At 36.0% G+C, this 60,948-nt stretch overlaps 1 long non-coding RNA gene across 9 annotated transcripts; it reads left to right on the forward strand.

Moving 5' to 3' along the window:
- Positions 1–34,693: 34,693 nt before the first annotated feature.
- Positions 34,694–56,260, forward strand: LOC149781942 (uncharacterized). Of its 9 annotated transcripts, none has more exons than XR_016414825.1 (10): positions 34,694–35,077; positions 35,588–35,715; positions 39,992–40,198; positions 42,794–42,908; positions 53,130–53,254; positions 53,600–53,689; positions 54,541–54,737; positions 55,238–55,395; positions 55,591–55,697; positions 56,150–56,260. It is a non-coding gene; the product is annotated as an uncharacterized LOC149781942 (long non-coding RNA). The 9 variants fall into 9 exon arrangements; XR_016414823.1 differs by having other exon boundaries at positions 35,588–35,710; positions 53,573–53,689; XR_016414822.1 differs by having other exon boundaries at positions 35,588–35,710.
- The last annotated feature ends 4,688 nt before the right edge of the window (positions 56,261–60,948 follow it).

A 60,948-nucleotide genomic window follows, 5' to 3' on the forward strand; every position in this document is an offset into this window, starting at 1 on the left:
AAATGTCCGCTTGAGACTGAACCGTAGCAGTACCGCTTTCCATTTGTTGACTGATAGTGCTGACGTCAATCCCAAAAGCAAAATCGAGGAGGTCAAACTCTACGTACGACGCGTGGAAGTGTTACCTAAAGTAGGAAACGACATCAGTCAGACGTTGAGCAGAACGACCGCCAAGTATCCTATACGACGCGTGGAAGTGAAAACGTTCACTATTCCCCGTAAAAATCAATCCATAACCGAAGATCATCTGTTTCAAGGACAGTTACCCAAGCGTTTAATCCTTGGTATGGTCAACAATGAAGCCTTCAACGGAGCCTTCACTAGAAATCCTTTCAACTTTCAACACTTCGGCGTGAAGAAAATCGAAGTCAGTCGCGATGGCAAGACCTTGTGTACCAGACCTTTCGAACCTGACTTTGAGAATAAGAATTACTTGAGATCGTACTTGTCCCTGTACGAAGCCACTGGACAGTTAGGGACCAACACCAGTCACGGTATTACGTACGAAGATTACACAGGAGGTTATGCTTTGTGGGCTTTTGATTTCACTCCAGACCAAGGCAGCGACGAGGGACATTTCCACCCTATAAAATCTGGCCAGATTCGTGTGGAACTTCAGTTTAAAGAACCACTGGTGGAGACAGTGAACGTCATCCTGTATGCAGAATTCGATAATACCATATAAATCAACAGTTTGAGAGAAGTCATTCTAGACTATTAGAAGCTATGGAAGACTGTTATCCCTCTTTACCTAGTGGAGAAACTTTAGACATGGAATGTGAGGAGACTGTGGAAGAAGAAGAAGAAGAAGAATCCCAAGACAAAGAAGTTATCATGATGAAGTCGAGATGGCCAGAGCAAGAAGCCCATTTAGTCTCCTGTTTTGCGACATTCCTGACATATGTAATGAAAGAATTGATCATGGAAGAGTGCTATGGATGTCACAACAATCATCCCAGTCAAATTCAACACGACAAATGTCTGATGTTGAGCCAAGAAGAAAAATTGGACGAATATCTGGACAAAGCTTGGGGTGTCATCGAGACAGAATTCGTGTTGAACGAGTGGTATAAAGGCTTGGATAAACATTCTTCTCCTCCATTAACGTCTCTGGAGCGCCGTCGCATCGAATCTCTCTTTGACCAGAATAAGAAGTCGGAGCCAAACGCCTTTTACTTGTCAGACATTTTCAAGCAAAAAACCAGGATCGAATTGATGACTTATCATTACTGTGAAGATAAAAAACACACAAAACATGGATACCTGGGAAGTTTATTACCTTTTGAACCACAGTTCGTATACGGCTTCTTGGAATCCTGTCGTCTGTGCTAAAGATGAACTCCCTCATCGCAAACCTCAAGACCATCTAGCTTATGTGATCAACACGGACGACAGTCATCTCCCAGGAACACACTGGGTAGCCGTTTACTTTCCTCAAGAAGGATGTGTGGAATATTTCGATTCGTACGGATTGCCCCCTTTGGAAGACGATATCATCGACTTTATGAGAAGAAATTCTCAGACCACTCGATTCAATAATGTGAAATTACAAGGCACAGATTCCTTGGTGTGCGGACAGTACTGTGTGTATTTTCTGCATCATCGCAGCCTGGGCTATTCCTTAGAACATTTAGTAACTCATTTTGATCCTCGTTCTTCTTCAAGAAACGATGTGAAAGTAGATCGATGGTTTTGTGACCATTATGCTTATCTTTGTCTTAAGCTAGGAAACGTAGTGTCCATCAATGGCCTAATGACTTCCAACAGTGGAAATCACAATTTCATTCACAACGTTGTCAGCCCTGTTTAAAGTAAAGTGTGAATTGAAAAAAAATGTTTGAGATTTGAAAAAATGTTTGATGTTATATTGTTGAATTATTGTTAAAAAATGTTAGAGTTGTTGGTTAGTGTTAAGTGATTTTGAATAAAAAATGTTGTGTTTTCAAAAAATGACTTTGTCTTTTGTTTAGCTATAAGAACATTGATTCATGCTCTTTGACTTCTTACTATCCCTCTCATGACACTCATTGAACGTTTCGGCTCGAAAACAGTAGAGGGATGTTTTCCTTCACGTCCGCGCTTTGACTTTAAGAACCGGGGCTGTTTCCAGTCTAACCATCCATTGTCGACTCATCCTCCTACGAAGATGTGCTCCAAACTAGCTAAGCTAAACGAAGCCTACGTGACTTTGCATAGGGTCAGACACAGTCTGATACCGAAGCCAGAAGAGATAGAGAATGTGAGAATGCTAAAAGTCACTGAAGACCTGATAGAAGAGCTCTTCAGAGAAGAAGTGAACAGGGAGAAAGAAGAATGGACAGAGAAGTACAGACTTCAGAGACAGCAGCAACAACAACAGCAGCAGCAGCAGCAGCAGCAGGAACCTGAACCTGACAGAGGCTTTGTCGATTGTCGTATCGACACCAAAGAGTTCTTCTTCTCTTTCCGAAGAAACAGACCTATCGTCAGAAAGTCTATCCTCAGAGGACGTCGCATTCTTAGAAACTAAAAGATTCCATAGCAAACAAAAAAACAGCCCTTTTCAGGGCTACCCAATACTCTAGAAAAGAAATAGCAATCGATTTGCCAATGTGTGTAGGTAGAGTAGTGTGAATATAAACACTAACTCTTTTTTATAGTGAGAGGGTATGTGTTTGTGTATAGGATTGTGTGTTTGTCAGTGCTCACGTACGTTGGTGTGGATAGTAGATTAAGATCATGTCTTTTTTGCTGTTAGAGGTGTGGGGAGAGTATATTTTGGGTTTGATTGAATTGCTTTGCGTATGTGGATAGTATATTGAAGTGATTAATGAAAATTTTTTAGAATAGCGATGGGTAGTATAAAAAGTGAGTGAGTGTTTCTTTTAGGTCCGCGCGTTTGTTAGGCCATGATCTAGGTAAGATCAATTTTATGTTTTTAGGGGGATGTTTTCCATCACGTCCGCGCTTTCACTATAAATTAAAAATCACTCGGCAGTCTAGCTACCCTTGTTGATTGATCAACACCAGAATGAACACCAGAATTGTGAAACTGCTAGAACTCCAGATGCACCTGGAATATGCCAGGCGCATAGTAAAAGAACTGGCCGCGGAGGCCATAGTAGAAGAGGCAAGGATAAAGAAAGAAGAGGAGGAGAGAAGACAAAAGGAAGAGGAGGAAAAGAAAATAGGAGAGAGGATGGCTTACAAGATACCAGAGACAGAGGATTGGGGTGATGAATCTAATCATCCTCCCTCTGCGCTCCCAGTCAAACGAGTCAACTGGAAAGATTGGAGTAGAAGATGTGTGTGTGGTGCCAGGCCAGGAAGGTGCCAGCATTAGATAGGTGCATCTGGAGTTCAAAAACAAACAGCCCTTTTCAGGGCTACCCAAACCGTTAGAAAAGAAATAACAATCGATTTGCCAATGTGTAAGTAGAGTAGTGTGAATATAAACACTGACTCTTTATTTTATAGTGTTTGTGTTTGAGTTTGTAAGAGCTGATGTAGGTTGGTGTGGATAGTAAATTTGGGTTTCATTTTAATGCTTTGCGTGTGTAAATAGTAGTCTAGGGGTTTGTTTATTGATGCTTCATGTATGTGGATAGTAGATCATATGAAATGAGAAAAGTAGGGGATGTTTTCCATCACGTACGCGCGTTTTAAGTGATAATCTAGGTAATATCAATTTTGTTCTAAGGGATGTTTTCCATCACGTCCGCGCTTTTCGTATAAGAACCCACAGTATTTGTCGTTCAAACCATTCTACAGAGAAGATGGCTTCAAACCACCTCGATAAAATGCAAACATTGCAAGACGTACTGGACAATTTGGGCATGATGGAACAAATGCTAGTGAGGCTAAATGAAGATCACTATTCTTATAGCCCCCATCGAGTGAAGATGGAGATTAACAACTTAAGAAAAGTAAAGGAAATGATAAGTGGTGTGATGAAAGAAATAAAGGAGGAGAAGGAGGATGAAGAGGAAAGGATAAGGATAAGAGCATGGAATGAAAAAATTGAAAAAGAAGAAGAAAATGAGAAGAGGAAGAAAGAAGAGGTGGAGAAGAAGAAAGAAGAGGAAAACAAGGAAGAAAAGAAAGAAAAGAAAGAAAAGAAGAGAAAGAGTGTAGGAGAGAAAATAAGAAGTTGGTGGAGAAATAGAAGAAATTAGAAGCAGAAAAAACCCAAACGCCCTTTCCAGCTCCACTCATAGGTCTCGAAAACAGAATGACTTTCCATTGCCTACCCTTTTCTATTTTTTTAATAAAAAAAATCCCATGTTAAATTCCCCTTGTCCCTAGACAAGCCCAAACTCTATTCCCATGTTCAATTCCCCTTGTCCCTAGACAAGCCCAAACTCTATTCCCCATGTTAATTCCCCTTGTCCCTAGAGTGGCCCAGCAATTTTTCTCATGTTAAATTTCCATTGTCCCTAGAGTGGCCCAGGGGGGTCTGTAATGCTAATTCCCATTGTCCCTAGGGTGGCCACTTTCACTACTTGCGTCTCTAAGGTAAGTTAAGAACCATCAACAATGAATTATATAACTAACATAATAAATAATAAGGCAAACAGAAGATAGTGGGGGCGACAAGAACGAAGTTAAATTTCAGAAATCAACTCTATAAAAGTCTTAAACATAATGCATTTGAAAAATGTATACAAATCTGGTTTTCGCTAATTACATTTAGTACATTAAGGGATGCACTTAAGATGGCATCCTGTTACTTTCAGCCGCAACTTTTTAACTAGCATTGTTCACCTGTAGCTAACCATATGCAATAAGTTATCATCGGCGTTAGCCCATCCATTGTAGCCTATGCCATTAATTGTAGTATGCTTCTATTTAAAGCTTTCGTGCTCATCAACGTTCCACTCTGACTCATTTCAAAACAAGCTTTTTAATATTTACAAGTGAATGTAGAAAACAATGTTCAGCTCCATAGATTAAATTAGCGGACAGTTCAATAAATGTAAAATAATGCAAATGTAGATATGAATTTCCGATATATTGTAAACTTCCAGACTGAGTATACTTAGCATAATAGGCTATGTAATGTTTCATGATAGGATCATATTCCTAAATATATCGGTCATTTCTTTAAAATGCTACTCTAACTAACACTGTGACTAAAATCAACATAGTATGAACATCGTGATTTGGATCCGATTCACATACACCACCCATATATATATATATATATATATATATATATATATATATATATATATATATATATATATATATATATATATATATATATATATATATATATATATATATATATATATATATATATATATTATTTATATATATATACTGAACAACATAAATGATTATTTCCTTAATTGATAGCATTTAAATAAATTAAAACCTTTTTACATTTGCAACGTAAGGTACGGAAAATAAGAATAACGATATTACAATGCACGATATAATTAATGAATTATAAAAGAAAATCGATAAAACAACAACGAATTTGATGGAAATAACAAAACACATGCAATATTATGCATCTGGAGTTATTTCCGCTAATTAAGACACTGGAGCTTGGTTGGAAACTAAACTTTATACATTGCTTAACGTATGGGTAGTTTATTTCAGTAAGCTGTCTCATGTTTTGGTGATTGCAAATTATACACAAAGCATGCTTTACAGCAACATATCATTCGCATAATAATTCGGAGTGGATAAATGTTGTCTACATACACACATTCATACATACATACATATTAACATACATACATACATGCATAGATACATACATACATACATACATACATACATACATACATACATACATACATACATGCATGCATGCATCCATGCATACATACATACATACATACATATTAACATACATACATATATATTAACATAGATACATACATATTAACATGCATACAAACATACATACATACAACATACATACATACATACATACATACATACATACATACATATATACATATGAACATACATACATGTTATCATACATATTAACATCCTTACATACATACATATATAGATATTAACATACATACATATTAACATACATACATGCATACATACACATACATGTCTTGGCATCCGTCCGTCTACAGGAGACTATGGCGTAGCTCCAAAGTAAGCTTTTGTTTATCCTTCTTTCTAGCTCTATTTTCAGCTTGTTTTATTTTTCTCTCTTCCTCTGCCTTTTGAACTGCCTGCCTGACAGCTAGACGCCAGCTGGAACGGTTGTTTGCACAGCTCTCCCAGTCGTTGACAGTGATGTTTGCCATCTTCATATCCTTCTTGCAAACATCTTTGTAGCGCATATGTGGTCGTCCAGTTGGTCGTGCACCTTCTGCTAACACCCCATATAACAGGTCCTTGGGTATGCGCCCTCGGTCCATTCTCTTGACATGGCCAAGCAAGCGAAGGCGCCTCTCGCTGTGAATGGAGAACATTCTGTTCATGTTGGCGCGTTCTAGAACCTCTGTGTTGGGTACTTTGTCCTGCCACTGCATGTGCAGAATGCGCCGCATACATCTCAGGTGGAAGCTGTTGAGTTTCCTCTCGTGTCTTGCATAGGTGGTCCATGTTTCGCTGTTGTAGAGAAGTGAGCTGAGCATGCATGTTAGGTAGACATGCAGTTTGGTCGTCCCGGTGAGGTTGGGGTTGTTCAAGACTCTCTGGTTAAGTCTGGCCATCACTGCTGCTGCCTTGGCAATCCTGCCGTTCACCTCAGAATCAATGGAAAGTAAGCTGGAGATGTTAGACCCGAGGTATGTGAAGTTCTCGACAACTTCCAAGTTGTACCCATTGATGGTGACAGAGTTAGGGCAGTCTGCGTCCTGCGCCATGACGTTCGTTTTCTCCAAACTGATGGTCAGTCCAAAATCCTTACAAGCATGGGAGGGGCGGCATACCAGCTGCTCAAGTCCAACTTCCGTGTGTGATGTCAAGGCTGCATCGTCGGCGAAGAGCAATTCAGTGACTTTAGTCTTAGCACGGAGACGGGAGATGTTGAACAGCTTGCCGTCAGCCCTGGTATGGATGTATACACTCCCTCGCTGCAGTCCTTGAATGCGTACTGGAGAAGCATATAGAAGAAGATGGCAAAGAGTGACGTCGCAAGGACAGAGCCTTGTTTGACTCCGCTGATGACTGGAAATGCTTCAGATGTTGCGCCATTGAAGCACACTGTGCTGTGTATGTTCTCATGGAACGAAATTATGTAAGCAAGCAGACGTGGGTGGGGGGGAAGCCAATCTTCTGTAGGAGTCTGAAGAGTCCACTCCGACTAACCAGGTCAGATACATTCGTCAGGTCTACGAAGGCAATGTAGAGGGGCATCTGCTGCTCGCGACACTTCTCCTGCAGCTGACGTAGCGAGAAGATCATGTCTACAGTTGACCTGCCGGCTCGAAATCCACACTGGGATTCTGGGTTGACGCAGTAGGCTAGGATCTGCAAGCGCGCCAAGGCAACACTGGCGAAAGCCTTTCCGACGATGCTGAGGAGGGAGATGCCCCGGTAGTTGTTGCAGTCGCGACGGTCTCCTTTGTTTTTGTACAAAGTGACGATGTTGGCATGTCCTGTGGGATGTATCCCTGTTCCCAGCAAAGGCAGAGGAGTATGTGTAGGGGATGGATCACTGCTGGTTTTCCGCTCTTGAGGACATCAGGCGGAATGCCGTCGCTTCCAGGAGACTTCCCACAGGCAAGGCAATCGATGTCTTTTTCGAGCTCTTCCAGGGTGGGCTGTGGGTCTAGCTCCTCCATGACAGGCAGGTCTGGAATGGAATGACTTCGCCCGCCTTGGACCAATTATAGACGACTCATTCTCTGTGTTTTTTTATTCTTCTCTTTACTCATGATAAATGCAACAGCTCAAATTAAGATATGATATATACTCTTGCATGTTTGGAGCTCTGTATAAGCAGGGCATCTCCAATGGAACCTCCTTTTGAGGTACTTGCAACTTCTCTTGGACCTGTGTTTGAATCTCATGGTCTGTTTTTCAAAATGGAAGATCCCATCGCTACCACCAGACTTTGTAACGGCCGAGCTAGGTCCTGATAATACTACGTTGGAGTACGCCACCAGTGAAGAGTATGCTTCTTATCAGCTGACTAAGGAGGGGGATAATGGAGTAAGGTCCAACTCTTGATTTATTTTCGATTATAACACACGATGATCCATTAAAAAAGAAAGTAATTATGTTTCTAGTTTTAAAACTATTCTCTGTATGTCTTTAGCCTCATGAAAGTAATTACAAAAAGAAATCAAACAAACAAATAAAGACAGTACTCACTTGACCGTATAACTGAGTTTCAAGTTACAAATGATATAACAATATCTAGTTTGCTAATAAAAATAAATTAGAAATGACTAGAATGCATATATTTTGGACAAGAGACAAAGGAATTAAAAATAATTAACAAAATAAATTCCTCAAATAAATATTGCTTTGTGCTTAAATAAGCTTTAACAAACAAATACAGTCCAACATATTGCATAAAGGTACGTAACTATATAATAAACTAAACAAAAAAAAAATAAAAAAATAAAATAAAGACAAACAAATAAACTCGCGACAACTGATTGACCTCGTTTTATTGCTGCTAGCTGACTGAACCGCACAAGCAGACCACAAAGCCTTGTATACTTCGGAAAAACACACAAAAGCCACAACCACCAGAGACCACAATACCCATAAATCCAAGAAAACTAAAAAAAAACCACAGCTCCCACAGCGCCTACAAAACCCACAGTTCTAACTAAACCCACAAATAACAAAGTCCACAAAACCCACAATTATTGTTTGAATATTCAAACAAGCATGAGCTAGAATTGCATGTGTATATGCTTGTGATCTTATTCTTGGCACCGATGCCAGTGATGTGGGTATAGGTGCTGTTCTAAGTCAATACCAGTTTGGGAAAGGAACGGGTGATAGCCTTCGTCAGTCGATCGTGAAACGAAGAAGAAAAACGCTACTGTGCAACTGACAAGGAACTATTAGCAGTGCGATATTTTGTTGAGTATTTATGACGTTACATTTTGGTAAGAATGTTCAGAATCAGAACAGACCATTAGGCTTTAGTTTTGCTGTTAAAACTGAACGAACCGATGGGGCTGATAGCTAGATGGATTGAAAAACCATCAGCGTATGACTTTAAAGTGGAATATCACCATGGCACGAAGCATGGCAATGCAGATGCTCTCACCAGGCGTCCTAATATACGTGATTGCAAATGTGATGATGTTGATATGATGGAGCCTTTGCACTGTAGACCACGCAGGAAATGTAAGAAAAGTGAAGACGACATGATGGGATATTTCTCGACACTTAACAGATTGGGCCTTATGCAGGCAGAGTGTCTTCAGATTGTTCAGTTAGAAGACACTACAGATGACCATCAGGTAGCTGAGAGCCTGACCTTTAATGGTGAAGAACGTGTGATGGGTTCCAATGCGGCGTAGGGTTCAACGGTCAGGGCTGAACAGGAGAGTGAGAATTTAACAACTGTGAAATCCAGGGGTCAATACTGAAAGGATATAAAGACAAACTTAGTCCCTGAAGAGGAGAAAAGAGTTCAATGCCGAAAAGAGAATACGTCAGATAGTGGGTACCTTGAGCTGGAAACTACAACCTGATGAACTCCAACTACAAGAAGGGGATGAAGATATTGGACCTATAATGAATGTACAACAAGATAATAAACAACAATCGGGTGCAATACTTACTACTTTTAGTTCAGCAACTCGACATTATTGGTTATTATGGTATATCTTAGAACTGCAGGATGGGGGTCTGATTAAGAAGTTCACCAAGAAAGATGGCACTGGAGAACATTTACAATTCAATGTTCCTTGGGTAATGAGAAGGGATACATTGTCGAGCGGACAATTAGTTTAAAATACCTGGATCCATATGGAAGAGATGAACGTGTTCACCACAACAAACTTAATAAATATACAGGTTAACTACCCTAGATGGACAATGAAGGCTTCCAACGTGGTAGTTCTGAGACCTGAAAGATAACATCAATTTTTAAAGATACTGTTCATGAATATTGATAGAGATGATTGTACAGTTACATGTATGACATCCAGTTAGAAGAGTAATTGCAAGAACTATAAATGCAAACTAATCAGGGTTGGACAATCAGAGAAAGGATAATGCTAATCATTATAATGTTTCTGCTTAAAATGGACTAAACTGTATCAATGTTAAGGTCTAAATATTATCCATGTCAAAAGATTGGCACAAGCATCATTTAAATGTACCATTTGAAATATTATTTTTCATATTGTTTCATTTATACTAGGTGTCTGTAACTCATTTGGCATCTATATATTTTTGTTCTTTGCTCGCCTCACTGATGATGCATTGTCCGTTGACAGGTGTCAAAATTCATGCAACATACATTTTTGGGGGGCCTGTACAGACATGGAACAAATGTGTTTCAGGTACACAATATAGTTCAATGTATTTGCATTTATTTGTTTCTTAAGAATTTCTTTTCCTGCATAATTCAATTATTATTATGAAGGATCATGTAAATTTGCGAACTATACTAATATTTGATTTTAAATGTCATGCATCATAACTGATTTGGCCCACTACTCGGAACTTTGCCAGTTACCTGCTCAACAGACCCTTAAATATCAGATATTGTCAACTGTTATTTTAACTGCGATTCATCAGAGAGTAAATATATTACAGAAAATACATATTTAATTCTTCTGGGTTTGCTTACCAATATACATCAGTATAGTAAACATGAATTTTATCTTTACACAAATACTTTTTAAGGGACACTTGAGCACTTCCGAATAAGTTACCTCATACAAATGCAAAATATATTCTTTTCTTATGCAATATGTATTCGAAAATGGGTTCATATGATCACCATAGGTAGACCAGTTTGTTTCTTTTAACAGTTATATGCAGTTCAGTATTGAATAGTTTCATTTTAGTATTGTCACATATACCTTACATTTTGCATTTTTCTTACAGTGCAATGTATACTTCATAATGGTTAGAATAGAGAAACAAAACTTGTACCTAGAATTGGTCTCAAGCCTAATTAGTGCACCTGTGTTCTTAAACATTTCATCGTTAACAAAGTACTTGTACTTGAAATCTGTTTCATCTGTTGCATGGGGTTTAAAATATTTTTAAATATTAGTGATATTACTGTTGAATTACAATATCTTTCATTCATGGTTAACTTGATTAATTTCATTCGTGTTCTTGTTCTTGAAGATAGTAAGTTTCATGTGTAAGTTGTAATAATTACATTTAAACTGCACCTACGGCAACAAGTCATAGACATGTAATGTTTCACAAAGACAATGGTTTGTCTGTTTTATTTGTTTGTCTTGTTTATGTTTTTTATTTGCCTTTGAAAAAGACTCACTAAGAGTCGAAAGCGCTTAGGTTAGCTAGATACTAGTTTTGCACTGTCCATAGTCAGTTTATTACACACACACACACACACACACACACACACACACACACACATATATATATATATATATATATATATATATATATATATATATATATATATATATATATATACATACTATTATTTAAGGTGGGTCGTGGGCAGTTTTGTCGTCCTCAGACGGTTTCGTGGGCAGATAAAAGTTCGTGGGCAGATTTCCATCTGCCCACGAAGCACGTCGTCCTTTTCTGCACTCTTGCCACAAATATCAATAAAATAAATGCATATTTACGCTGCTGAATGTTAAATATTCGATAAATATTCATCTGCAAAATAAATAATTGCCTTTTTACCTATTTATTTCCATTTTTTCATTAATGAATTGAATTGAATAGCACAACTTGAGTTACCTCCCATTATGTACTAGTATATATTGCACCTTAAAAATAGATTGACCCGGAAGTAGTATGTTTCAAATTTACTGCCCATGATGACAGGGGTTCGTTACAAAGAAAATCAAGGGATGGGGTTCTAACCTGTAACAATATAATATGTTAATAGTGTTACAGGTTAGAACCCAAATCTGTTGATTTTCTTTGTAACGAGCCACTGTGCCCGTGATTATTATTGTGAGAGATCAAAGCTGCCCGGGAACCAGGATGTGGAGTGAATAATCTGCCAATGTCGCCAACAAGCACCATACATATATACTATTTATTTTGATATCTAAGAAGTTTTCAATAATGCTAATTAGTAACATTATAATGAGTGAGCTGTTATATGTCTTTCGAAATACCTCTATTCACTATTGCTGGTCTTGAGCCCAAACTAAGAGGATTGTGGCTGTCATTAGAAATACAAGTGATACCATTTATTTAAATCCAGGCTTAGTAAGTTCATAACTTCACTTAAGTTCATATTATATGCTGCTGCATTTTCTTCCTTCTCAGTCTACCATTAACAACGACAACAAAAGAAAAATGGTGTTTACTCAGAATTTGTTCCTATATTTATCAAAAAATTTGTTTTGGAACAGATATTTTGTTGGAAAAGCTGAAAGAATAAAATTGGGGGAAAATCATGATGGTATAATAATACAATTGTTTACTTATAATAAAAGAATACTAGATTTAGTGTACAACATCCTTGCAATAATTAAATGGCATTGTGAATATGCAGAACCCCAATTCTTTAATGTACATGTACTGTTTAAGGTACAAAACTGTTTTGCATACTTCATAACTTATTTCTCTAATAGTGCAAATAATAGGAGACAGAAGACATTTAGAAAGAATTAATTTGTCAAAATAAGTTAAATATCAAGATTAGTTTAATGGACGTTTGAAAATTTACTATTAAAGTAAAATTGCCTATTTTTGAGAGAAAAATCCTAATAGTAATACACGTAATTTTATTTAAATTAGCAGTAATGTAGAGGATGCTGATTTATTTATGAAATATACCATAAACGTGTGTTTCATGTTCATTACTCCAAAGTAAAATACCCAAGAACCACCTCAGAAAATCAGTAATGACATATTCACGTAAAACACAAAACACAATTCTAAAAAAGTGATGGAGATGCAGTTATCAGCTGTGAGTCACATAGCTAACACATGTTGAGTAGCAGACTGGATGATTGGTATGGAACGAATTGTATTTGCCTTGTCAGAATAGTTGGTAAAGATTTTAAGAGGACTTCCTGGTTGGAAAGAAGTGAATTGGAGAAATGTATTATTTTTTTCATCGTATGTGTCCTTGTTTCACTTCATTAATAATAATGATATGACTTTTGACAAATCTTTTTGTCCGAGTGACTCAATGCTGATAATTGTAAAAAAATGTCGAGGCTGCGACAGATGTGTCCTCTGTAGAAATGGGTGTTTATTAAACTAGGTCAAAATTAGGTAGTGTAAAAATAGGAAGTGGAACAATACACAATATGGAAAACGCTCGCTGTGGAAGACATTGGGCGGACATACAGACACATCAAGATGTATTTAATAAGATTCATACACATATTATATACTGTTGTATAGCTCTCCTTGTATGCTTCAGATTTATACTATAAACATTGAAGTTTGTGATACCGAGACAAACGACAATGGAAGATGCACGTATCAAGGTTATGAAGATTGTTAAATTCACAAGCGATACAGAGTCAAATATACCAAAACTTTCATATTGCATTTTCTTACATTTCTACTATCACAGATCGATTTAGACTGATGCGAAACCTATCAATTTATATCAAATTTGTCAAAATCGGGGTTTATTTACTATTGTTATGAGTTATTCACCTGTATGGAAAACGATCGTATAGGAAGACATTAGGCGAAATGACAGACAAAGGAAGATATACTTAATAAGATACATACACATACTATTTACAGTTGTACGGCTTTAATTATATGCTTTAGATATATAGCAATAGCATCGAAATATGTAGTACGATCGCAAAACGGCAATGGTAGATTCACGTAGCAAGGATATGCAGATCGGTAAAGTCGCACCCGATATTCAGTAAAAAGAACAAAACCTTCTATTTTGCATTTTCACACATGTCTATTGGCACAGATCGATTTAGTATGATTAGAAACATATCAATTAAAATCAAATTTGTCATCTGATATCAAATGTGTCAAAACCGTTGTTTTTGCGATTGTTATGACTTATTCGCCCATATGAAAAACTTTCGTATAGGTCGGATCTAGGCACACGGACAGACAAATAAAGACGTGCTTATTAAGATATATGCACACATTTTATAATATTGTATAGTTTTAATTCTATACTTCAGATCTCTAATATTAGCATCGAAGTATGTGCTACAATCACAAAACGGGAAGGGTGTATTAAAGTAGCAAGCATATGAAGATCGGTAAAGTCGCACCCGATATTCCGTAAAAAGTGGAACTTTTTTATTTTGTATTTTCACACACGTCTATTGGCACAAATCGATTTAGGCAGATGAGAACCTATATATTAATATGAAATTTGTCAAAAGCTGTGTTTGTTTACTATTGGTATAAATTATTCACCTATATGGAAACCGTTCGGATAGGAAGGCATCGGGTGCACAAACAGACATATGAAACCGTACTTAATAAGATACATACACATATTATTTAATGTTGTACATCTTAAATTATATGCTTCAAATCTATAGTATTAGCATCCAAGTATGTGCCACTATCGCAAAACGGGAAGGGTAGATGCACATATCAAGGATATGAAGATCGGTAAAGTCGCAAGCAATAATGAGTCATAAATACCAACTTTTTTATTATTAATTTTCTCGACTTTTTTTGGCACAGATCGATTTAAACTGATGAGAAACCTATACATTGATATTATATATGTCGAAATATATGGTTGTTTAAGACTGGTACAACTAATTTACCTATATGGAAAATCTTTGTGTTGGAAGGTATTTGGCGCACGGAAAGACAAATGAAGACGTACTTAATAATATATGTAAACATGTTATATGCTGTTGTTTAGCTTTAATTTTATGCTTGAAATCAGTAGTATTAGCATCGAAGTATGTTGTAACCCCCCTCCCCTTAGTACGCTACTGCAAGCAGACTTTGTCAAATGCTAAGAGACACTAATTGCTCGAAAATTATAGTTTAAAAAATATGTATGTATTTATGGACTCGTATATTATAACCTTATAATGCGCCTTCATTTTCCATCAGGTAGGTCTCCAGGTCGAGTTGTCATGAAAAACAGGAACCAGTATCGTACATTCTTTACTAAGCGACTTCTCCGATGGTGCAATGTGTCTATAGAGCGTCCGCCTCGGATGCGAGGGGTCGCGTATTCAAACCCCGGCCGAATCATACTAAAGACATAAAAATGGTACTAGCAGCTGCCTCTTTTGGTGCCGATGATTAAGAGGTTAGTGTTCGGATTAGTCGGCCTGGTGTCAGGATAGTGTGACTGGGTGGGACAAGTTTGTCTTATGTCCGCTAAAATGCAAAAGCCTACTGAACCAAGTCGAACAGGTTACGTATTATACAACTTATTTTCGAGGTTTCAGCGCCCCCCCCCCCTTAAATGCGTACATATATTATTAGTATACCTCCATGCTCAAGCCTATGCATTTGGGTTACCCCCCCCCCACCCCTCTATGCGTACATACTAAATGGACGGCCCCTAACCATTCATGAGATGGTATTGATTCAAATTTACGAGTGCGATTGTGATGTACGCATTTCCCTACACAAACACGGGATGGTATTATTCAACCGTACATGTCCACAAAACTATATATATTTATAGATATATGTATACAACCATGGTACATCAATTAGGTATCTAATTACATAATGACAGTGTAGTGGTTAGCAAATTTGAGAAATATACTTTTTTATTCAGACACCATGCCAAAAGGAAAGAACTAACTTACAGTTTACGCTGAACTAAATTAAATTTACTATTTTTGTTTCCAGCATGGTCGGAATATGTTTACATGTTTCATATTAGGAAACAATTTGCATTATGGCTAAGTATATCTAAGAAGGAAATAAGATGTTCTTACAAACTCTTATTTTGTTGGTGTATTGGTTACCTCTCAACATATGAACCATTCTTTGCCATCTCACGATTATAATCCGTATGTACTTAAGCGTTGTCTCATTTGTATTGTTAATTTTTAAATGTATACTTTGCTTGTAAAATGATCCCACTTTATATAAATGTACAAACACCGCAATCGTGATGTGCTTACAGGAATACATTCTTCTGAGTTCTACTGAAGTCAGTTATTCAGTATAATTTGTAAAACGATATGGACTGATTGATAAAAGTGACTGTTTTCTTTACTTTGGTTTGTCGCAATATTTTTCTAACACAGTACTAATATACACTGGTCACACATGACGCCCCAAAGAAGCAGTTGTAGTTAATTCTTTTTTACCTGTAGTAATGGGATTTTTACAATATATGGCTGTGGCAGATGTACGTCGATTATCAGACAATGATCGGATTTTGCACTATTCGCTTATTTCCCTACTTCGAGTGCGGACTGATTGACCGTTAAGCAAAATCTCAATTAATCTCTGCGATTTATGTGCAACGTACGATATTGTCCCCAGTGTTTATTTAATTCCATCATCGTTTAACAAAACTTCTTTTCTTATCCTCTCTAAATCAACTTTTGTTGACCAAAGACAATACATTTTATAAGCAAGGCAGAACGCAAAATCACATTACCCATCCACGAGTACAATGAAAATATGTAAACAAAAATAGTTAATAAAATTCCAAGGTATGTATAATATTGTAATATATTTTGGAGTATGCGCATTTGTTTACCGCTCTCCATTTTAAGGATTCCTTATATACTTGCTTGAATATGGGAAGTCGGTGCTGGGATTATAGTCTTTAGACCAAAATAATTAGCCAATTACTAGGGGCAAACGTTACGGAGTGAAGTGTAAGTGAGTTTCAAGATGACATGGTTTACTTTTGGTGAATTCAGGTAAGAGCCGCATGAGTATCCCTGTCACTCAGTAGTCCCTATTCAAATCTAATTGCGTGAATTGATCGTGTGACTCCAGGTGCAGTATTTATGACTGGAGATTGGTAAATTATACAATGGAATCAACAGAAAAGGACTGTTCCGCCGTCGGCGGGCGCCATTTATTGTTGCTGTGGTGGTAAATATGTTACAAAGTTACAGGCGAAATGAAGCTAAAAATCATGATTTAAAAGGCCTAAGGTGGCGTAGTAAAAACGGTTCCCTGTATTAGGTTGTTGAGTTGTATAGTTTCACGGCGTGAAATACTGGCGGTAAGTTACGGAAAGTTAACGAAGAGAAGCTTTGCAGTTGTGACATTGACATACAATTGGGAAGTTGGGATTTGTGGTCATGTATTAATTAGAGTAACATTACTGATAGATTGGACGCGTTGGACTTTCCAGTTTGCAGAAGTAGTTGTACAGGATTCCTTTGAATCCGGGAAACCTATGACTCGTAGCGGGATTCGCGCAAGGGCTTGACATCGCTCGGTCAAGAAACCCATTTGGTTGATACAATATTTCTTGCGTGAGCATAATGCAAATATGTATACTGGCTTGCACTGTTTTCAGCTATGATGTACGATGTTAAGATCTCAGTCGGTCAGGATATTCTTTAACAACGGTATCTTTTATCCTAACACGTCTTTCAATACGGTACCATTTACCCCTTGCAATAAAGTATATCAGTTGGAGGTTGAGGATGAACTAATCGATATTGAATTTCTCTAAGTACTGTTTGGTCAATGTTCGGATCTCATTATCTTGTTATTGCAAAAAATATATATTGGTTATAATCAATTACACCTTTAGTTTTATGATTATTTAGACATTCTATATAAATCCAGCATGGTATCAGTTAATATTTCGACGATATTGTTATATGTGACCAGTACATTTGAACATGTATGATTATAAACAGTAAAATTAGGCATTTAAACTGTAGGAAGAAAAATTCTACTGAAAAATGTTTCATCAGCATAAAAAACTAAGGATTGTCAAATCCGAGACTAGCAATATTTTATAGTACCTATATTTGCTCTTTTCAGGCCAAGTTCTCACGTAATGGCTTGTTTTAGTAGATTGCTTGTTTTTGTCTGGGTTTTTTTTTTTTGTGCTCCCACACAAAATGCGCATGCGCGGAATTTATTTTCCGTTGCCATGACGTATAAAAGTTACCGGCCATGCACCAACATTTTTCTTTATACATCAGATTTGCATAACATGATTAAAAGTAGTTATACTTGAACAAAAAGAACCAAAAAAAACATATAAAGTGTACAGAAAAAATAATTTAATTTCTCGAAATAAAAGTATACATCACTGTTACTTAGATACGATTTTCCACCTATAGAGGACGCCAGCAGGAAATGACGTACATTTATCCCCACAAGACGAAGTACTGGGGGGGGGGGGGGGCCGGCACCAGACAGACCCCCCACCCTACTTTTCCAAAAAATTATAGTGTTTTATGTGTATTTATCCCCCCCCCCCCATGTGTTGTATGTTTTATATTATGCAAAAGAATTTAGGTCAAAAAAATTTAATTCTCCTTTTTAACGGGGTATTTCTTTTAAAACCTAGTTTTATCTATAGGGTTGTTTTTCCGAATAGGTTTCCATCTTTCCATCACCTGACTTGAAATCCCTTCCCTATACTCTTGGTTGACCTTGGCTAGAGGTCGCCTATATCCCTTGTGTGCTATATATATATATGCTATAGTTTGTGTATGCTATATTTTGCTTCCATGTTGGGATAGCCTTTATTTTTTCCCAAATCTCCCCAGTAATCTTAGGACCTTATAATCGGATCAAGAAAAGGTTTATTTTTATTTATTTAATATATTTTTGAATTTTGGCTAAGTAACGGTGTATTATAATTTAATTAAGAAAAAAAAAACTTAATGTGTTCTGTGTGCAAATATATTGTGTCATTATTCACATATTGGATTTGTAAATTGAAATCCGCTGTACTCGAGTTGGAGTCCATACACTTTTTTATTTGCTTGTATTTCTCCCACCTAGAGTTAGGCCGTCTCAAATTATTTATTGGATTTCTGCCAAAATCTCTAAAAATGGTTGTTCTTCCCACACACACACACACACACACACACACATACACACACACAGTGGGGATTTACCGTGCAGTGCGAGAGCTGCACATTTTGAGCAAATAGAATTAGAAGAGAGACTTATTAGATCCTTTGTTTTCGTGTATGTATGTAAAGTTTCCTATATGAGGTGTTTTTCCCGACTCTTTCATAGCCCCATGACGTCATTATCTCGTACTTTTCCCATATAGTTTCTCTGTCCCGATAATTAGGATTTGTGATAGTTTACGTAATATAATTAAAGTCTATTTAATTATTTAATTTTAATTTTAATGGATAATAAAAAGAAACTGAAGCTGTTTAGGAAAATTTATAAGAAATTAAAAGGGTGGCGGCTACAGCAGATTCCAATCCGGGGTGGGGGTATGAGGGCAAGGGTTCACTTTGTGATGGTCCCCTTTAAGGGGAGATTATCCATTGCCCTATCTCCCTCCCCTTCTTTTCACTCTTTGCAGCCCCGTCCCTCCCATTCACAAATCTTCCTAGAAGTTCTTTTTTCTAATTAATTTGAAAGGATTACAAAAAAATTTGCCTATTCATTTTTTTTATGTTTATGACTTGGTCACACGCCATCATGGTTTTAGTTATGTTATCTGTTATTTTTCCTATTAAAGTTTTGTTAAAGTTGCCGTCTTGATATAAAACTTGGTTTCTTCTGTATTTTTATTTCTTGGATATCTCCATAATTAATTGTATCCTGTCTTGTTTCCTAAACTCGCACTGTGCCATCGCATGATATTTTGTGAAGTTCGCACATTTGCACATGAGATATTTTACATGTATGCATATGTCGTGTAGATATTTGAATATCAAGCTTTGTATTTTTGGAGAGCCGATGTTGGTCCAGTACCTCCAAGGTCTGTCCCAATTAACCGAGATATTTCCTCCTCTACTTTATTTTTAATTTTAGAGGTTAAATTTTCCCTTATCCAATTATATGTTTCCTTAGTTTCAATTCCCCAAAGTTCCTCATTTTCCCTATATTTACATAAAAGTTCCTTTATACTTCTAAAGGTCCTTGTTGTTTCTAGTCTTTTTACCAGTTTATTATTTTTGTAGATGTCACTTATGTTTTTCATGCTAAAACCAAACCAGTAAATGTATAAAGCTTCCTAAGGGGTTTTGGGTTGGATATTTACTTCTTTTACATTATAAATTAAATACTAGAGAGGAGGCCTAACTCGAATCGGGAGAAACACAAATAAATAAAGAAAGAAAGTGCGGACCCTGACTCGAATACAGCCTACCTCATTTTGAAAATAGACTTTAATGTGAGAAACGCCACACCATAGTCAATCACATAAAACAAAAGGTTTTATTTTAATTTCAAATGGTAGTATACCGTTCATCTCGCCGGAATTCTAAATTGCAAATTAATTCAAAAGCAACTAAATTTATACCAGGACAAACAAATAAATTTGAAAAGTCCATAGAAAAATATATATTAAGACAACAGAGACAAATTTGACATAGTATTGCTGTCCCTACACACAGACTATATAGCATACACACATCATAGCATTGATACACATAGCATACACGGAACATAGAAAATTCTTGACAAAGATCACTAAAAATCAAGGATATGAAATCTGAAAATGGGAATAAGACCCATGTTTCAGACTACTACCCTTTAGAAAACACTAGGACTAATTATAAACTAAAAGTTTGATCAAAATTCCTTTTTTAAACTTTAAACAAGCACACACATCTTGGGGTATACAAGAGTACATGAAAACACTTTATTTTTTGTGGGGGGGGGTCATCTGTCTGGTGCCCCCCCCCCTGATACTTTCGTAACTCATACTAGCGAAAGATTATCATTTGCACTCACATTGTATGTTCTTTAAAATAATGATTTCTTTTTTTATTTGCGAGATATCGTCGTATAGTTAACCTGGATACAATATAATCTTGGTCCGTTTGCACCTTGAAACTTATCATGCGTGAATGGCAGGCGCCTTCAAGCAATCTGGTGATATTTTCGTCTCTTTTGCGATATTTTTTTTATCTGACATTAGCGATACTCACACAGTAAGGATGCATACGCATGCCGGCATCCGCTACATTTACGGAGTTCGTTGATATATTTTGTTCTGTAAATTTCGCATGATGAAAAAAGAAGGAATACATTATAACAATGCAAGGTTAGCTTCTTTTATTTTATTTTCAATCAAGTGTTTGTTTATTGTACCGTGCCGGGGCGGGGTGGGATGGGGGGGGGGGGGGGCACAAATTCAACACAAAATTAGTTCCTTTCTTATCTGCATGGAATAATGGAGCAAATATGATTGACGATATTGACTAGTAATAACAAGCTTTCAATTTACGCGCGCACACGCGAAGACAACTTGAAAAATAGAAACAAACAATAAAATTAACTGGTAACTTCGCACTTGCTCAAGGCTTTGTAGTTACAATGGGGGGGGGGTCTGTGCTATTATCTGGTTAGGCATGACTATTTCGCAGAAATACAAACAAATCTTTTGAGATGAGCATAAAATACAATTATTTCTTTTCCTCCATACATTTACGATGCTCTCAAAGGACCCACATATTTAGGTAAAAGTATAACCGTTACCAGGCGTTACCGAGTTGAAAATATGCCGAGTAAACTTACGAATTACGCCACGTACAATGTATAAACAACACTTGGCAACTTTTAATGATAAAAGATGGTGTTTTTATTTATTTACTTATTTATTTAGTTATCAGAACTCTTTCAGAATAACAATGTAACTGCCGATTATACAGCTCGCCTCTAAGAAGATTTTCGTAGTTTCCAAGTGCCATGCATAAAATAAGTTTATGCCAAAGTGATCGTGACCTACAAAATGTTGGCCATTGTCACAGGGCATAAAATTCATAAAACAATAAAGAACATTCCTTTTTGTTCTACCAAAGCAGCGGAACCATAATGAGTTGATAAAACACAAGGATATTTGTTGTTATTTTGCAAACCATTGCTAATAAAATCAGCTTCAGAAACTATTATTATTGTCCGCCCTAGAGGAAAGATTTTACAAGGTGGAAATCACTGACTGTCAGTATCCCTGGAATGACAACCAGTATGACAACTATAACTAGTTTGTGCATCAGTAAATAATCTTGAGTAGCCACTGCACCTGAAATGCGTGCAGTCCATTCATCGAATACCTCCTATTCATTCATTGTATAATACACATTTTACTTACTAAGAATACCCTATCACAGTATAAATGTTTAGTCATAAATCGGTAAAGTTTACAACTGTATATGCATATTTATTTCTATTTTAACCGTACTGTCATAAAAGTACTTCTGTGGAGGCTAGTGTGTATATGTCATGATGAAAGCTTACGTCATTAATAGTTTTCTTTCTTTGCTCTTTACAAAAAATCAAAATAATAAGACTTTCGTTCATCTTTTGTTAGATTTCATATTTTCTTGAGAATTTTTTTAAAAATGTATCTGGAAAGTAAACATAAAAAATACGATAATTTTTAAAAAAATGAAATTTGGGTCTCCATCTAAAGAATTTATATATTCTTAGTTACTACTCAGTAATTTTTAATTATTCATAAATGATTGTAAGATAAATTAGTTTTACAATGTAAAAGTGCGAGTTTGCTCCATTTACAGAAGGGTTTACTTGCTATTCTCTTTGTATAATTCTCTCAGCTTTAAACTACAGATACAGAACATTACATAAGACAGCGAATTTCAGTCTTAACCTAAAGCTCGAGGCTGGAGAAGAGGTCACTAAATTACCGTTTCCATAGTTACACACTGGTCAGATAGAGCAGTCTCCCGCAGGTATCATTCCCTATAGATGAATTAGAGGCCAAGTAAACTGCCTTCATTTCATGAGCTATACTAGTGTAGTATAGATGAAATAAGTTTTAAATTGCAAAAGTTGTCTCTTTTGTAACCAAAGTGCAAATCAATAAAGAAATATAATGACATGTAAAATTACATGAACAGCAATGAAGGATCTTTTCACGAGAGTCGCAAAAGATTGAAACTATTTAACGAATTTCATAAATTTCATTTTAAATAATCTTAAATGTAAGATTATGTTATGTGTATCACATGACAGAAATGATATTCAATAGAAAGCATAAAAATAGGTTACATAATTGACTTTAAATTACATTCGTCATTACACCTTCAATTCATATGTCGTCATGCCGGCATTTGCTGAGTTATTGGGTGTTATTAAACGTATCATATAGTTACGTATGATACTGGAAAATATCATATGGGTATATTAATCTTAAGAGGAGCAACATTGGCTCAGTGGTTAGCGTCTCAGACCTGCGACCGAAAGGATGCAGGTTCAACCCCTGCCATCGGATCAAATCCTCGACCTTATTGGAAAATAATGAGATAACAAGTACATTCTACAAAGACATGGGACCTATTACCTCCACTGAAACGTACGAAATGATCATCTAAATTTGCAACAAGTGATCAGGAGAAGTGCGACCTGTTGAACTCGGAAGTTTGATATGTTACACGTTTAAAAAATTATGATAAACAGTTACCGCATTTTGAAGTTAGAAATGAAACTTTTATTTCTGCCATCATTATATATAAACAAGAAATTATAGATATAATAACTAGTCTTGACCTAAACAAAGCCGCTGGAACCAATCCAATAAGTAATAAACTTGTACAAGTATAGTTGAAGAAATGTATGTTCCATTGCAAATACTTTTAAATAAATCACTCCCAGCCAGCGTGTTCCTAACACAGTGCAAGCTAGCGTATGACATACCGATGTATAAGAAAGGAGATAAAACACTACCGTCTAAATGCAGACTAATTGTTGACTTCAGCTAAATTATATACACCATTCATAAGTCCAACCTTAAAATATACTTCTGGAGTCTGGGATAATTGTTCTATTGAAGATTCGGAAAGATCAGAATAAAGGGGGGAAAATCAGATGGAAGATGCACGGATCGTTCCAGATCTATACCCATTAATTCTTCTAGATAGTCTCTTTATGCGGAAACTGCTTGGTTTGCACAACGACGGAAAAGGAAGAGATTATGCATTATGTATTCGATTATAAATACTCAAGTACCTAACTATTTAAACGAACTTCTTCCACAAAGGAGATATGAGGCATCTAATTATCGTCTACGTTACTCTCAAAGTATCACACCAATCTCAACCAAACTTTATATTTTCACACGACCTTTTACCATATACGATTCGTCTTTAGAACTCTCTGCCTGATGATATCCGAAATCCGCCAAATCTTTCTATTTTTAAGAAACGTTTCTCTAATTTAACTAACGTGTCATCACACAAGCAGAAAGACATCTTATTGTAGGTGAGTAGTCATGTCACTTTTCAATGATAAATCTAGACTTAACCAAGAAGTGTATTGAAAGGTAGAGCGAAAGAGCTGGGATCTTTGGCATTAGGTAAGGGGCAATAGACAAAGTGTTCAACTTCTTCATTATCATAAGCACATGCACACGTGAAAGAGTTAACTAAATTCACCATGTAAAGGTCGGATTTCAGGAGACTACCTGCTTGTCTAAGTTTAGTATGTAGGATATTAAGGTGACATTTGTCAGTAGCGTAATTTTAGCGTGATGACCCGTTAGTTGAATTAGAAAAACGTTTCTTAAAAACAGAAAGATTTGGAGGATGAGAAACCTATAAACTGATATCAAATGTGTTAACATCGGTGGTTCTTTACAATTGGCATGACTTATTTGGTTATATACAAACCATCAAAAAACGGCAAGGGTAGAAGCGGGTAGCAAAGATATGAAGATCGGTAAGTCGCAAGGAATACCGAGACAAAAAAGGCAACTTTCAAGGTAGCATTTTCACACATTTATATTGACACGGGTCGTTTTAGACTAATGAGAAACCAATAACTGGATATCAAATAGGTCCAAATCTTTGTAGCTTTTTTTACGATTGACATGACATATTTAGCCTTATAGAAAACGATCATGTTGCAAGGATATAGGCGCACGGACAGAGAAATGAAGATGTACTTAATAAGATACATACACATAATTTTTACTGTTTTATTGCTTAAGTATATGCTTCATATAACTAGTATCAGCATCGAGGTATGTGATACCATCGCAAAACAGCAATACTAGAGGCACGTAACAAGGATATGGAGATTGGTAATGGTAAAGTCGCAAAGGATACTGGGTAAAATATATAAACTTTTCTAGGTTGCATTTTCACACATTTCTGTAGGCATAGATCAATTTAGACTGATGAGAAACCTACCAAATAATACCAGATTTGTCAAAATCTGTGTGTGCTTACGATTGGTATGACTTATTCGACTCTAAGATAAACGTTCGTGTTGTAAAGATCTAGGAGCACTAACATTCAAATGATTATCATCGAATTATATGGTACCATCTCAAAGCGGCAAGGGTAGAGGCACATAGGTAGAATATAGAATATGATGATCCGTTGATGATCCGTAATATCGCAAGCGACACCAAGTAAAAAATATCAACTTTTTTACTTGCATTTTCACACATTTATATATTTCACAGATCAATTTAGACTGATGAGAAACCTATCAATTGATATCAAATTCGTCTAAATCGCGTTTTTAAAAAATTACTAATGTTATAACTTATTTGCCTATATGGAAAACGCTCATTGAGGAAGACATTGAGCGGACATACAGACACACAAAGATGTACTTTATAAGATGCATACACATATTATATATTGTTGTATAGCTTTCCTTATATGTTTGAGATCTATAATATTAAAATTGAAATATGTGGTACCGTGGCAAACTGCAATGGTAGAGGCACGTATCAAGGATATGAAGATCGTTAAAGTCGCAACCGATATCGAGTCAAAAATACAAACTATTTTATTTTCATTTTCACACATTTCTGTTGGCACAGATCGATTTAGACTGACGAGAAACCTAACAATTGATATCAAATTTTGCTAAATCGGTGTTTATTACTATTGTAATGACTTATTCACCTGTTTGTTAAACGATCGTATAGAAGACATTAGGAGAAAAGACAGACAAATGAAGACGTACTTAATAAGATACACACACATATTATTTACTGTTGTACAGTTTTAATTATATTCTTCAAATTTATAGTATTAGCATCGAAATATGTGGTACAATCGCAAAACGGCAATGGTAGTTTCACGTACCAAGGATATGAAGATCGGTAATGTCGCACCCGATATTCAGTAAAAAGAACAATCTTTTTTATTTTGCATTTTCACACATGTCTATTGGCAGAGATCGACTGAGAATCATGAGAAACGTATCAATTGATATCAAACTTGTCAACATCGTTGGTTGTTTGCGATTGGTATGACTTATTCGCCTATATGGAAAATATTCGGTTAGGAAGGCATTAAACGCAAGGACGTACAAATGAAGACGTACTTCATAAGACGCATACACATTATTTACCGTTGAACAGCTTTTATTATATGTGTCAGGTTTATAGAATTAGCATCGAAAAAATGTGATACGATCGCAAAACGGGAATGGCAGATGGACGTGGCAAGGATACGATGATCGGTAACGTTGCAAGCGATACTGAGTGAAAAATACCAACTTTTCTATTTTGCATTTTCACCCATTTATATTGGCACAGATCTATTTAGACTGATAAAAATTTATCAACTGATATCAAACGTGTCAAAATCGTTCTTTGCGATTGGTATGACTTATTCGCCCATATGGAAAACTTTCGTATAGGTCAGATGTAGGTACACGGAAAGACAGATAAAGACGTGCTTAATAAGATACATACACATATTTTATAATTATGTACAGCTTTAATTCTATGCTTCAGATCTATAGTATTAGCATGGAAGTATGTGCTACCATCGCAGAACGGGAACGGTATATGAACGTAGCAAGGATATGAAGATCAGTAAAGTCGAACCCAATATTCAGTAAAAAGTACACTTTTTTGTATTCTGCATGTTCACACATGTCTGTTGGCGCAGATCGAGTTAGACAGATGAGAAACCTATATATTAATATGAAATTTGTCAAAATCGGTGTTTATTTACTATTGGTATGACTTATTCGTGTATATCGAAACCGTTCGTAGAGGAAGGCATTGGGCGCACGAACATACATTATGAAGACGTACTTAATAAGAAGATACATAAACATATTATTTACTGTTGTACAGCTTTAATTATATGCTTCAAATCTATAGTATTAGCATCCAAGTAGGTGCTACCATCCCTAAACGGGAAGGACGGAAGCATCAAGGATACGAAGATCGGTAAAGTCGCAAGCGACAATGAGTCACCAATAGCAACTTTTTTATTATTCATTTTCACACATTTTTTTTAATTATTATTATTTTTTTTTTTTTTTTGTACAGATCGATTTAAAATGATGAGAAACCTATAAATTGATATCATATATGTCGAAATCGGTGGTTGTTTACGATTGGTACAACTTATTTACCTATATGGAACATGTTCGTGTAGGAAGGCATTTTGGCGCACGGAAAGACAAATGAAGACGTATTTAATAAGACATATAAACATGTTATGCTGTTGTTTAGTTTTAATTTTATGCTTCAAATCAGTAGTCAGCATCGAAGTATGTTGTAAACTTCCCCTCCCCTTAGTATGCAACTGCAAGCACACTTTGTCAAATGCTAAAAGGCACTAACTTTCTTGAAAATTATAATAATCAAAAAAATTCCGGATTCGTATATTATAACGTTATAATGCGCTTTCATTTTCCGTCAGGTAGGTCTCCAGGTCGAGTTGTTATGAACAACAGGAAACAGTATCGTACATTCTTTGCTAAGCGATCGCTCAGGTGGTGCAGTGTCTGTACAGAGCGTCCGCCTTGGATGCGAGAGGTCGCGGATTCAAACCCCTGCCGAATCATACTAAAGACATAAAAATGGTACTAGCAGCTGCCTCTTTTGGTGCCCATCATTAAGATATTGGTGTGAGGATAATGTGATTGGGTGGGACAAAATGCTGTATGTTTGTGGCATGATGCCACATTGCTAGACATCATTATAAACTGTCACAATGCAGACATGGTAGCGATATGATTGCATTTTTTTTTTAAAGCTACGTTAAAAATGACACACACACACACACACACACACACACACACACACACTTTGCTTGGTTATTTGCTATTTGAAGAGATGGAATATTGTTCATATTTCAACCGCTTTTTATTAATGATCATCGATGTGACCAACATATACGATAATAATACTCCCGATGATGATGATGATGGTTGTTGTTCTGATTTCTGTATTACTACTGCTCCATGGGTATATTATATATCGAACTTGAAAACAGAAGCACTACCAGCAATAAAGCAGCTTTGAAAACAAATCGCACTTAATTGATATCAATATATATTGACATCAAAATGAACGTCAAATGCTCTGTGCAACTGTATCGAAATGAACTATTACATGCTGGTTTTTTTTTCTTTCTTTTTTTTGGACAGTTTTAGACCGAAAAAAGTAGTACTTCAAGGCTCTGTCTATGGTATAAATATGTTCATGTACACTTTTCCATTGTAACTTTAAGTGTATAGACTGCAAATACGATGAAGCACAAATCGAGGACGTCGAGTGTTAGCATTGGAACAATGTTACTACTTCGGTCGAGAAGGATAACGACCTATATATGTATTCCTGCCCACTACCATGTAGGATGTATCAAACTGTATATTACTCAAGCGCTCTTTGTCGAGCGTGCTGGTGTGTGTGTACAAAAAAAAATGGAATATAATAACTTTAACTGAAATATATACAATTAAATTCAATATAAAAGTGATGCGGCACCTGGGAGTAAAGCAAAAATGGAAGAAACAAATTTCCGGATCGCTACTATCAACAGCAATGGGATAGACAAAGCGAAAGCAGACAAAGTAGCCAAAGAAACAAACTTTGATGTAATAATGATACAAGAAACACACTATAGAATTAAGCCAGAGTTCAAAATTTTGGTAGAAGACAAACTTAACGCAATAAAGATATGCAACAATTTTGCAAATAATGATATTAGAGTTGATTGCAACAATAATATTTTTAAAAAGCTGGGAAAGGTTTGAGGAGGGGGGAATTTTTTTAATGACGGTTGCTACGTGTTAAAATGTTTAATTGGCATATTATAAATGTGTACATGCCAGCTAATAGAAATAAGAAACTAATTTTAAAGAAAACTTATATACCTACCTACAACAATATTCGATGGAAAAATCTAATCATAGGGGGAGATTTCAACTGGGTAACTATAAATTAAACCAGTCTAGCAGGATTGATAAATTTTACGGAAATTTTTATGATCCATTAATATATATTAATACTGCAATAACCAACCAAAAGCTATCAGACCATTTCATGCTCACTATTGACCTAAAAATGAAAAAAATAGAAAAATGTGGGCCAGGACTATGGAAACTAAATAATAAGATTTTAAATGACAAAGAATATGTCGAAATAATAATTAAAAAAAGAAATTGAAACCGTCAAAAATGAAGAAAATATTAATATAATAACTGATTGGGATGTTTTAAAAAACAAAATAAAAGGAATAAATATTCAGTACTCAAATAGAGGGCGGAAAAACCCCAGAAAAAAACAAACAAACACGAACTCAAATTAGAACTAAGCAAAACAACAAACGACGATGGAGAAAGAAAAAAAAAAAACGATTGACAGACAAAATTAAAATCGTTGAAGAAGACGAAAATCAGGGGAGAATAATAAGGGCGGGAAAATTTACAGAGATCTACAACGAGGCAAAAAACGTATATAAGCGAGAAGAATTTAGAAAAGGGGGTGATACAATTTTAAACAATATCAAAATAAACAATGTAACCCATACTGTAAAAGAAGATATCCTAAATAATATTTCCAAATATTATAAAGAACTATACACCACACACCACACAGAACATATACTTCAGCACAATCGACAGCTACTTAAAAAATGTCGACTGTGAGATGACATCAGCAGTACATAGAGACCAATGTGATGATGTCATCTCAGATGAAGAAATCACAAAAAGTATATCAACACTCACAAAAGTCACCAGAGAAAGATGGACTCATCGTGGAATTCTACCAAAAGTTCCACGGTGAACTGACGCCGATCTTAAACGCTTTGTATAATAATATAGCTTTAAGTAAAAATAAAATGACTAAATCTATGAGGGAGGGAGTTATCACAATTATATACAAAGGGAAAGGGAATAGAGACGAGATTAAAAACCGGAGGCCTATATCACTTTTAAACACGGACTATAAGATTTTAAGTAGGATTTTAACAAATACAGTAAAGGGTAGGATAAACAAGATAATTAATGTAAATCAAACTTGTGGGGGAGGGATATACAAAACAATATTTTAAACATTAAAACTACAATTAACTACATAAATGAAACTGGTATGATGAGTGCTATGGTACTCTTCGACCAGGAGAAAGCTTTCGACTGATTTGAACAAAACTGTATAAAGAATGTTTTTAAAAAATTTGGTTTCGGACCCAATTTCCAAAATGGACCAAAATCCTACACACTGGGATAATTAAACGGGAAATGCACGAAAGAATTTGAAATACAACGATCAGTGATACAAGGATGTCCACTATCAATGCTAGAATACGTAATGGCAATATAAATCCTACGTCACACGATAAGAAACAACCCAGATATACAAGCAGGGGCGTATTAACCATTAAGCAGACTAAGCACGTGCATAGGACACCAGGGCCAAAGGGGGCACCACAAAGTTGAGAAAAGGGTGAAAAGAAAGAAAGAAAAAAGAATGAAGATTTGTAAAAAAAACTGATACAACTAGTGCAAATTGATCATGATGTTCTGTTTCTTGATCATGGTACACCCTAGGGTTATCTTCTCAGGTGTACGTGGAAAAGAGGGGGGCACCAAGATTTGTCAGTGCTTAGGGCACCAGTGAGCCTTAATCCGCCCCTGATTATACAAGGCATACAAATACCAAACCTAAAACAGAATTAAAAAATGCTCTAACATGCATATGATTGCAACATCTTTATAAGAGAGGGGAAATGCTATAAGCGTCGGGTTCCAAAATAAACCACAACAAGCACGAAATCTTAAAAATAGTTAACTGGAGGGGCAACCACCCTGGATTATCGCCCCCCCCCCCACACACACTTACTGAGAGACACTGTAAAGGCTCTAGGGGTTTACTTTGGTAATAAAAAAAAGAAGCTGTAGAAAATTATGAACATATTATCAATAAAATAAGAGAAAATGTGAAAATCTGGCCATGGCGCCATTACCTATCATGGAGCGGGCCCAAGTGGCCAAGACTTATTTATACTCAAATATTAACTACATAATTAAATCCATAGATATGGATAAGATAATTTTAAACAAAACAGGCAACGAAATAATAGATTATATATGGAATCATAAAATGCATCATGTAAAAAAAGAGACATTATATAGGGCCAAAAGTAGAGGGGGCTTGGGGTTGCCGAGCCCTCTACTACTATAATTAACTAACATAATCAATAGATTAAAAAAAAAAAATGCACTCAGACCCGGCTACAGCGTGAGAAGCACCGTACATCTACTGGTTCGGCTTCACCTTGAGAAACCGACCAGAGATATACAAAAATAACAAATTAATATAAAAAAATCGAAGTGCCACGCAAACATATGAGAACTAATTTTAAAATATAGAGACAAAACAGATTTATGCAAAATTTAATAAGTAAAAGTCACGCTTGGATTAGGGAGGAGGTAACCAAAAATATAAAATGTAGAGTAGAGCAGGACAACTGAGGGGGTAAATTTGACAAAAAATTGGAAAAATTGGGGAAAATAAGATCTGTCAAAACACAAAGTATAATTTTTAAATACCTGCACAACACCTGGCTAACAGGCGAAGAAACAATCAAACATCGTATGCTGAGGATAATGCCGAAATGCCCTTTATGTAAAACAGCGAACTTCACCAAACTACATACGATTGTCCAATGTGATAAAACTAAACATAATAGGATAAAGTTAATAATGAAATTTGCAAAAAATATAAGTATAACAAAAATAACATTTTATTCATAAATTTAGACTACGAAAACAAAATCGTTCTAAAATGTATAGACTATATAGTAACTACGATGATATCCTGTGGACAGGTGATAAAGATTTTTAAATAAGATACGTGGTAAAAATAAGAATATTAACCACAACAAGAACTCAATACGTCTTACGACGAATAGATACTTACCGTCAGGTTGATATAACGCAATTGATGTTGGAATTAGGGGAGGGAGGAATAGGTATTACAGACCAAAGGGTCGCGTAGCGCAATTGCGAGCTGATGCCATACCCATACCCCCTCCTCGCACCCCACAACAGCCATATTTCAAAGAAAATTTCAAATTCTATTTCAAATATTTCAAAGAAACCCATATAACTTTTTTTTTTAAAAGAGAAAAGGGAAGAAAGGAAGAAAGAAAAAAATAAAAGAATTTTGTAATTTAATTTTTTTTCTTCTTTCTCTGAAAGAAAATTCTAAAGACATATATAGGAAGGGATACAGGGAAAATATAAGGGGGAAGTAAATGGCGATGACATCATGGGGCTAAGTCACAGGGCTCAGTGAAGTGCACAGGCCCATCATGAGTCTTTGAAAACACCCAATGTAGAACATAAACAGACAAAATAAAGACACAAATACATACTGTATAACACTTAGTTTAAAACCCTACTAACTTCTCCCGCACTGCATGGTTGACCACTATAGAATAATGTGGTCTCATAAATACGTTTGGATCTTTCAATAAAGCATAATCAGATAAACTAAATAAAGGAGGCCTAACGCGACCCAGGAAAAACACATAGAGAATAAAGAAGCGTGAACCTTGGATCGAGCGTAACCTACCTATCAACATCTTTAAAGACTATTATGAGGAACGACACATATTATCACTCGAATAATAAAATAGGAAATTATTTTTTTAAAACAAAATCTAAATAGTACACCATTCCATCGTCAAAATTAGAAAACCATAAAACAAATTAAAAGATACAATATAACATCATAAAGGAAGAAATACAACTGGGAAAGATATTTGATCTTTACTTGCTGTCTCAAACATAAAGAAAATATAGCATACACACAATATAACACCATTACATATAGCAAACACTGAGACCTAGGCGACATATAGCAAAGGTTACAAAACATTTCAAGGGAAGGAACTTCGAGCAAGGTGAGGGAAACCAGACTCGGACGAACAACCCTTTAGATAACACTATGGAAACATAAATACCCCATCAAAAATTCTAAAAACTAAATTTTTTATATAAAATTTTGTTTTAATAAAACGTAGAACACATCTGAGGGGGAAATACACAAATATAAAATACTTTTTATTTTTTTTTGGAAATGGGGCATCTGTCCGTTGCCCCCACCCCACTCCCAAAAAAGTGTGTGTGTGTGTGTGTGTGTGTGTGTGTGTTATTATACCCATTACATTACTTGCAAAATATATACGGTGCTGACATTTTCGGCAAGAGGGAGACCTACCGATATTCTGCATATAATTATTTTAATGTTTTTCAGAGCGAGATTATTGGGGCCTGATCTGTTCAATATATTTCTCAACTGATACAGCAGGTATAATCAGAGGCGTAGCTGGGGGGGGGGGGGGGAAGGGGAGTACATATGTCCCCGGGCGCCAAGGTACAGGGGCGCCAAAATGAGGCTTACAACGTTACATTATAATAAGTAAACAAGGGTAATATTCAAAAATGTGATTAAACGGGGAGGGGGCTGGGGCGCCAATTTTATAGTTCGTCCCCGGGCGCAAAATATCATAGCTACGCCTCTGGGTATACTAGAGACCCCCCCCCCCCCCCCCCCGAGTTTGCCACAGAGCGCTCGTGTAATATACGGTTTAATACAAAATACATGATTGTGGGCAGGAATATACAAATTTTGGTCGATATACATGATCGTTGGTATCTATTCAAACGAGGGCCATGAAATACATTAGCAAATTCCTACAGTATTTTAAGGCAGGCGATTACGAATTATTTAAACCACGTTTTTCATCTGTCACAGATTTTATAATCATTTTGAAGTGGCTGCTTTATCTCGAGGAAAATGAGCGGTAAGTGTTATACAAAACAAAATCTTAATATCAATTTGATCACTTTTGCGTCATTTGACAGTAAGAATAGTAATAAATAGAGGATAATTTCTTTTCCTACGTTAGGCCTAATACCTGGTATGTTTTTTAGTGTGGTACACACACAAAAACAAACCCAAAACAACACTAACAACATTTTAAAAAACCCACAAAAACGAGTGCCGTGCCGAAGCCACGGGCTAAAATGCTTTATTATCATTTTTTTTTATTTATAGCATCAATCACAAATTGAAATATATACAGTATTAGCGTTGGAAAAGAAAGTTTTCTTTTTGTTATATTTTTTTTCTCACCCTAGCGAAACACTTTCTGCAAATGACCTTAAATAAAGAAAAATAATAAATTAACCTAAACCACTTTGAATGTCGACCGTATCTTTTATTTACACGGCATCATGCGCGGAAGAAAATTCCAACTGAACCGGGATTTCAGACAGCAGATGAATTGAAGTTGATTCATTGAACATCATTAGCAATTGTACAATCAAACAGATGCAACAATGAAAAGTGGAACTATGAAAAATCGAGAATGTTAGATTTGCGAAGGATTTATTCCGAATCATTGTCTGCTAATAGAGAATTCATGTCAGTTGCTGTGTCGGCGATGCCCACACAGCGCGCCGTCCAAATGTGAAGTTGCGTTTTGCTGACAGACATAACACTGTGCCATAATTTATCTGATGGCATGTAAAGAAGCTGCTTAAATTATAGTATTTAAAAGTTTCTTCATTTTGTAAGAGCTCAAGAAATTAATTCTGGTTTGAAAGACAAGATGACGGTAAAACTCAGAAGACGTAGCTGTACAGTACCGTTGGTGTTGGAGACATCATAATAAAGGTAACTGCGTTAACTTCGCTTTTTGTTTGGTAATTTGTTGGATATTATCTTTTGCTGATCTTCTTTGAGCTTGGAGTAAATTTTACATTCTGAACATTTTTATTTGCACTTATCTGCTTAATATGTATTGCTGGGATATCATATAGAATATGAAGTCAGTATAATGGTACTATATTTTACATATTTGAATGATAAAAGACTGGTAAATGATATAATGATAAACTACAAAATAAATAATTTGCCCATTATCCCAAATATGTTAATTTAAACAAACATTGAATGTAAATTCAGATATAATGAGCAGTTGTAAGAAGTAAGAAATAACATTTTATCCATTGAACCTGTTATGTGTTATCATCATCAGTTTTAAAATAAACACATGGAGACAAGTTTGCTTAAATTCTAAAATTAACACACACACACACACACACACACACATATGGTATTTTAATCTAATACAGAAATGGTGACATTGATATATGCAGACCAATAGCTTTTTTTCTTCTACAGATATAAATTAAAAAGCCTAATTCTGAGAGTTTCACCTACAACATTCATGATGGGAAAGGGCCACTAATTAAGAGCTGACATATGTGGAAGAAAAAATACCATCCATGTTGAAAAGGGCTAGAGGTAATGTGAGAAAACATAATTTATCAATCTTATTTAACATATTGTTGACATTTTATCTCAACTGGTCAAAAGGCTAAGTGGGTTTATGTAATGGTCCAGAGTGTGTTATTTATTTCACATCCCCTTCTGTCTTTCAACAGTAAGAAATTAGCTACTTTGGAGTCCATAGTTCTGATCAATTTGTTTATATAAAACTTGGTTTTGGGCTTAAATCAACATCTTGGATAAATCTAATAATGAGCAAAATCCAAGTATATACATGTGATCATGTATAAGATTAGTTGAGTTTTTTAACCAGCCTAAAAGCCATACTTCCACAATATAGGCTAAAATCATTAAGTTGTCCTTGAAGTTTGTTGAGTGTTAACCATTGATAATAATAAGGTGATCTTTCATCTGAGTATGTTACCACCGCATGCAATATTTATACATGTAGTGCAGTTTTTACTAAACTTAGAATACATGCTTATATAAATGAGATCTAGATTGAAGAAGTGAAGATGCATACAAATACATGAGGTTATAACCACTACTGCTGATTCAAGTTTGATCATGCTTGGCCATTGGGCTTATGTAGTCAAGTTTCACAATGATGCTTATTATGAGTGTGATAAAGGTATGGTAGTGAAGTGACCTTGCATCTGATTGGCAGAGTTTCTTATGATTTGCACAACGGTGTTTATGATCCAATTTAGATCTGACTTGTTTAATTATTTGCTTGTATGTCTGAGGCTATAAGCAAAATCTATGCATATAATGTGGTGGTTCTACATCTCACTAGCCATTCTTGCTACTGCTCTTAAAACTATTTCTCATTAATTTTATCAGACTTGGTGAATAGATTTATCTCATCAAGATATAGCAAAAGAGCAATTTTGTAAAAAAAATATTCATTCATATTAAACTCAAATTCTGCATCTGATTGGTTGACCTTGCAAATACTATAAAGGCTCTATTTCTGACAAAAAGATTATTTTGATCTAATGTAGCAGAAATGCTTATATGATCAAAACATTGAACATATTTGATGACAAATAAGAAATAGTTTTTCATGCGAATTTGATAAACATTGATAAATCGGTTCATATCATTAAAAGCTTGGAAGAGTTTGATTACATGCGAGACCATCACATATTAATCATTCTTTATTTAGAGAATTATTTTTGTCAGGATTTAGTAAAATATGTAAAATCAATATGGACTGGTTTTGTTATGTACAGCAACACTAGTTGTTTACTGAGTACTGAGGGAATTGGAGTAAGGCAAGGGTACATTGCAGTAGGTAACCTGGTTGACTTGATAACAGGATTTTAACACAAACATTTTTATCAGGAGTCTAGCATACTAACCATTGATTCACTGCAGATCCTGCCCCCATTAGTTACCTTTTAATACATAAAGCATTTGGGTTTTTTATGTCACAAATCCCATAGGGATTAAAATTAACATCATAGGTCTCACTGGATAGTTTCGTATTTTGACATCCCTCTAATTTTTAAGGTAGAAGGCATGAACCTAATTATCACAAGCCTAGCATTTATAAATTTACACATAACCTAAATCTATAATGTGGTTCAGATTTACTTCGAGTTAGGCATGGAAATAGGTTGGCTTGTTGGTGACTGCCTGTCACAGTTAGATGAGCATTGGAGATCATATGCGTAACTTAGTCTGCAAATGAGCTGCCGACTTTTATTTGTGTCTGCTACAGAGGTAAACATATAAAAAATCTTGATGGTAGAGGGGTGATGAAAAGTATGCTAATTTGTTATAGTACTAGTGAACTTTATTCATGCATAAGGCACATACTGATTCTTTTAGTTGCCTTGTCACAGAAAAATATTGAAAATAGCTATTTCTAGTAAAAAAAATGAATGTAAAATGTACCTGCATCCTTTGACCCTACCAGAACCAAACTAAAAGCTCAAATTTGTGCAGCTGCTTTTGCTCATCACAAACATAATTGGGAGTATAACTGCTAACCCTACCCTCTAGCACACATTTAAGATCTTTAGAGTTTTTAAATACAGCCAGGAATTACATCACAATTAATACTTCCAGTTCAGTACCCACGAATGTAGTTCTAGTCTATTTTTAGAACATTTTTTCCTCTCTCATTTTGGTGGTGATAGAAGAGTTTTATTTATGCATTTTTGGTAGGGATTTAAAGGTAACTGTTTATTCTTGATAATATGAGCTCAGGGTGTTGTTGTCTGTATGTATTTTGGCGACAGTGCACAGTGAGTAATAAGGCCTTGGTGATGATCCGGAAGTGAAATACGTGTTCTGGTTACATGCTGTTATGTTGACAGTCAATGATCTAAAAAAAGAGCACGTCAACCTTTGACAAGAACTTCACCGTGAAGTCATCTTTGAAGGTATTTTAGATTAACATTTGATTTGCATTGATTGTCACACAGTGGAAAGGTCAGTACTGAGAAACAAATGTAGAGAACATATAGTAAAATTAATTGTGTACTATGTCCTGTCAGGGCAGTATTGGAGCAAAGTTTAAACTGGTATAAAATCTTTATTATTAATGATAGACACATGAAATTTTAATATGTCATGTATATTGACTTTTAAAATATAAAAATGAAATTAAAAGTAAAAATTAATTTTTATTTTAAAAATTTTAATAAAATTTAAAAAAAATTAAAAAAAATAATTAAAAAACCCCTAAAATGCACATATATAATATTTTTGGGAATCATATTAAATGTTATCAGCATGTATGTATTCCTACACCATATAAAAGCTCCAATGTTGGATTTTTGTCACATTTTGTCAGAGAAAATATCTTTGTAGTCAAAATGAGACCTTCATTAAAAATACATGAAGACAACATTATAATTTGTATTGGCCATTCAGACTATTTATTAGGGGTCCAATCAGTTAATTTATGTGTTTACGATGGGGTCACTTCCTGAGTAACAAACATCTGCTTGTATAGCCTTCAGTAATTCTTTATAAACATAGTTATAAGGTATTTAGTGAGAGGACAGCGATGAAAACTTTATACTAGAACCTACTCAAGTTCTCTACTAAATCATTTTAAACTGTCTGAGAATGAAATACAGGTCAAAGGGATAAAATATGCTTCCCCCAGGTATATTTACCCTTGGATGTAAGAAAAAAGCAAAATGATGTAAGTTGAATACAAAATGCATTCCATTTCATTGTTCAGTTAGGTTAAGATATTATTGGTGTAGTGCGGCATTGTGGCCTATATGATGTTATGGGAATTCTAATGATCCATCTTGCTTTATGCATTATTAATTACTAATACTATTTGTTAACTGACACTCTAAAGATTACATAAGAAGCATTCAAACAAATTATTTGAATTTAACTTTGTACATGGTTACATATCCCACATGTACAAATATCCATCCATTTTAGAATGTTTGGGATCAAAAGTTCACATTCAGTACATCATATAGGCTGACATTGTACCTATAGTGAACCTGTAAAGCACATTTATGGCTATGTGCACTGAAAATATCCCAAAATGTTATTTTCATCATGAATATGCCTATGTATGGTAACATATTTCAATTTAGTACTTTGACAGAGTGCGGTATTGAAACATCAGCTGATATCTGATTCCACTCAATCAATGAGCTTAATAATTGGTAACCAACACTCTTCAAAATACCATATAAATGTTCAAATAGATCATTTGAATTATGTTTGCACATTTGATCTTAACAAGTACATTGTATATGTCCCACATATGCAAATTTCCATCCTTGTTTACAAGTTTTGGGGATGAGAATTTCACATTTAGCTGATGATATAGGATTTATTGGTGCTTATAGTTGATTTGTATGACCACATTTGGCTGTATTCACTTGCAATATCCAAAATTGTTATTTCCCTCATGAATAAGAATGCTTATAGTAACACATTCTAATTTAGTACATTGTCACTTGACTTTCCTGTATACTGGTATGTAATAATGTTTACACCAATGATCAAACCTCACCACCCCAACATTGCCTTAAACTTTATGATACATAGTCTACCTGATTAGTTATTTAACTTGTAAATGGCTAAATGTGCTTCTAGAAACCTCATATACTTTTAGGATGAATTTAACACTTTAATACATGGCCATTGCTTCACATTTCTGAGTGTCACTCTGTCAAGTTTAATATTTTCCCCCATGCTTGCAACCTTAATGTTAATTTGAAATCACCATATCTAACACATTTTAACTTCATTTACATAGATCTTACTGTTTTCTAGAATTAAGTGAAACATATTGTATCTTTTCAGGTCTAGCCTGGTATCTGGAACAAAGTGTTAGAGTTGGATCAGCTTGGAAGCTCTCCTGAGTAGTCTGGTGGTAATAGCATGGTTTCATAAGGGCATGTGCAGTGTACTGCCATAAGTGACCAAGATTAGTTCATATCACCACACTGATATATGGCACCTCAAAGACATGGCTTAGGTTTTCATGAGAGAGATCAGCACCATTTTTCAGTAAAGTAGAACCTCCCTAGAAACTATTTTCCTATCCCATTGCCACCTTTTGTTGTTATCGACATTGAAATGGAATGCATTTTTGCTATAAAACATGGTAGTGGTCCCATTAGAACTTTAAATCTGAATGTGCTATTAGTTATGGAAACAACTGCCTAAGTACCTGACACAATAAATGTGGAACATAGCACCTGTCAGTGTTTCTTTAGTGTGTACACCTATATGCATCTGGACAGGCATATTGCGGTTTGCTGCCAAAATCACTATGAGCTATGATGCTTCACTACCCCTGGGGAAAATGTTATCAGTTATACAGACCCAAACTACCATTTGTTTTAAATATCATTCATTAGTCAACTTTTCTGTCTAAAATTTGTCAAACTGTGTTTTAAAACTTGTATGAAAATTTAAGTTTTCAATAAAATTTAGTTTTTAAAATTTAAATGTTTATTTAATTTGCCATTAAAACTGAATTTATCAACATTTGTAACTTTCAAACATATTTTCAGACAGGGCTTATGTTGTATCACAATTAGGCTTTTACTGCATTGAAAAATTCCTATAATTAAGGAAGATATAGCAAATTTAGTTTTGGTTTCTCAAGAGCACTTGGACCAGAACTTGCACCCTGTGGAACACCAGCACTACATACTTTCTGACAGGTGTCACATGTTTTCCTTGCAAGGAAATTCAAAAAGACTTCATGTATAAAGTTGAAATAGGTATAGCATGCAAATATAAAAGTTTGACTAAAATTGGCGTACAACATGGAGCCTGTCAGGAATTACATCACAATTAATACTTCCAGTTCAGTACCCACGAATGTAGTTCTAGTCTATTTTTAGAACATTTTTTCCTCTTTCATTTTGGTGGTGATAGAAGAGTTTTATTTATGCATTTTTGGTAGGGATTTAAAGGTAACTGTTTATTCTTGATAATATGAGCTCAGGGTGTTGTTGTCTGTATGTATTTTGGCGACAGTGCACAGTGAGTAATAAGGCCTTGGTGATGATCCGGAAGTGAAATACGTGTTCTGGTTACATGCTGTTATGTTGACAGTCAATGATCTAAAAAAAGAGCAGGTCAACCTTTGACAAGAACTTCACCGTGAAGTCATCTTTGAAGGTATTTTAGATTAACATATGATTTGCATTGATTGTCACACAGTGGAAAGGTCAGTACTGAGAAACAAATGTAGAGAACATATAGTAAAATTAATTGTGTACTATGTCCAGCCTTCTGATTATACAAGTTTCATTACATTGGTCAATAATTAGTCACATGTGATGACACTTGTAACTAATCAAACCACAGCAACTGAGAGCAGACTAAGCACTGATATTTATATGGTACAGTGGCAATATACAGTCTGTCTGCCGCAACACATGAAACAAACTGGACAAATCTGAAAGCCTTGAATTTGACTTTATTTATCTGTATGGTAGAACAGAACCTGAGTTGAAAAGCTTTTAAAGAAAGACCTTGATATCAAACCTAATAATAACTGCAGGAGTTATATTATGGATAATTAACCATTCTCTCAGTTTGAAACTGGGCATTCTATCCCATGGGGTTCTAAATGTAAACCAAGTGTAACTGATATCCTAATGAACTGTAAAGACCATAGCAGCACAACAGCAGGGGACCAGATATGTCCAGATCCAGAAATCATAGACCAGTTTCAAACTGATGATGAACCACATAAAAATTACACATCTGCTAGAACTTATGTTATGAAGATAACTTAATTTGCATTATAATTAATCCTCCTCCTCACATTCATCATAATTGAGATGCATCATATATGTTTTATTGTAAAATAGTTTATGCAACATAATTCAGTGAAGACCTTTGCTGCCAATTTACCAGTGAACCATTTGTTTCAATGAACATATTTTATGTTGTAACAAGGAGCATCATTTAAACATTATGATACACTTATCATACCTGTATATGAAATCATAATACTAACACTTATACTTGCAATACTACTACTAATAAAAACACCTGCATTGATAATTTGATTATGTTCAATTGGACTTGTATCTAAATGATCACCAGCTGTATGAAAAGACATATTTTAATATATAGATATTGGATGGAATACTAGTTACCACAATTGAATAGTCATATGATAAATGATATATTATTTTAAACAATTTATATTTGCAGTGAAACATACTTTTACATTATTTTCCCTTAAATTTCATTTATAGAGCAGTATACTCTGCATTCATTAAATTACTGAAATGGTTAATAATACAACAACAAATACTGCAACTTCCAGAATCACAAAAATCAAAAGATATAAACAGAAACTTCCCTACATGTATCAACAGTTGTCACTTAATAGACAGAACTATGAAGATTTAGAATAGGATGTTAACAAATTAGGTATTCAAGTTAAAAAGAAAAAAATACCAAGTAAGCTTACTACCAAAAAATCAAACAATAACAGTGAATTTTAGTACATTCCCAGGAAACAGAATATATGATTTTTCTTAACTTGATCTGATACATCTTAAATCTATAGAAAATGATTCATATTGTATGACTAAAATATTATGTAAACAAAAATTCCATCACTTTTTTCAGATGCAACATGCATACCCCAACCCATCCTTCTTGATCATAAAGTATACCAGCATTCCACTATAAGATGGGGAGCTGTAGTGGCTCAGTGGTTAGCTTTCTGGACCTGTGAAATAAGGTAGGTTCAAATTCTACCATCAGACCAACCTGGGTTAGCTACCATGGTGTGTCCTTGGGCAAGGCACTATACTTAAAGTGCCTTGGCACTAAATAACTTACTTGTGTTGGTTTACCATAAAAGGCCAAACCAAACACAAAAAAACAACAACTTTAAAATATGAGTTTTGTCAATAGTAAGTAAAGGAAAATCATACTGAAGAAATGTTTTTGTTAATACAGTTTAATGGATCTAAAAAATCTCTTTCTTCTGCAGGAGTTTAAAATGTTAAATTAAAAAGGTCATGGTACACATTGCTTTGTTCGTACACATCAGGCTCCGTAACCCATATCCAACTAAAAATTTTAGTAGAGTCTGAATAAAACATATTTTAATCTGGATGATAATATTCTTTCTCCATTCATATATTACACCACCAAGATTGATCCAAATAAGATTACATTTTACTATAACACTGAGGATGAGTATGCCTCTTAACAACTGACAAATGTGGAGAGAATGGAGTTAAACTGAACTTTGATTTCTTTTCAACCATAGCACAAGATGATCATTTATTATGAAAAAACCTGAATAAAGTTGGAGTTCATAACCATGACAGTCTTGATATAATATAAATTCAATATATTATTGTTGTCTTGAGGTATAGTTCTGTATATTACAATCTCACACAAGATCAGGGTATATTTTAGTACCATACAGTTAATTCGGGATTGTATTAATACCTATTCTGGTGAATGAACATTAAATAAGATTTACTATTTTGGAACCAGTTGCAATAAAGTTTACTAAACAAGAGAAAATATGACTTTACTATGATATCTAAAATGTAAAATCTGCAAACAGAATACTTGCTTGACTTTACACTTCAATTATTTATTTGAAATGAATTTATACAAATGGCATTAAATTGGGTTTCAGGCTGGTAATGACAATGGTAGTAGTGAATAGGGACGGTCTAGGGACTAGGGAACTTCCATGTTAAAAAGGGTATATCCACTCTGGGGACTATGTAATTTAACATGGGAGAAAAAAAAAATATCCATTCTAGGGACAAGGGGAATTTAACATGGGAGAAAGAAAAAAACTATTCATTCTAGGGACAAGGGAAATTGAACATGGGGAATAAATCGTGGGACTGTCTTGGGACTAGGGGAAATGGAACAGGGTCGGGACCCTATTTTAATAAGGTCCCGACCTGATGGGTCTATGAAAATGGAACAGGCGAAAATTGAAACAGGGAGGGGTCTCTATTTTTTTATTATTTTTTTAAACAAAAAAATAAAAAAAAAGGGGTAGGCAATTGAAAGTCAAGATCTTTTCGAGAGATAGGAATGGCCCTGAAAAGGGCCTTTGGTTTTATGTTAATATACCCTTAACATAAAGGGCATCTGTGACATCTTCTTCTTGACCTTAGGCTGCGCCTGACTGCAGGACCATAGATTAAGACTCTTTTGAGGCATCCTTGATGCTCCACATAAGATTCTTCGCATCCACAGGCTGGTGTCTGTCCTGTGGATAACTGTCCAGTTGGATCGGACATACATTGGTATGTCCGTCCGGAACATCATCGAAGACACAAGCGTTGAAGATTGTACGTCGGTCCACATGTTGGGGTGCTGAGTAACAGGTGAAGGAATGCAGTGAACTGTACTTATTTATAGGGAGAGGAAGGATTGAAACGGATTGAGTTTGTTGACCAATCCAAACGCGCGTTACAAAATTCAGTCAGCCCACGTCCAATCCGAAGAGAGCAGTCTGTGACGTCACATAGTCTATATAGATTCGCTAGCGCCTGTGCGCAGTCAATCTAAGCGACAGTTTTTCAACATGACGGAAACTCAGAAAACGATCAATTGGGGTGCACTGATGGTGGAGACTACCCAAGGGAACCCAGACTTACTTTCAGAAGAGGTGAATTGGGATTTTGTGGATTTTTTTACCTTGCAAGAATTTGTTACTGAACCTTCGTCACCTTCTCCTTCATTACCGCACATGGAAAATTTTAGACAGAGACAGAAAGAAGAATTGGAGAAATTTATACAACAGCAAAAGGAAGCGGAACAAGCTTTTCTCCTACAGCAACAGCAGCAAGAAGAAGAGGTAAGAAAAAAACAAGAAGAAGAAGAAGCAGCAGCAAAGAAACAAGGGTGTCAATTTTAGCGGAGTTAAGAAGTCTGAAACAAATGTATCAGACTTCTTTATTACGGCTGAAGAGAATACGACCTTCCCAAGCTAAACACTCCAACCCTGTGACTACGCCTACCGCACCACCCTTAGTGACTTCAACGAAATCATCATCAACAGTACGCAGTCCAGAATTAGGCCTTGGCCGTGGCAAAGGCTTAAGACAGTTAAAGTTGATTGTTTAAACTCACCCCTTACACCAAAAAAGGCCCTTTTCAGGGCCATCCACGTCTCTCGAAAAGAGATAGACTTTCAATTGCCAATAACTAAAAAAAATCATTTTACCCAATAGTACCTGTCTGTGTATGAGTGTGCGTGAGTGTAGGTTCTTATTTTAAAATCAAAACCCAAAGACACTTACCTTTTATAATTAATTTATTCTTTTATAAATATTTACAATTCACAATTCACAACAGAGCACTTTAAAAAGTTCATAGACTTATTCTGTCTCTTTGTTCACTCTCTGTTTTTTTAATTTCTTCACCGTCATAGTCTTTTCCTCCTCTTCCTCCTCACTTTCTTCCCTTCTTTTCTTCTTCTGTTTCTTTTTCTTCACCTGTCTGTTTTCTTCCTCTTCTTCCTCTTCCTCTGAAGAATCCCTCTCTTCTTCTGACTCCTCTTGTTTCTTTTTTGGGCAGTCTGGTGACCAATGTCCTTTTTCTTGACAATAATAACAGGTATCTTGACTTTTGTCTCTTCTAACCCCTTTTTTTTCTTTTTTGACGGTCTGGACACTCTGAAGACCAATGCCCTTTCTTCTGACAGATATAGCAAGTATCTTGACTTTTATCTTGAAAGGAAGGAGAGTAGTCCCTCGGCTGGTCTGAAGAGAATTTTCTAATGACCCCTCGCAAAGCTCTGATGAAACGTTCGATCTTGGTAGTCTCTTCCATCGTTGTGCTCAGTTTGAGAGTGAAATGAATAGTGAAAGGACAAGACACATACCCTTTATATACGCTGGTCTGCTATGACTATAAATTAGTCCATGGTGTTTAAACTTTAGTCATTTGACTTTTTGCTATCGAGATGAAATGATCCAATTCATTTGAGAAGAAAGAAGAAGAAAGTAAGAGGCAGAAACGTGATCTATCGCCTTGTACCAGGGCTGAAGTCTTGGCACAAATTCATGCCAGTGATTTTGAAGAGGACATGAGTGAACCAGAATCCAAACCCTCTAAACAAAGTTTACCACCCTTAGTCAACCCTGAATAGTACTATGACATTCGAGAGACAGAAAAGCGTTCGTCTAGAAAATTTAGAACTACGGCTTACAAATACACAGTGAAGTTTAAAGATTTCAAGTCTGAAGTACTGTTAGAGAAAGCAGAAGGGTTCATCACCGACATGTGGGATTCTTTGCTCACCACACTCAAGCGACAATGTCAACCCAAAGAAGATGATCGCTTGAGACTTTCCATACAACATGACGGCTTGAAATCCCCTGTTTGGATCGAGTTTAGCAGCCCTGCAGAATTGACCACTTCCAAAGTCATGGACAAGATTCAACACGTGCAACAATCTAATGACCAGTTTGACATCACCGATGGAAAAGCCACACTGGACATGACCCACGTCTCTCCTCCTCAAGGGACCGGACAATGCAGAAAGACCTTATTGGTCAACAACCTTCGCATTACCAAAACAAGTCTTGTCCAAATTAACAATTTTCAAGACCACATGTGTTTAGCCCGAGCCATCGTGGTGGGATGAACCTATGCCGACAAGAACGACACGGTAGAATGGAAAAGAGCCTGGGAGAACATTCGAAAATCGAACCGAGCCAAACAACGAAATGAAGCAGAACTTCTGTTACAATAAGCATGCCTGTCCAAAGACACATCCTGTGGCATTCCTGAGATGCAAAAATTGCAAGATGCCCTAGCTCCACGATACACCTTGAAAGTGCACCCTCAAGAAGTGCGCGGGTCTCTGTTGTTTCGAGGGAAAGACTTTAAGGATGGAAAATACATTCACCTCTATCATCACGATGACCATTTCGATACCATTACCACTATCACTGGATTCCTGGGATACAAATATTACTGTGAGAAATGTGAATTATGATGGTTATAATAATCGAGAGCAACACAAACATTGTGGATCGAAATGCTCAGGATGTTTGGCCTCTCAACCCTGTCTGAGCGAAGGGCAAGAACCAGTGCATTGTCCTGCTTGTCTGCGCACATTTGTCAGCCCTGCCTGTTACCAACAACATCTGAAGATGCAAGGTTCACAGAAGAAATGTGCTTGTCAACTCCTGAGATTGTGCCCAATGTGTGGACAAGGTCTATGTATCAACAGTACCAAGGCACACGTATGTTCAGGAAAGAAAAAATGTCACATTTGTCACTGCATCGTGGACTTGGAACACCAATGCTACATGCAAAAATACCAATCCCAACCAGAGAAAGAGGATGGTCACAAGAAGAAGAAAGGCAATTTCATCTTTTTCGATTTCGAATGCATGCAAGAGACCGGTATTCACATTCCTAATTTCTGCGTGGCTCATCGAGCGTGCGAGAAGTGATTCAAGAACCTATCTTGAGTTATTGCCCTCACTGCAGTAAGATTCCTGGAGGGCGTGAAAAAATCTTTCAAGGACCGAACACACTAGCCGATTTCACACAATGGGTCTTAGACCCCATCGACAAGACGTGGAGCCAAGAGGACATCAAACATTATTATGGAGAATGTCATCACCATGCCACGGTGATGGCTCATAATTTCTCCGGATACGATGGACAGTTTCTTTTGAGATGCTATACGGAACGTGGCACCGAGCGTCCTAAAGTCACTTTGAACGGAGCCAAAATCATTTTCTTGCAAGTGGGACAAGCGCAGTTTAAAGATTCGATGAGCTACTTAGCCATGCCTTTGAGTCGAATGCCTAAAATGTTTGGAATGACAGAAATGGCTAAAGGTACTTTCCACACTTTTTCAATACAGAAGCCAATCAACACGCCGTTCTACCCCATTTGCCTCAGGCTCACTATTACGACCCTGACAACATGCGTACCGAACGAGAAACTTTCTACGCTTGGTACCAGGCTCACGCCTCCGACCCTTTCGACTTTCAGGAAGAAATGCTAAAGTATCGTCATTCCGACGTGGACATTTTACGGCGATGCTGTGGAAAATTTCGAGAACTGTTCATGGAACACGGAGGGGTTGATCCTTTGAAAGAAGCTTGCACCATTGCCAAAGCGTGTTCCTTAGTCTACCGACAACGATTCATGCTTGAAAACACTGTGGCTGTCATCAGTCCTCAAACGACCAACTATGTCAAACGTCAATACTCGGTCAAAGCCCCATGCTGGTTGCATTACTTGTGTGACAAGGAAGACAAATGGTTTCAGCATGCCCGCAACGGACAGGGCGAAAAGATCATCGGAATGCATTCGGTCGATGGCTGGGACTTAGAAAACCCCAAGATCATGTACGAGTTTAACGGTTGCTTATTTCACGGATGTCCCGTCTGTTACCCTGACCGCGGCACTAAAAATCAGTTCTTACAACGAACCATGGAAGACTTGTACCAGGCCATTTGTCAGCGACGCCTAAAGTTAGAACAGGAAGGATACCAAGTGGTGGAAATGTGGGAACACAAATACGATCACCGTTTGAACACCGATCCCGAGTTTAAACGCCTTATGGAAAGTTACCAGTTCATGGACCCACTGAACCCGAGGGATAGTTTGTACGGAGGAAGGACCAATGCCACCTGTTTGCTGTACCAAGCTGATGAAGAGAAAGGAGAAGAAATCAAATACTTGGACGTGTGTTCACTGTATCCCTACGTGTGCAAATATTGTTGCTTTCCTGCAGGGCACCCACAATTGTTCACCGAACACATCGACCTAAAAAACATTCGACACTACGAAGGCTTGATCAAGTGCAAAGTTTTGCCTCCCACGAACCTTTACCATCCCGTCTTACCTCGCCATTGCCAAGGCAAACTTATGTTTCCTTTGTGCCGTACTTGTGCTGAAACGTGCAACCAAGATCAACCTTGTCATCACACCCAGGAAGAACGGGCCTTGACGGGGACATGGGTCAGCGTAGAATTGTTCAAAGCTCTGAACATGGGATACCAACTGTTAGAAGTGTACGAAATTTGCCACTTTTCCAAGACACAATAATTCCACAAGGGTGACCCCACGCAGAAAGGCATTTTCGCAGACTATGTGGATGCCTTTTTGAAACTGAAGCAAGAAGCCAGTGGCTATCTGTCCTGGTGTCACACTCCCGAAGACCAAAAGACAATCAGAGAGAAATTCTGGGCACAAGAAGGCATTACTTTAGATCACATTGAGAAAAACGAAGGCAGGCGATCGTTTGCCAAAGTGATGTTAAATTGCTTGTGGGGTAAAATGGCACAATGACCGTGTTTACCCAAGACGGAGTATTTGACCGAACCTTCCCGCTACTTTCAGATGATTCACGACAAAGCCAAATTCATGAAACACGTGGACATCGTTCGTGAGGATTTGATCTTGGTGAATTACGAAGAAGATCTGAACTTTGTAGAAGATGACCCCTTTGGAAATGTCATCATTGCAGCTTACATGACAGCTCATGCTTGCTTAAAATTGTACGAAGCTTTAGAACTGTTAGGGGAACGTGTCTTGTACTTTGACGTGGACAGTTGCATTTATATCGATCACCCGAGTCAACAGCACCCTGACATCGAAGGAGACCGTTTAGGAGCCTGGACAGACGAGCACCCCGATGACAAGATTCTAAGTTTCGTCAGTGGTGGTCCCAAAAATTACGGCTACGAATACTGGGACAAACAAGAAGTGCACACGAAGTGTAAAGTGAAAGGACTTACTCTGAATTATCGTACCAGTCGAGTGGTCAACTTTGGCGTATTGAAAGAAGCCTTGCAGTCTAGAGAAAGTGACCACCTATCAACCCAACAAGATTGTACGTTTACCCACACACCACATCGTCAGTCGCCCCTTGGAAAAAGTCTATCAAATCGTGTAGCAGAAGCGAGTGCGGCTTCCCACCTACTTTACTTTGCCGTATGGACATGTCGGTATAAAACATTGGTTGTAAGAGGATAGCCACCCACCAGAAGGATGATTTCCCCACAGCAAGAATCGAGTGAGAAATCCAGCGAGAACTCCAAGTTCAAACCCTACCATTTTCCAGTCTTCTTACCTGACTATTGTGATTGTGCCCGTCGATTGGACATGTTTCAAAAATGGCCTACGGATAGGGAAGGATTACCTTCTTCGTATGTTTTAGCTAGAACAGGATTTGTCTACTTCGGACCTGAGTCAGGATTGGGATACGAAGTACAGTGTTTCGCTTGCGGACTGAAGTTACGAATGGATCTATGTATCTACAAAGATTCAGCTATTCTGGAACATACTCGATGGTCTCCGCACTGCCCTTACCTTTCAATGGCCTTTCCACCCATTAAACTACGGTACAATTATGACGGTACCTTAGAGACGGTACCTTCCAAAACTAGACGTAAACACATTGCATCCTATTTCATTGTTGTTTCTTTTCCACATAATAGCTTATTTTTTATAAAATGTTAAACTTTACTAATCTTTTTTCAAGATCACTTTAGTTTGCAAAAATATATCTTGTCATTTATTGGCATTCTACATTGAATTTTGTAAACTAGCTATAAACCTGACCTAATTACTCAACTTAACTGCTGACAGAAACAGTCTACAGTAAATGTATTTCATTTCTATAGCTTGATGGATAAACATTACATCTTTTAAAGCTGTGCACAGAATAGGCCGACATATCACGAGTCAGGAAAACATGGGTGTGGTATCCCCTGTGTCCAAAATTAATATCATTTTGAATAGAATATTCTAGTGACAATTGCCTCTTTTCAAATGGTAAGCATTGCTTTTTTTTATTTTCGTCAATCTGTCAAATTTGGTATGCATTTTGCTTTAATATTTGAGATGGAAACCTTAGGTGCATAGAAATGTCAGACAGTATTGTACATCATGGATGGTGTCCAACATACTTTTATGATCATAAAACAAAATCCCATTGTTTTAGTTATGGCCACTGATTTAAAAAATATTCATCCAAGCTAAATATAATAATAATAATAATGAGGACTTTGTATAGCGCCTAATCTTTAGAAGCTCTAAGCGCTTTGCAACATTAGACAACATAAAAACATACACAATGATATGATTACAAAAACAAACACCATGAAATTAGAAAACATAAAAAACATGCTGAGAATATTTAAGGTAGTTAACATTATTAAGTCATTAAGTTTGTTTTTGCAGTCAGAATAAGTAGTTTTGAGAGCACTCTTGAATGGGATCACTACGTCTTTGTGTCTAAGTTCAGTGGGCAATTCATTCCATGTTGCTGGGCCCTGGTATGCAAAAGAATGCTGTCCATGTGACTCTGTTTTCATAGTGAGAATAATGAGTATATGATTGTCGGAAGAGGAGTGTAAGTATCTTGCTTGTGTGTACACATAGGTGAGGTCGGATAGGTATGTTGGACTAGAGTCTGTCAGTGAAACGTAGCACAGAGAACTAATGTTGTGTTTGATTCTGGATCGAATGGATAGCCAGTGTTGGGTACAGAACAGCGGGGAGGTGTGCTCTGATTGTGGTACTCTAAGTATGATCCAAGCAGCTATGTTTTGAACTTTTTGAAGTCTCTGCAGTAGATATTAAGATGAACCAGACAGAATTGAGTTACCATAGTCCAGTCTTGAAAGTAGTAATGAACACACAAGTGTTTTAGTGGCATCAACTGAAAGATATCTGAGAATGGAGCTGATGCGTCTCAGCTCAAGATATGCAGCCTTGCATATGTTCATGACATGTTGGTGCAATGTGAGAGTACTGTCCAGAGTAACACCTAGGTTTTGTACTGATTGTGTGAATTTAATGTTGGTGTTGCTGATATTTATTGTGTGAGGTAAAGGATGTGAATGAGAAAGTCTTTTTGTTGTAATCAGAATGGCCTCAGTTTTATCATCATTCATCTGCAGCTTATTACAAGTCATCCATGATTTTACATCAGAAATGCACATCTCTACACCTTGGATGGTAGCATCAACTTCAGTTGGGTGGCTAGATTTGTATATTTGGGTGTCATCAGTGTACAATTGGTGAGACACTGGATGATGATCTATGACACTTGAGAGCAGCTGAGTGTATAGAGTGTAGAGAACAGGTCCAAGAACAGACCCCTGTGCAACACCACAACATAGATCAACTGGGCTGGAGTGTAATCTATTTGCAGACACAATTTGTGTCCTGTGGCAAGGGCGATATGCAGATTGTACATTGCTAAAAAGACTGTTTGAATTCAGACAAGATGCAAGCTGGGATTGAACAACCTTTTGTAAGATTTTTTATATGAATTGGAGATTAGAAACCGGGCAGTAGTTCTTTAAATCCTTATGGTGTAGTGTTAGTTTCTTCAGCAGAGGTTTTACAATGGGAGTTTTGAAAAATGATGGAAATTATGCTGATGAGAGAGAGGTATTAATAACATCAGTTAGTGAAGGCAATACTGGATCTAAGCACTCAAGCAGCAGTAATGTTGGAATTGGATCAAGTTCACGTGACTTTGGTGCACTCTAGGATGATTACTTAAAAATGCATTTATTGGTGGTGAGAGACTAAATACATGACTTGATACTTGTGTTTAGCATTAATTGGAAAGCTGAAGATTAGTAATCTTTTGACATACATATCTTAATTGTACCATTTAATTTACAAAATTCAATGTAATTTGCATTGGTAAAATGTGTAGCACAAGAAAAGTCATTATGAATCAGAGATAAATCATATCTTTGTTTTGTCTGGAGCTTGACTAATTTATTGCACATTTCTGTACACTATTTTGTCTTTAATCCAGGATTATTCACTGCATTCGGATGCATTTCATGGTGAAAATTCACCAGCTGGATTTAAAAGTGGTGAATATTGCTAGCGATTGTTCTGCAAACCCTGTATGTCACAAGGAGTCAGTGTATTCAAGGACTCATACAGTATTTACAAGTTCTCATTGACATTTCAGATGAAAATGAAGAACTGAAAAAGATGAAAATCTCAAGTGGAAACCTTTCTGGTCAGCCATCTCATCCAAAACCTCCTGAAATGGAGAGTATTTTGCAGACTCCAAGATTTCCTCTTATCCAGCTGGTATGTTCTATTTAGTTTATCTGGTCTCTTTTTATTTTTTATCAATTGCTTTTATACCATGCCACAATTGGAAATTCTTTATCAAAAGTATGTATAAATTTCATCATTTTTCTGTCTGTTTAATAAGATGTGTTTAAGAGTACTTACTTACTCATGATGCTGTATATATGAGATTAGATGTTTTGTTAAAAAAGAATGCATTTTGTGATATATTGTATCACTGCTTTATATACAGTGGTCATTGCAACCAGTATGCATTTTGTTTACATGCTAAAAAATCCAGTCTGATTTCTTTGTTTCTTTTTTACTGCAATTAAGGAGTAGTGATAATCTTTATACTCTTAGCTGCATCCAGAAGGACAACACCATCACCATCCCCATCCACTCTGGAGTGGAGAATATAAAGATTTCTCTCTGCCAGTTCCTCTGCAAGTAGTAAGTATTGAGGATGGAAAAAAATGTACATTATAGAATAATGAAACAAATACTACAGGTGTTGACTTTTATATAATCTCTTATTTCATTTACAGCTCTCTAAATACGAGTAGGTCAATTATACACTGTATTTATGAATTTAATTCTCATCTAAGGTAGTAGAACTGTTTTATGTTTGACAAAATGTTGGGTAATTTGTGGCCATACACTAAAAACACATTTTGTAGCATTTAAAAATGCTTATGTTCAATGCACGTAAAACTCATTGGTTTGTTGTCACTTCAGTTGATAATAGTCTTGTCATCTTGTAGACATTTTGAATGTTAGTGTTCAATGCTAAGGTCATATACATTGATTCAACATCAAAATTTGTTTGCAAAATGGAAGATTATGACATGAAAGCACAAGCTCTTGTAGCTTAGATACTGTTATTTCAGAACATTGTGAGATGTTAATTAATTAAATTATAGGTCATAAAACATACTGTTCAAGACTTATTTGTGCAAATAAACAATGAATTGTTTTTCATTGATGTGTCGACTGTTCATCATTCCATTGGATTTTTTTATTTTTCTTTCTGATGTATACCATTGTCTTGTGTAAGTCAGACGCCTAAACCATCTACATTGAATGCAGACTTTACAGACACCAGCAGTGAAACAACATATCCAGGGAATAAAAAAATAAAGGATTATGGGAAAAGTTTTCATATAAACTGTACAAAAACCATGTATTTCATTCCATAAATATATTTCATTGTTAAACCCATGTTCACTGTACAGATCTTTTTAAGGAGTTTATAATAATGATCTTGATCTTTCAAAACTAATTTCATCACAAATCTGTTACAGATTTCCAGTTCAATGTACTTATGAGACTGGACACAAATATTGAGAATTTGTTGGAGCAGCTGGCCCTCCAAGTTCATACACAAGGCCCAGACACAGAATATAGAGAAGAAATTCTTGCAATGCCATGTGATTCAGTGGAGGAACTAGAGGGCCTTTGCCAGAGGTTGGAGGAGAATCCCAAACTCTCCAAGAAGATGGTAAATTGGGGCTTTATTTTCTATTTAAAAAAACTGTTATAACCTTTATTTGCTGTTGTGAACCTCAATATGCATTATGCAAGTTCTGCAGTGCCTGTATAATTATTTTTGGGGGTGGGGTGAACATGTAGTGGTCGGCTGTTTTGTCTTACGGATGTAGGCCAAAACATGTTTAGAGATGAACATGTAACAGGTATTTTACTACATATACACTATTACATATTATGTGGCTACTTTAATTCAATCCTTGAGTGAATGTCATTTATGAAGTTAATAGATTCACGGTGGTTAATTTGGTTTATAATTGCTATTAGTACATTGTGTTGCATAGTTAATGTTATCAAATTTTTTTCAAGTTAGAGAAATTAAATTTGCTTGCAAAACCATGTCAAAAAATAACTATATACAAGCATATTTTGTCACATCGATCATGAAATACTACTACTAATAATAATATCAAAATCAAAAAATAGTAATATTATTATTATTATTATTTTCAGATATGCTACTTGAGCTCCCTTGGCAGGTTTACAATTGGGGATAGTGCCTGCAGGATGATGAAAAAGCTTAAAACAAAAAGACTGGCCAGAGTATAGTCCAAAGGGACGTAAAGGGAAAAAAGCATTTCAAGAGCTTGTGATATGTCAGGTTTTGATAAGTAAGTATGGCTTGATTTAAATTGTGTTTTTCATGTGACTTGCCAGAGATTTTTAAATGAATTGATAAAGTAACTTGAGACCACATTTCAAAGTACATGTTTTAAAAATATTCCATTGATTATTGCTGGCATTTAGAAAAATGCAATGCATCCTTTGTTGTGAAACTTTTTTAAAACATTGTATTACTCTTGCAGAAGCCTGCTTGAAAACTAATGGCAAAGCAAAGGCAAATGGAATGGAAGAGACCATATCAGAGACCCTCAAATATGCACCCAACCAACGCAGAATGACAAAAAACAAGGTAATCCAAATGACTCTTATTTCATCAATATTGGATTCAGTTTCGTCTTTTAAAGCATAGTATTTGCAAAGCGGATGCATTTCTAAACTGATAACAAAATCAGCTTATCCTATTGCCCAGGACTATCAAAGCTAGAGTCCAGCTAACTACAATATGCATATATCTTGTCTGATCGGACAAGTGCCTCCATTTGGAATTTTTATTCACATGAAATATTTAGATGAAATAAATTCATCTTTGTGCAAATTGATTGCACCATCCACTTGCCAGAAATGATAAGTAGGTGCAAAGTTATCTTGTATCATGGCTTAACGATAGTAAGGGAAGCACAAGTGCAGTGAAGAAAATTTCATACATTTTTATAATGCTGATTAACATGACTTCTGCATATGTAACTAGTGCTGAGATGATATGACTTTATTTAAGCATTACAATTTTGTTTTAATTTGCAGGTGCCTGAGCAGAAGAAGTAATAGATAAACTTTACAGTGGAGTTGGAGACTGATTCTGATTCATAATCTTAATTAAATCTAGAAAATAAACATTAAAGTCATATTAAAATATCTGTTGTATTGTTTCCTTCTTTCATTTTTCTCTTAAAAACAAATGTCTGAACCTTTAGTCTGTAAATTCAGTGGATTCCTTATCAGCCCATCTACTTTTACTTTACACCATGCTACTTTAAAAAAAAAAATGAATTATCCCCATTGGGGTAGGTCCCCCAACCCCCCACCCTACTTTGTCAACTTACCTGCCACATTTAAATCTAATGGAAAGCCCTGCTGTAAAGCCTGTTAGTAAAACTACCCAACAAGAGGATTTCATACATTTGCAACTCCTAGGTGGATGGTAATGTTTTCATTTTTGTAATGTAGATTTGGACATTCTTGCCACCAGTATGGAATATGTGTTTCAGAAACACAAGCAGCTTTCATCAGATTTGCATATAGGTTTTATATGTTGTGAGTATGTTGCAGGAAGTTTTTTTAAATAACATCATATGAGATGATGCCAGTGGAAATGGCAGAAAAGTGTCTGTATTGTTCGCCAACTACACCTTGTTCTTACAAAATGTGGCTGTTACACATTCCCATGATGATGTCACTGACAGCCATCAGTGAGGAATGCCCCAACAAGCATAATACAAATTGCTTCCATTGTAATTGTTACAATTCCATTCTGACCACTCCGGTGTCCTAGTGGTTAGAGCGTCCGCCTCAGAAGCGGGAGGTCATGGGTTCAAACCCCAGCCAAGTCATACCAAAGACTTACAAAAATGGTATTAACAGCTACCTCGCTAGACGCTCAGCATTAAGAGGTTAGTGTTAGGACTGATCGGCCTGGTGTCAGGATAATGTGACTGGGTGCAACATCATACTACATGTTTGCAGCATGATGCCCCAGTGCTATACATCACTATAAACTGCCACACTGCAGACATCGTAGCAATATGACTGAAAAATTATTCAAGCTACGTTAAAAATCCAATCACACACACACAATTTCATTCTACGATCCAGAACCAACACTAATTCCGTACTACAGTTCTTGCATTTCAATCCAATTTTGCTTTTGAAATGTAGTGCCACTCAATTCATAATGAACCCATTCATTTCAAACACTCGCAAATACATATTATTCCTGTCTACAACTGAAAAATATCTATATAAAAAAACGTGTAACTGTGTTTTATGCAAGGGCATGGAGATGCACAAAAACTTGCACCTGAAGCTTGAATAAATCCCCGACTGTGGATAAGACTTTACCCATCGATTACCCCAGCTTGGGGATACATTCCGACCGTGGCGATTTATTATATATCCTATGACTGCTCCAGCTTGAGGGCAAAATCCAAGCACATCCCTAAAAAGATAACAAGTATAGCGGCTCTTTACCTTCTGTAAATGCCACTTGAGCTTCCTGATGCTGTTGTATCTGCCATTTGACAGAATCACGAATGTGGATATATTTCTTAATTGCCTCTAGTTGTTGAGTTAGTTTAGCTGTATGAAATTCCTTTGTGCAGACTCACTCATTATTAATATTACAACAGTGATTTAATTACACATTACCTGTCAGCACACCGATGATAAGTCAGTTATTTTATAACACACCAACAAGCTTGCCCCTTGCACCCCCCCCCTTTTTTTTATTTGGGCACCTGTGGACATGAATCTGCAAGGCTCAAATTGTCATTTTTAATATAAGATCTCAACATTTTTAAGGCATTAATTTTAAAGACATCCTTAAAACCCCCAAAAGGTTATCAACTGGATCACCAGCCTTTGTTTAGAGTAACAGCAAGTATATATATATATATTTAGGTCTAAGGAAACACAATAAAAATGTTTGATTTAACAATGACATATTTGCCTCAGGTCTGTGATCCTGAAGTGAATATTAACTGTCCATTTATTTTCTTGGCTTTTCTTTACTAGTAAATTGATTATAGAGATTTCTGCGATGGTGAAGGCAATGTAAAAATTGGTTACTATAACATACCTTTTACGCCATGTTTGAAAAAATAAATCCAATGGAAAGGTTATAGTCTGAAAATCTTCATTAAATTAAGTTAATATAGGGGAAAAAACTTTAAGAGTTCATAAATATTTTTCAGTGCTGAATAAAGATATAACATAACACTTTCTGCTGTGATTTTAATAGTTTCTGAGAGCATGAAAAATTTCTAGAACTATAATGTATAAATGTTTTCAAAAGATTATATTAATATGAGGGAAAAATCTGTTATGAAATAAACCGACAAGATCTTGTATGAATTCATGTTATCTTTAAATATGATATTTGTGTGAAAATATCTGGAAGAAAAAACAAGATGGTGCCACTCACACATACAATGTGGTTGCCACAGTAGCCATATTAAGAAACTTTTTATCGCTACTTCTGAATGGATAATTGTGTCAGCGTGTCAACATGTGTACAAAATACTTATGTTGATGTCTAGCAGGTCCTGAATGAGAATTATGGTGCTGTACAGACATCCTATAAGGCCACCAATGTGGCCATCCTGAAAATCTTGTTATAACTACTTCTCCTGAATGAATCGTCATATCAGTGAAAGACTTCTTATGTCTAGTTGGACGTAAATGAAAATAGTGCCAATCTAACCTCCAATATGGCTGTTTTAATGGGCATCTGGAAAACCCCTTCCTTGCTACTTCTCCTAGATGGCTGGTCATTTTGACATTGTGCTTTCACTAGATGACCTATTTGATGTCTGGTTGGCTGTAAATGGAACTGTGCATATGGTTTTGATGTCTAGTTGGTCCTAAATGTGGTTTTTGCTGCTCATTAACTTCTAATGGTATTATAGCTGGTTCCTTAATGAAACTGCTGTACAAAATTAAAAGGCCTTCTGACTTTCTATCAAGTTGGATACAATTATCTTTACCAGCTAGGATTTCTTGATCCTCTTTTTTATACATCAACCCTTCGCATATGTAGTTAGCTAAAACAGTATTTTGAACAATTAATTGCCCTCTTGCAAATAAAATCCCAACTGCATGCTTTTACCAGTGTGAGAGCTCCTTATATAAGTAGCTAAGTATTCAGTAACTGAATTTCCACATCCACATGCATCAACTCAGAATTAAAAGTTGCAAAACATATACAAATTTGAAAATCTTGAGACGTGTCACTTTGCATGGTGGGTGTTATGATTTAAATGCAACAAGGAAATTGAATTAGGGTTAATTTCTTTAAGCTGTATTCAATCATGGGGCCCTGGATTATAGAATGGTCTAGGCATACACATCACTAATCAACTCTCTCTAGTCCAACCAATGTGTGTATATGGGAAAGCTTGCCAGTAGCGTTATGTGTGTTGATTTCTTCCAATAAATATGTTGGCTGCCATGTAAAGTCTATGATGTCCTGAAAAATTGTGTTAAGCTCCATACAAGCAAGCTAAACAATCAATGATATAATGGAACAGTAGACACCATTTTAGCTAAATATGCCAAGAATTGATTTAGAGACTTGGTTAGTGATGATGACTTAAAATTGGCAAGGGATTAAAAAGATAAAAGAAATGACCTTTCATGGCACTGTAATATAACAAATGAGGAAAAACAAAAGTTTATTGCATTTGAACCTTTTGTTTTTTCACAGTTTCAATTTAAGTCATAAGGCCCCTTATTTTGCCTTACCAAACATATAGCAAGTTATTACCTCAAACCCTAGCACTAATAATGCCTCACAAGTAAGCAGTCTTTTATGAAGTCTCAGGTCTGAGTATATGTCTAGCAATACTTATGTCCAGTTTGTTTATAAAATGCTTTCTCACATGGTACAGTTTTCAGAGAGACACGATAAATTCAACAAGTGTGGTAATGAAGGGACAGGCATTCTTTATTTATGCACACATCCCAAAGGGACATTGCTATGTTTGAATCAACACTGAACTGAAGACTGAAGCATCAGTTGCATCAATTAAAATATTGTGGCCCACACAAAATACTGCAAGGACTATAATCAATTTATGAGTGCAATGGGCATGAATTACTGTAGCAGACTGGAGGAAGTAATCCGAATTTATTAATATCTTGAAGCTAAATATAGTAAAGTTTTCATCTATAATCTGTGGAATCGTTTTTGCACACAGTTTGCAGGATTTGTCTTTGGGTCATCGTTTTTCTTTTTCTTCATCTTTCTAGCTTATGGTATCTTGATAAGTCTTATGGTGCCGTGCAACTGCACTTGATGATTACCACAACCAGTGACATTGTATCAAATCTTCTGGGATCAGATGATTCAATGCAAATTCCACATAACCTATCACCATCCTCATGTTTGCCATCTGACTTACTAAGTTATTTTGCCTAAATAATAATAAAAACAATCTGGTCTGATGTATTGATAGCGTTCTGAATGACCATAATATATTCTCTGTATCTATCCTAGAAAATCCTGAGTGGATCGCTGTTTGGTTTTAATAAACCAAAGTAATCCAATGAAAGGCATTTTACAGACACAAGTGTCTGTTTCCTGTATGCAGTGATTAAATGATAGTATTATGTCTTTATTTTTTTAAAACTGATGATACATATGATCACCTTCAATGTGCAATATTAGTTATGTTAATTAACGAGTGGGCAATATTTGAATTTCAAAGATAAAAGTGTATGCCATGATCACTTTAGTAGGATGATTTGTCAAGTGAGGTTATCTTTTCTGTTTGAATAAATATTGTTAACTAAACTATTTTCGCAAGTTATGACATAAGAATGATTCA

Source organism: Sinohyriopsis cumingii, chromosome 15, assembly GCF_028554795.1.
Source record: "Sinohyriopsis cumingii isolate HCF-2022 chromosome 15, ASM2855479v2, whole genome shotgun sequence".
NCBI classification, from domain to species: domain Eukaryota; kingdom Metazoa; phylum Mollusca; class Bivalvia; order Unionida; family Unionidae; genus Sinohyriopsis; species Sinohyriopsis cumingii.